Here is a 72,089-nt window from a genome sequence, read left to right on the forward strand (position 1 = left end):
GGAACTGTATCCTTGAAACCTGTGTAATCTCATTTACCAATCTAAACCCAATAAATTCAATTAAACAGTGGTAAAGGACCTGTACACTGAAAACTACAAGACACTGTTGCCCTGGTTGGGTAGTACAGTTGGCTGAAGCATCAACTGGTATACAAAAAAAAGTTGGTATTCCCGATCAGGGCACATGCCTAGGTTGCAGGTTGGATACCTAGCCAGGGCACATACAGAAAGCAACCAACTGATGTTTCCTCTCTCTCCCCTTTCCTCTCTAAAATTGGAAAAACATATCCTTGGGCGAGGATGTTAAAAAACATTGTTGAAAGAAGTTGAAGACACAAAGACACGGGAAGATATTGTGTTCATGAATTGGAAACATTAGTATTGTTAATAAGGACATATATCTACAGAAGGGGTGTCAAACTCATTTTCAGCGTGGGCCACATCAGCCTCACAATTGCTTTCAAAGGGCCAAAAGTAATTTCAGCTCTTTAACAGTTAAGGAGTAGTTACATTTATACAGTCCTAAAATTATTTTGGCCCTTTGAAGGCAACCATGAAGGTGATGTGGGGCCCCCCCCATGAAAATGAGTTTGACACCCCTGATCTACAGCAATCTTCAGATTCAATACAATCAACACCCCAGTGGTGCTTTTCACAGAAATAGAACAAAAAATCTTGGAATTTGTATGGAATCACAAAATTCCCTGAATAATCAATATAATCCTAAGAAAAAAGAAAAAGCTGAGGAAACACATTCCCCAACTTCAAACTAAAACTATATGACAAAACTACAGCAATCAAAATGATACAGTATTGGAGCCCTGGCTGGTGTAGCTCAGTGGATTGAGCGCAGACTGTGAACCAAAGTGTCGCAGGTTCGATTCCCAGTCAGGGTACATGCCTGGGTTGCAGGCCATGACCCCCAGCAACTGCACATTGATGTTTCTGTCTCTCTCCCTTCCTTCTCTAAAAATAAATAAACAAACAAAAAAGAAAGCCCATTTCTTTAAAAAAAAATGATATGGTATTGGAAGAAAAACTGGCACACAGATCAATGGAAGAGAATTGAGAGTCCAGAAATCAACCTACATATATGGACAACTAATTTTTGATTAAGAAACCAAGCCTATAGCATGGAGAAAAGAAAGTCTCTTTAATAATTAGTATTGGGAACCTAGAGAGTCACATGCAAAACAACAAAAATAGACTATAACCTTACATATACACAAAAACTAACTCAAAGTAGAACAACTTGAATGTAAGACCTGAAACAATAAAATAAATGCAAGAAAATGTAGGCACTGAGCTTGTGGGTATTGGTTTAGGTGTTTTTGTGAACTTAAATCCAAAGGCAAGGAAAACAAAAAATAAATTAACAACATAAAAGCTTTTGCACAGTAAGAGAAACCATCAACGACTAAGGCAACCTCTTATATAAATGGGAGAAGATATCTGCAAAGGTTATTTCCAAAACATATAAAATGCATCCAAAATATATAAAGAACTCAACAATCAGAGAACTCACACAACTCAACAATCAAAAAATAACAATCCAACTTTAAAAATGGGCAGAGTACCTGAATATGTTTTTCAAAGGCAGGCATTCAGGTGGCCAACACATGAAAACTGATGTCAAACACCACCACTCATTAGGGAAGTCAAAACTACAATTAGATATCACTTCACACCTGTTAAGACTGGTTATAAGAAATAGCAAGTGTTAGAGAAAATGTAAAAAGTGAACCCTCCTACACTTGTTGATGGAATTATAAATATACAAACAGTAAAGGTTCCTCTAGGATCTAAAAATAGAACTACCATGTGATGCAGCAATTGTTCCTCTGGGTATTTTACCTGAAAAATAAGAAAACACTCATTTGTAAACATTTATGTACTCCTATGTTCACTGTAGCTTTATTTATAATACCCAAGACATGGAAACCACCTGTGTCCATGGATGGGTGATTGGGAAAAGATGTGAGACACATACCCACATATATATGTAATGGGATACTTCTTAGCCATAGTAAAGATTAAATACTGCCATTTGTTACAACACAGATGGATCTGGAGTATTATGTTAAGTGAAATAAAATAGAAAAAAAGGACATAGGCCTTCAATCAATGTGGAATATAAAAACAAAAAGGCAAATGAACAAAAGAAACAAAACCAAATTCATTGATATGGACAACAGAATAGTGTTCACCTGAGGGGAAGGGAAAGTGGGTAAAAAGGTCAAATACATGGTGACGGAAACTACGCTTTGGGACGTGAGCATGCAATACAGATTGAATTATGATGTTGTACATCTGAAATTTATGTTATTTATTGTTAATCAATGTTACTTCAATAAATTTAATTTAAAAAATAAAAAACACCTTTCTAAAATGTGTCCTGTCCTGAGAGCAGGAAATCAAACACAGACCAATCCATTTTGATTTCAAATATATATTTTTTAAAAATAAACATTTATTTCAAGTATGAAAAGTAATGTTTCAGTATTATCCAAAATTCTGTTCAGTTTAACAAGTATAAAACAAGGCTTTTGACAAAGTTTACAATTAGGTATTAAAATACTTGGGAATATACTTTGACATTCACAGTGATAACTTCTTAAAACTAAGTTTTGAAATAAAAATATAATTGCAATCACAGCTAAAATAAACAAGTCCTTAACTGAAGACTAGTTCTCCCTCAAAATATAGTTAGCAGTTCAAAATCAGATTTGTATAAGAATCTTTTAAAATAATGGTAAACTTGGCTCAATAATTTTGAAATACATTATGGTTTCCTGACAAATATCACCTACTTCTTTTGTCTGCTACCCACAAATAAGATTCTCAAGCAATTTTAAGTAATTTCAATGATATACATAACCTAAATGGTCACCAAACTCTGACCAAGAAATTTTATTTTAGCAATTCTGTATACTTCCAGCAAAATATTCTGAACAGAAAATGACAAAAATTTTCTCATGGCATTTACAGAACCATCAGAAGAATTAAAGTCTCAAAATTACTTTAAAGGACTGCTACCAAGGCTTCTGCTCCTCTTCTCCAGGTACATCTTTTTGTAAGTTTGAAACATTGCTTTTGAATCCTTTACTTGGCTTTGTAGTGTCTCAAATCCATCTGCACTTAAGGTTCTCTTGGCGTTTCTTGAATTACCCAAATCATTATCATCTAAGGAAACAGAAATGTCATTTATTTACTTTATTATTCTTTTCATGTTTGTGACCATTATAGTTTATCAAAATAATTTAAAAAAAAACATTCCTGGGAATAAAAAATTATGACAAGAAGTTAGAAAGTTTGACAAACTATGGCTTTTTTCAATCAAACGATGAATTACACATGGTACATTTTGCCTGTCCTTCGGGGCTGTTTTCTACTCTCGTTTCTGTCTTTACTGCCAACAGCTGTTCTGTTCTAATTTTTTCCTTGCTCAATAAAAATTTCATTTATCATTTGAACACTACTATGTGGCCTTCTAAACAGCAATCTGAACTACAATATAAAGAGCATAAACACCAGCCAGTTCCAAATAGTCAATGAATCACTTTAAAATTATGACCTTGTTATATATTCCATGACATGCCTATACTTCTGTTTCATTAGACTTTTTTGGTGCTGCATTAGCTTCATTAATCCTTTTTCTGATGGGCCCAGCTTTTCATACTTTTGTGCATTTCTAGATATGCCTCTTTATTTCACTGACTCCCCAATTCAGAATTTCCACACCTTTCATTCCTGCTCTAGCCATCACTTTCTGGATGATAGTTTTGTTTTACTTCTTTCTGCCTGGGTGAGTGAAGTATCCTATCCTGTCCTCTTTGTATCTGTTTCAAATTCTACACCCTTGTGTTGGCTGGTGTGGCTCAGTGGATTGAGCGCTAGCCTGCAAACTAAAGGGACACTGGTTTGGTTACCAGTCAGGGCACAAGCCTGGGTTGTGGGCCAGGTCCCCAGTGCGGGGCACCCACACACTTGAGGTTTCTCTCCCTCTCTTTCCCTCAGTTCTATAAGTTGCTTCATCCATACTCCAAACTTTGCTACCAAATGGAGATGTATACTGATTTAAAGTGTTTCTTTGTATTACTGTAATAGCTATTGTGGAGTCTTGAGGTTTGTCTCACTTTTGATTCACATTCTCTTCATCTTGATATTTCATCTTCCACTCTTTTCCCAGAGTCTCTTCAGACTTTGACAGAGCTCTAGAAGTTGTATGACTGAGCCTCCCCTCACCTAACTCATTGTGATGAGATTGTTAAAAGGAAATAGATTACTGCTTCCCTCTCCATAGCATGACAGAAAAATGGGGAAGAACCTGTCTTGAATTGCAGATCTCATTGCGCTGTTCCTTGGTTTGTGCTTTTCCCCCCTATGATTCTCCTATTGATGTCTCACCTTCACTATTGGCTTCTTATCACATTGCATACTGCACAGAAATCTCTAAGACATACGCCAGGGACCGCATGTTTTTGGGCAAGCTGCACGTTACTTAAATCATCGTAACTACAGATCATAATGCACTTTAGGTGGTGTTTTTCAATAATTATAACATTTTTATTTACAAAAACAATTGAACAACTAACTAATTAAACAAAGTTCCTAGTACTTTTTTAACGTATGGTACTGCGTAAATGTTCCTCTATGAAGAGGGACCAAACAAAATTTATGTATCTAGATTCGCTCCTATTTCCATGGGTGGCACAAACTCTGCAGGCTCTTGTAGGAAATTTTTTCTTTCCACTCACTCGAATACACATAGGTTCATGCTGCTTCATATCACCTGACAACCTTTTGGGTGGATCTTTACAAGGTGCTCTCCTTGCACCCCCAGGGGAAGGGCTGGACAGATTGTCTCTAGTTCCAGAGAGCCCTCATTATTGTCATCCGTTATCCAGTCTCTGACCACTGATAGCAGAAACTGTTCTTCATCTCTTCTTGGCCCTTGTTGATAGTTTCTATTTCCTTTTTCATGTTGATAGCATTTGCAGTGAGCTCACTGAACTTCCTGGCAATCATTGCTTTGAACTCAGCATCTGATAGTTGAGTTGCCTCTATTTCATTTAGCATTCTTTCTGAGGCTTCCTCCTTTCCTTTCATTTGGGAATTGTTTCTTTGTCTTCCCATTGTTTGTGAGACTCTTCTGATAGCAGAAACTGTTTATACTTCATTTTTGCTTGTGGATTGAGGCGTGCGAAACACGAGAACTCGTGAGCGGTCCTTAACAAGATGGCGTGCAAAACACGAGAAAACTCGTGAGCAGTACGCAATGTGTTATCCTGTTACTGACTGTTCTTATGCCTGTCGTTTACCCCATGCTTATCTCTGAATCTCTTTGGTCAACCTCTATAAGCATCCTTCTGAGCATTTTCACATGCAGGTCTAAGTATGCCACAAGTATGTCTTTGGGGTAACATTTATGTCTCTCCTGTTTTTATGGACCTTTCTTGCTTCCATCTGCATGTCCATTTCCATCTCTTGTTTTTAATTTCCTGCCGGTGTCCTGGACTTTGGACTATAGATATTTTTTGGATCTATTTCTTGTTCCCAGAGCCCTGGTTCTAAGAAATTATGTAATAACAATGGGTATAGGGGCTTTTGTAGGGAGTACTCCTAGGAGTTTCTTCCATTCCTATTCTTGGAACTCCCTAACCCACTTAGGAGGATACTCTGGTGGGGGGTCACTTTCCAATGAGCTGTCATTTTCTTGCTTGCTTCTGAAGAACTGTACTTTTTCTGTGGAATTGCCATCTGTCCTGGTCCCATGACAAATCATAGACCTCAAGCATAGGAGGTAATACAATGATTAAGTAGAGGAATGCCTGGTGCTTTCCCCCGCTTTGTCTACTGTGCAGATGCATGGCTCCCTCTGTGACTGTGTCAGACAGCAGGGCTGGGCTGGCTCCTGGCAATTTCCTGTGTTCCAACTTTAGAAATTTTTGTTTTTACTCTCAGATCTAATTTTTCTGGTTGTTTTCCTGTTTGACTAAGAGTGCATTTCTCCTCCTTTGATTCAACTTCAGTTTTTTCCTACATGCATCTTCAATCTTTCATGATTTACTTCTGCATGTATTTGTGCTTTCAGCTGTCTTCTCAATTTGCTTTTTTTTTTTAAATGTGCTTCTCCTGGCTATTCATGGTCAATTGTTTTTCTCCACTTTCAAATGACTTCCAACTCTTATCTTGATATATTCAACTAACCAAAACTAAGATAAAAACTCCCAATCCCTAGCTTCTAATTCTCAATGCAAAACACTAAATAAACTCTATTCATTCCACTAACTAAATTGAAAAGATCTGGTTTTTACGGTTGGCCCTCAGCCCAAATCCCTCTCCAAAAAAAAAACCCATTTACTGGAAGTATCAGTATCTCACTAAAATAACTGAATTCCACACTTAATTCAAGAGAGGGAACCCAGTTCAAGCCCCTGACATTCAGTATCTAAGCCATAACTTCAAATGATGTAACCTGGCATTGATAAAATAGGAATGAACCTGCCTACTTGACTTAGAAAATTAAAACAACTACCAGATTAACTACCTTGCAAGTCACTAATCTCAACAGCTGGCAAACAGAGTATGTATGGCCTGCAAACTAAAACCAGTCTCTAGTCAGTTTTGGAAAATCAAATTTAATTGCATTATAGCCCATTCTCATTCATTATTCTATGACCACTTTCTCACTACAATGTGAGAATGAAGTTATTTAGGAGAGAGACCTTATAATCTGTGAAAACTATTATCTACTATGTAGTCCTACACCGGAAAAGCACGCCTCCCCTCATCTAACTAATTGTGACATTTATTTTCTTATTAAAAGGCAATAGATCACTGCTTCCCTCCCCACAGCACAACGAAGAAAATAGGAGAATGTCTTTCTGCCTTCAAACACTGATTCTTTTTTCTTTCTTTTTCTTTTTGCAGGATAGAGTTTACTCAAGGTCCAGTGCAGAATGGCAAAACTCACTTCTACAACATGAACAGAAAGCCTGTGGAGAAGGCAAAGTTGTTATAAAATCACTTTAATTCACTTCTCCACATATTATAAGCCATCAGGTGGGCAGTGCACTGTGTCATACTCGTAACAATACTAAGCCTGTAATTGCTTTAGACAATACTACACCATTACAGGCTTAGTATTGTTATGAGTTATCAAAATTGATATCTGTGTCACTAAAAAAAAACTGTGTGTGGTACCCCTTATATTTTACAACAGATATAAAAAAAAAAAACTATAAATATTGAGCCCTTGCTGGTGTGGCCCAGTGGATTGAGCACCAGCCTGTAAACCAAAAGGTTGCTGGCTTGATGTCCAGGGTACACGCTTGAATTGCAGGCCAGGTCCCTGGTTGGGAGCATATGAGAGGTAGCCAACTGATGTTTCTCACCCTCTCTTTCACCCACCATTTCCCTAACCAGACTTGGAAGCTCAGGGGTCCAGGCCCTAATGAGAGGTGTCAGGTCTGCCAATACAAGGTCTATGCACAGAGAAGCTCAAAGGACCCGTAAGTTTAGGACTGCATAAAGTTAAGTAGACACTTAAGGCTTGAGGGTTATTATTCCACCTTAATAGATCTTAGCTTTAGAGGCAGAACAAAAAAAAGAGAAAAACTTTGGTTCAAAATTTGTAGAAAAAAATAATTCCTGAAAGTGTAAGAGCACTTGTCTTCTCACACAGAGGACAGGTTAGAAATAAAAAGTACAGTATACAAGGTCATATATGGAGGAAATTTCAATTACACTCATGCCACTTTTACTTATCTTGCTATATAAAAAGTTAAAATTTTCTTTTGCGCATAAATGAAGACTAGAATATTTGGTTAGGTGGAAATATTGTTAGGCTCAGATGTCTGTAACTCCATCAAAGTATAATGCAGAGATTTATGATAAAACAAAAGCTCTAAGCTGAAGAAATACCAGGTACACACCCTTGGGGGCCTGGGCCAAGGAGGGGCACCTCAAGGCAGGGGTGCAGACGGTAACACACTTGATTAAATGGAGGACTGGGATGGCAGCATAACCTGCAGCTGGCAGCCTCCTGACATGACAGACACATGATCCCTGAGAGAGGCTGTCTGCCTAGTCCTCAAATCCCTATACATTTGTTACCACAGAAGGCCCTGCCAGAGCAGTCAGCTTTAAGGCACAAGAAAGTCAAGTGGAGGTTTTGGGAACACCCATCTGACAGGATGCAGAAGGCACAGGCAAGGGGCCAAGGAAGAGCAAGGTGAATTAGATTTAATTTTTTTTAAAAACAGTTAAACTGATTTATGTTTTAAAAATAAAATCTATGGTCTTTTAAAGTTATTTCAGCTGCTTTTAAAGTGGCTATTTTCTGAAGTAATGGAAGTTATCACTGGGACTGTCCATCACGCTGGTTGGTGGTGGAGCCTAGATGGTGGACTTGGAGAAGGACACCCACAGCTGGTGGTTCTTGCTCAGGTTGTGGGCGTGCAGGAAGATTAGCGGCTGGATGGCCTCCTCCACTGAACCCATCTGGATCAGCGACATCTTGCAGTCCTTCTTTAGGAACTTGAATCCTTTGGCAATTTTAGCATTGCTGGATAAGAGGATCTTGAAATTGTCCTTGGATAGAGAACAGAATGTTGGAGAGGTTGAGGGCAGGAATATGTTCTAGAAGTTATTGGAGACTGGCTTCTTGAAGCGGTACAGGGGTGAGCTCCCATAGTCCTTGATGAGGACCTGGTACTCCTGGCCCTCACAGGGCAGCTGCATGTTCTGGAGCTTGGACAGTATGATGTGCACCAGCTTCCCATGCAGTTTCTGCCTGTCGAGGTGGCTCATGGCTAGCTTGGCCTTGCTCTCATCTGCCATCTGTGCCAGGGAGTTCTTATTACTGAAGAAAATCTTCACCCACTGCACATTGATCACCATACATGCTGAAATGAATTAAGAGGCTTTGGGCTATGGCTTTTTCAGGGTTGAGGTTGCGACCAACAGGACAAAATTTCCAGCTCCTGCCAGGCCTAGAAAGGTGATCCAGCCTGCTGTTGCTGCTATAGGTGCCAATGCCCGCTCCCACTCCACTGACTGGGTATGATGACCATAGGGGCCAGGGAGCTTTGCACTTTGGGAACAGAGGCCTATACCTTGAGGAATGGCAAAGGTGGGATGGATACCAGCTTCTACATACAGAAGATCAGACATTATACCAAGTACACCAATGGGCATGGTCATGGAATAGTCTAATGAGGGATGGCTGGAAGGCAGGTCAGGAGGAGTGGAGTCTTAGTGTCTTGTCATTGTATTTGACGCAAAGTTTGGTGAGCTTGGAAAAGTGGGATGCAGAGTATACAAACGTAGATGTTCTGCCCATCCAGCACAGCTTGGCCTGCTCAGCGCTCACAGTTTTTGGCATACTGCAGCAATGCCTGGTACTGATTGTTCTTGGCAAAAAGTGAGGGTTTTCAGAACTGTGCCATACTTGGAAAAGATTTGGTAAAGCATGTCCAGGTTGACGGAGTAGAAGAGGTTCTCTAGGATGATCCTGATCACTGGGCTCTGGCCAGCCATTGCCATTCCAACATCCACAGGAGCAGCCGAGGTAGCCAGCCAAAAGTTCCCCAAATCAACAGAGTTTGAGGCCTACACAGCACCTGCACCTGTGCCTGGTAGGATGAGTTGTCCATCTTGAGTTGGTGGTTGGAGAACTTGATGTAGATGGATGGGCTGGTAAAAAAGCATGGGCATCACTGAAGTGTAGTAGTACATCATGGTATTGGCTGCCTCCTTTGTGTTCATCTCAATGAAGGCCTGATCTCTCCCTTTCGGCACCAGGGGGTTGGTGACCTTCCCAAAGGACAGTGCAAGGGAAATTACCTCACCCTCAGTGACATCACTCGGAAGCTTCTAGATATGGATCACTCTGGAGGGCATGCCTACACTTCTGATGTCTCCTTTGAACTTCTTGCTGTCATTTCCATTTGCTGAGGAGGCTGAGTTGGATCTGTTAGTAACATAGCCAGAGAAAGGCTTGCTGGATACCAACTTTGTACCAACTACAGTGTCTGTGTGTACAGTGTCTATCACACACAAAAGGGATGGAGTGAAGGTGTTCAACTTCACAATAGTTTCATAAATATAATCTAGCTTATAAACAGATTAACAGAGAAGTAAAGATAAAAATAAAATTGATGATGATTTTACCTATTTCTTGGTTGGCTTTTGGAATCCTTTTCTCCTCAGGTGCACCTTTTATCCAGTCTTCTTTTGTGCTTTTTATGCCTGTAACTATTTAAATATTCATTTTCAGATCTTAGATATTGCTGTTCACCACTTTTAGTACAACTCAGGAAAATCAGGTAGCCTTAAAATAGATTTTAGAAGATATTAACATATTCACATAACATTAAAAGGGCTCAGAAAAATGTTTTCTCCTGTTTGAAATGCCTGTATCTCACATTTGAAAAATGAGTTGCTTTAAAAATTCACCTTCATTATGTAATTATTTTTCTCCCACATAGGCTGAACACCAACACATTTCAAGGTATTTAAAGGCACATGACAGAAAATGTTGTTCACACTGCCCCAATGCACTTCCCGTGTTCCCATTACACCAATGCCTCAAATTCTAAGGACCTAGTTAAAAGCAGCAAGTGAATAATCACATATCCCTTCACCTTCCAGGAAAATATACTTTATTTACACTGTAATTTTATGCACCCTAAGAAATACTGTCTAAAAAGCACAAGAAAAAAACCCCAACAGATTTTCATTCAAATCCTTTAGCTTTTCCATCTGGGTCTCTGAGCACAATGTTTATATGTAATATCCACAACCCCTAAATGTTTCCTTATTACTACAAATAACTAGTCAACTATTTTCTCCTTTCTCCTATACTAACGTTAAGAATTCTATAACGAGCTAACCAAGAGTCATGTCTGCCACTCTGGCTTTGGTGACTTAACACTGGACAATACAGTTTCCATGGTCCTGGCCTTTCATGTGCAGACTGGAGATTACCACTTTAACTTTAGGGTTAACAGTCAACAACTTCTTCAAAGATGATAAAAGGCTGAAAACTTATACATAGTATAAAAAGATCACTAATAATCATTACATATCTGAAATTCACAGGCCTATGAAACTGTAACTCCAAAGGGGAATCAACAAAAGGCTCTTAAATAACATATATTTCTAACATAATGCAATGTTTTTCCACAATATAGGATTCTTGGTACAAAAGGAAATCTTCGTATTTGGCAGGCCTTACAATTTTATATGCCTCATCATTCACAAAAATTTTGTACAATTTACGATAAGGGGAAGATAAACTCAAAACAATGCTTACCCTGAACTGTTGATTCACTGAGAACAAATAGCAAAAATGTATTCACTCTTTCCTAACTACCCAGAATGCATTAGAGGTGCTAACCTAGTGCTTTACAATTTTATAGACACCATCAAAGAAAAAAAAAAAATCATACCAGACCTTGCATGGAGGCTTGCTCCTTCCTAGGACAAGGCTCCAGATCCTTCTGTTCTTCAGTGGAAGTTGTACTCTTATTAATCAGCCCATCTGGACATAATTTAAACTCCAGCAAGCTTTGTTTTTCAGTGGTATCTTTCTTAGGTAAAGGGCTCCTAGGTTTATTTTCCAGTCTCTTCTCTTTATCTTTATTCAACTTCTTGGGTAAACTATCTAATTTTGTGAGACAAATGCTCTCGCGTTCAGTGCATTTAAATGCAACTCTGTTCAGATATTGTTTCCTTTGCTCCTTTGCTTGAGCTGACATCTGGCTGAGTTCAACTCCATTATTAACATTGTTTGAATTTGTGTCTAATTTGGTTTTATCAATCCGTATTTTATCAAGTTGCTTTCCAACAACTGTTTCTTTAACATTCTCCAAAAGGTTTGTTTTAGACCCCTCAGGATGGTGGGTTTTGATGCTTTTGTCATGGCTTGTAAAAATATTTGATTCTTTAGAGGCCTGTACACTGCTACTGTGTCTTTCATTTGATTTCCCACAACTTCCGACTTGCATAGAAACTTTACTGGCCCTCATGTATTGAGAATCACATGGTATATTTTTCCCACAGGTTTTCTTTGATGTTTTCATACCCATTGTTTCCTTATGCTTCTGCCTTTGGAAACACTCCTGTGATAAAATTCTATTACTTTTAGATGAACTATACTTATAGCCTGAGGACTTAACATTTAATATTATCTTTTCTTTGACTCTTTCATCTCGGTTTGACAGAAAATTACTTATTTTAAATATACAACCTCCATTTTTATTCTGTTCTTGTTTATTATACTTCATCCTTTTAATATCTGAATCCAGAATGCTCCCTTCACCTAACTTCCTTTTTGCTGAAACTTTGAGTTCAGAGTCACTTGCTTTCAATTTTCTCTTTTCTGGGAATATTGGCCATACCAGAGAACCATTCTTCTTATGCACATCTTTTTTATTTGTTGAGAAACCCATCTTTGCTTTTAGTGGATATGAGTTTTGTGCTGTGAGCTTCCTCTGCAAACTCTCTTGAGAAAATTTTACTTTATTACTAGAGTGAAAAGTTACCTCATGAAATTTCAGGTTTTTTTTCCTTTTGTGACATTGCAAGGAATCCAGTTTTTTACCACTTTTACAGAAAGGTTCACTGGGTAATTCTTGTTGTGTCCTTAGTGAGCTGTTTTTTGTTTTGAAGGTCTCTTTTATATTACTGCCTTGTTCTATTTCAGGAAACTGGTTTTTCCCATCTGGAAAAGTTGGAGGAATACTTGGAGGACTTTTAAATTCTATAGGAACATCTCTATCAGAAGTAAGTTCTTTTTGCTTACAACTGTTGGTCACCAAAGAACACTGATCTTTCCCTTCTTCCACCTTTGGAGTTGAGTTCTTGATGGAATTACACTGGCACTGGGGTACTCCTTCATATTCCATAGCGAGCCACCCCAATGCGCAACAACGGACATCATCTTTCTCTGAATCCATTACAGAATTACAACTTTCTCCACCTGTAGGTACTTGTGCAGAACACTGGCTGCCTTCTTTTGTGACCAGATCTTCTTTTTGAGATTCTGTCAATGTGTCTCCCTCATAGGGTTGATCATGCGGTTCAGGAAATAATTCTTTCATTTGCTCTGAGTTTAATATTGTAATTTTAATTTGGTCTGCTGAGTCTTTGGAGTCACAGCTGGCTTTATCACAAGACTGATCTTTTGAGATTTGGTCTGTTATCTGTTGTGCCACATGACCTTCACTTGTAATTACTGCTTCAATTCCATAGGGAAACTCTTTCAGAAGTTCTGATAGCTGATCATATGGATATAACGTGGATGTCTTATCATTGAGAACCTCATTTCCTGCAAGACCCTGAGCAGTATAATTACAGGACACAACGATTTCCTGAGTGTTACTCTCCTGCTGAATAGCAGCTGATGGACACATATCTATAGAGGCGGTTTCTTTTTTAGTGATATGCTCCAAATCGAATTCCTCTGTTTCACTATTTGTTTCAACATTCTTCAAAAGGGATGATTCTGGAGGCTGCAGTGACTCTGACTGATCAAGTATTTTATTTGAAACATCCATGCACTGTACAAAATTATCTTTTTGAAAATGGAAGTCCTTTTCAGTGATGTTTTCTAATGGTTCTTTTTGTTGTATTCTACTGATCACTTGGAGATTGAACAGAGAAGATTTCTGTGGCTCATCCTTTTTCACTGGTGAGTTGAATATCTTTGCTATTTGGGAATTATAAGATGTATCGCCTTCAACAAGAGAACATATATTGTCAATCTGTAATAAATCATTACTCACAACATCACTGTTCCTTGATTTAGACAAGGCTTGCAGATCACTCACAGGATAGTGAGTATCTGGTTCTGATATGATATGTTTTCCTTGACTGATATTAGGTGTACCTTCTGAATTACCATCAACTGACTTACTTTGCTTTTCCTTCTGAATTAGTGGACAGTTTTTAGTGTTTGTTGATGTACCTGCAACCGGTTCATTAACTTTCAAAGTAGACGTAACTCTTGTATTTTCTGCCAATTGATTCTGTAAGCTACAAACACTGCCTTCTTTAATAACTGGGTACACTGTTTCAGATAAAACTTCAGAGGTTATTCCTTTGACAGGCAATGTTTTGACATCTGAAAGAATTAAAGGAGACACTACAGCAATCTGAAGTTCTGTTCCCTTTGTAATAGTTGCGCCTGAAGACTCATAATTCTGTACTACCATTGGCAGAGCTGTTACTTGTGAGCAGTTTACTATCTTATTCTGAGAATTTCCCACAACTGAAAATGGATTCTTATCAGAGATTTCTACAGGCTTTGAATTTCCAACTGGTGTTCTGCTTGTTGCTGACTCATGACCTTGTTTATTTTCTGTAGGTTCTAAAGGTTGCTTTTTCCACAGAGAAAGACAGGTTGCTAGCAATTCCATAGAACAGTCACTTTTCGAAGGTATTCCATTTGTTGAGGATTTATGCTCAAAGCAAAAAGAACTGTCTGAAATCTTGGCATTTACATTGCAAGTACTTGGAGCTTCCACGGTTTTCAAGTTCAGGTGGTTACCAGTGATTTGGGTATTGGAATTCATTTCAAAACCGTATGGTTTTGAATCCTGAATAGTTTCACAACCATCTTTTAATAACTTTTTCTCAATTTTATCCTCATGTGCAAGCAGATTGAGAAGTAGCCTATTTTTATTGAGATATTTTGAAGCATATTCCTCAAAGGTCATAGACTGAGGAACAGAAGTTGTTTCAGAATTTGTTTGTACATTTTCTTCAACATTGACTAAATTTCCTGATGAAAACTGGGTATTACTTAATGTCTCAACAGTTGATGTCTTTAAAGAAGTCGTAACTTTCAAATCATGTAACTGGTCTGGCACCTTTTCTGAACTCACAGAATTCATTAAAATGGAATTGACCTGGTTAAAATTTCTGCAATTGGTGTCCAAGGTACTGCATGTTCTATTTGTTTCTTTTGCAGTTTCCGCTATTGTTGGTTGTTTATCCTCTGCAGTCGTTGGAGTGAATCGAGTTACCTGTTGTCCAGACTGGATTTTAGCAGTTTGTTTCACAGAAAGTTCAGAATTTTGAGCTGATTCACTACAAGAGTTATTAGTTGCTTTAATACAACCTGCTGCCATCAAAACATTTTTATCAATTTTAACTTTCCTTGCCAGTTCAGAAAATTTCTTTTTCATTTCTACTAATGTTTTAATATCCCTCACTAACCTTTCTTTTGTGGCACTTGTGTCCAGTACTTGATTTGAAGTTAGATTGCAAGAATCTACTCTTTCTCCTTGATTATTTTGAGCAAGCATCTGAACGCCATCCACAGAAAATCTAATGGGGTCATTAAAAGACTGATTGATATTAGTATTTACTTTCAAGTTACAGAAATTTCCTATCATGCTGACATTTTCATTGATGTTTTGCTGTTGAAAGCCTCTGCAAAAGGCTTTCCTTATTTCAGGTAAGTGTGCTTCTTGACTCTGAGGAACATCTATAGAAGAGTGTTTAATAACATGCTGAGTATTTTGCAAAGGCTGAGTTGTATATCTATAGTCATAAGGAGGAGGAGGAGGTCTTTTGTCAATCTGAGTAACTGCATATTGATAGGACTGTACAGTTGCAGGCTGCTTTGAGTATAAATTCAGTGCAGAATTTGGAGGAAGACTATTCTTTATTTGTAATGATGCAGATGGCACAGGATTTTGTTTCTGAAGAGTAGGGTTTTGCAAAAAGCTTCGTGATGGATAACTGTATTGCCTTGGAAGTGGTCTGTAATCTGGATAAGGTAGTCCACTGGCTGTATACTGTTGTGCCCAGTTACCCTGTCGCTCTGATAAAGATGAGTTAAGTCTCTGGTTTCCTTGATAAGTTACAGGAACTCTTACAGAATTAGAAGGGATCATCTGTACTTGCATAGAATAGGTATCTGATGTTACAAATTGATTCTGTAGTGCATTTACATTTGGTATATTGGTTCTAAACCTAGTTTGTTGTGACACAGTTGCTCCTGTATGAGGAAACATAGAATTCCTCATTGGTGAGTCCATCCATGTATTTTGTGCAACTCCTGAAGACATTTGCAAACTATGATTTAGTTGTGTAGGTCCTTTCACATTTGCATATGTTATTCTTTCTACTGAACTCTGTGATGCCACAATTGTCCCACTATGCATATTGGATACTGAGATTTGTTGAGGAGTTTTATAATTTCTGATGTTGTACAGTGGCTGTGAAACTGGGTTTGAATTACTAAGAAACATGCATGCTGGTTGGTTATTTCCAGGAGAGTTTAAAGAAACTTGAGATGATGTGTTCATTAAAGTCGTCTCTAAAAAAGATGACTGGTTTTTAGGATACAACGGTGGTACCGTGACACTCTCTGGTTTTGCATTCCAATTCATTGTTGATTTGACGTAGTGGAAGTGTATTAAAAGTCAGGTTTTTTTGAATGAGAGGATATCTGTAGGAAATAAAGACCTTTTATTATAAATCAGTTTTGCCTGGACAGAATTTCTTAAAAAATTAGTTTACCTTAACACCAATGTTGACTGTATCTATCATAATTCCTAACATCTCAGACTAGGCAAATCCTCATCTTTAATTTGGGAAAGTGGAATAGTAAAGGAGGATACAACAATGCATAAGGCAAATATCAATGCTATTTCTAGGATGTTTAACAGGAATTCCTTCTATACAATACAGTTAGATTTTCTTGGTTATGCTTAAATGATTAATTTCTGCATTTATTGTAAGTAGCTCTTTATTCTAAGTAACCCATGTTCACTATTAAAAAGATTTAAAATACCACCATCTATCTCTTGTGTCCATATTCCCTAAGGGTATGTCAACTATTGACATCTTCTTTCCCAAAATTTATATACATAAAAAACACTAATAGGTAAATAAAACATCATCTGTTAAACAAATGTAATCCAACCAAATACACTGACTACACTTTGCCTGATTTTCATCACTATACCTACGATATCTCATCATTTCACTACACATATATCTACCTCACTGACTGCAAAACATTCTACTTCATGGGTATATCACCATTTAAGTAGTCAGATATTGATCAAATACAGGCATACCTGGTACATTTATTATGCTTTGCTTTAGTGCTTTCCAAATTGAAGGCAAGAGACTCCACCAGCAAAAAAAAAGATTGTAACTCTCCTCACTGATTTAATAACATACTCACTTTATTATAGTGGTCTAGAACTGAACCCACAGTATCTCTAAGGTATGCCTGTATTTGTTTTTCTTAGTTTTTGTACTTATAAACTATCACATCAAGCATTCTTGTATTTATGCTTTTATATTTCTGCTAAATGTTTTGGAATTTCTTGGAACTAAAATCAATGTGTCAAGGAGCACTGAAGTTATTTCTATAAACACTAAAAGAAGTGCTTTACAAAAAGGTTGAAATAAGTTACACTCTCACCAAGTATAACAACTGTCAAATCCATAACCACAGTAAACCATATGGGAAACACATGTTAAAAGAACATTAAACAAACCTGAGTTAGGCCCTGGCATGTAGCTTAGTAGGGCGGGGTATCGTCCACATATGTCAAGATGAGGGTTTGGTCCCAGGTTAGGGCACATATAAGAATCAATCACTGAATGCATGGATAGGTGGAACAAAAAAATCAGTATTTTCTCTCTCCTTCAAATTAATAAAAAAGCCCTGGCCACGTGGCTCAGTTGGTTGGAACATTGTTCCATACACCAAAAGGTCATGGGTTTGATTCCCAGTAGGGGGCGGGGGCGTACAGGAGGCAAATGATCAATGTCTCTGTCTCTACCTCCACCCTCTCAAATCAATAATAAAAACATATCCTCAGTTGAGAATTAAACATATTAATAGTACATAAAGAACTTCAGAATATGCGTATTTTCCAAATGCACATGAATTTTTACCAATACTGACCATATGGCTGGGCCAGAAGCAAATATCAAATTTCAAAGGGTTAAAATTATTCAAATTAATTCAGAGAAATTAATCTAGAAATTACAGGAAAATGGTAACTAGAAAATTGCGAAATAATTGAGAAATAAGGAATGTGCATTCTACTTGAGTGCAGAGATCTCTGGTGTCTCTTCCTCTACTCAAAACATCACCATTCCTATTGTATTAAGGACCCGCAATCCCTATGTTCACATATGACCTGAAGACAATTTATAGGATTAAAGACATTGAAAAAACAAATAAACTGGGAAATAATCTCCACATCACAAGAAGTGAGAATTTTAGGTAAACCATATTAATAAAATACACTGAAATAAAATAATGACAAAAACATAGAGATTCAATAAGCCAAGTTGATTCTTTAAAAAAAGAAAAATCATTAAGCCTCTGCTCTGACAACACAGTATTAAGAACGGAGGCTGGCACTAGGTGCTATAGATGCTAAAATGATAAGTATTTAAGTAATTTTCTCCAATACATTTAAACTTTAGGTGGAAAAAACCAAGAACAAATTCTAAAAAGATAAAAAATAAAACTTAGGTGGAAATTCCTTGATAAACACATCTAACCGGGGCTGACATAATACTTATCTCTTCAAAGAAATTCAGCCCTGGCTGATACGGCTCAGTGACTTGAGCAGGTTCAATTCCCAGTCAAGGCACACGAGAGAGGCAACCACACATTGATGTTTTCTCTCCCTCTCTCTCCCTCTCTCTCCCCTCCCTCCCCCTCTCTAAAAATAAATAAAATCTTTAAAACAAACAAACAAACAAAAAAACAAAATAAAGAAATGCAGTATCTTTTCACAAAAAAAAATGCCAGGCCCATATGGCTTCAATACAAAAATAATCTAACCTCTTTTAAAAGCAAAAGAGGAGATAATTCACAGCTCATTTACTGAGTCTATAAAGAAGCTGAAAAGGAGGAAAATGAAAAAGCCAATCTCTAACAGTGAAATAGATGAAAAAATCCTGAATAAAATGTTAGCAATCCAAAATGGGGGGAATATGAAAGGAGAGATAACATCATGATGAAATTACGCTTGTTTTAGGAATATAAGGCTTGCTATTTGAAAGTTAACCAAATTACATTACAATAACTTTTTCAAAATCATGATTTTTTCACAAGATGGAAGAAATTTTGATAAAATTCAATACCCATTCATTAAAACAATTGTACCAAACCAAAAACAAAAAAAATTTTCCATTATGATAAATGGTAGCTTCCAAATTTTAGATGCCAATAACACAAAGATGCTACTATCCCATCATTGTACCAGACAGCCAAGAAAGGAAGAGTTAAGCAGGAAAACATAAAGCTGACTACTCAAAGAAGTAATGCACAAAATCCAATTCTTTAGACCTTTGAGACCATCAATTCTCAACCTTTTCATCTCGTGGCACACATAAACTACTAACATTCTGTAGCACACCAAAACCATTTCTTGATGATCTAACAAATAGGTATGATTTTGATTCATTCACACAGTACAACTATTGTCTTGACTGTCATCACTTTTTTATTTGACTATCTAAGGGAAAAGAGGTCAGTGCCCCTGACTAAATACATAATCAGGTATTGCATGTTTTAAAAATTCTTGTGACACACCAGTGTGCCTATTGTGGCATACCAGTTGAAATCACTGTTTTAGACTGTCAAGTTGTTAACTTATTAAAATCCCTGAAAACAAAATCAATATACAAAAAGTTACCAGCAGTTTTTAGGAAAAATACCATTTTTATCATAAAACAAATGCTTATAAAATATAAATGTTTAAGACCTCTGATTAGAATTAACAAAGACTTAAGTGTCAAGATATGACATTTAAATATCTGAAGACAAGTAAGAATACCAATTATCTTAAAATTTATCTATAGATTCAATGCAATCCAAGTAAAAATCTCAAGAGATTTATTTTGGCAGAAATTTATAAGCTGATTCTGAAATGTACATGGACATGCAAAACAGACAAGAATAACGACGACCAACTTTTCATATATATATACATGTGAATCAGGACAAAGCTGGGTGGCCCAATGAGTTGTAGTTTATTCACTAACTGAAGAAAAACAAGAATGAAGGCATCCACTTTTTAAAATTAAAAACAGATCCCAATGAGAAAAATGTATGAACTCCTTACATGCCTTCTCTTAGGAAAGCTCCTTAACAAGATAACTGATTGACCAGGTAGAAGTAAGTATAACTCAAAATAAAAAGCAGCACTTAAAGAGTTATTGATGCCTAATAAATTCCTCCATATGTGAACTTTGGGGTGGGAATCTGTTATAAACTGAACTGAGTCCCCCCCAAATTCATGATTGAAGCCCTGACCCCAACTGTGACTGCATTTGGAGATAGGTTCTTTAGCATGATAATTAAGGTTAAATGAGATTGTAAGAGTGAGTCTCTAATTCAACAGGACTGGGATCCTTACAAGAGAAACACCAGGTGTATGGACACAAGGAAAGATGATAGGAGGCCACACAGAGAAGGTGGCTATCTGCAAGCCAAGGAGAGGCCTCAGAATAAACCAAACGCCTGATCTTAACTTTAAAACTCTAGAACTGCTAGGTATAAATGTGTTGTTTAAGCCACCCAGACTATGGATTAGTCTGAGGGCAGCCCTAATAGACAAATACAGAGCATATGGGTAAAAAGAGAAATGAACCTTATGAGTAATTTGCGTTTTCCACATTCCTTCTCTTTTGTGGACAGAGAAGACACTGAAGCCTGGAAAAGCACCCCTGAACAATCTAAATTAGAGGGAGGCAGTTAAGTTTTCTGACATTTTTTCTGATTGAAGAGTTTCTACTTTTGGATGTAATATATTTTAGAGCTTTTGTGATTAATGGCAATTACCAGAGACAGATTTCCAGTCTATTATTTTAATTCCTTTTGGAAAAATAAACTATTTTGCCCCAAATTTCCACCTTGCCTACCCCCTCATCACTGCTCACCTGTGACAACAGTGACACTCACCTGACAAACTCCCAGCTGTGGCTGAACTTATGAAATCTCCTCTGCACAGGAGAAGCTTTCTGCTTCAAGTTTTCTGGAGAAAAAAAAAAAAATCATTTAAGCCAACAGGCGGATCCCCCACCACCAAAACTATAAAACACATATCCTTGCAATCTGCATTACCTTCCTCCTATCAAACCTTTACATTTAAAGTCCTATTTCCCTTTCCTTTATTCTCAGTATAAACCGATCTCTGTTAAGTCACTCAGACATGTGGGCGTGCACATATACACACAGACTCTAGCGTTTCCAGTATTCAAAAAACCCAACAAATAACCTCACTGGGCCCCACATCCCTCAATTCTCCAACCCGCACCAGTGAGTCTTTAAGCATGGTTAAAATCCACAAATATAATAAATCAGATATTAAATGCTTAACACAGGTAGAAATAAAAATAACTTGAAGTAATTTGCATTTCCATAAAATAATGAAAAAATCACTGAAGAAATTAAAATGCTAACCAAATTAGAAAATATTCACTTCAGCTTTGGCCAGTGTGGCTCAATTAGCTGCAGCAGCATCCTGTGGACCGAAAGGTATTGAGTACGATTCCTGGCCAGGGTACCTGTCTAGGTTGTGAGTTCACTCTCCAACCACGGGCACATGTGAACAGCAACCAACTGATGCTTCTGTCTCACATCGCTGGTTCTCTCCGTTTCTTCCCCCACCTTCCCCTTTCTAGAAATCAATAAATAAGCACGTCCTTGGGTGAGGATTAAAAAAAAATTCACTTAATGCAAAAGAAAACAGCCCTGACTGGTGTGGTTCAATGGGTTGAGTGTTATTCTACAAAAGTCACCACATGATTCCAGGTCAAATCACATGCCTGGATTGTGGGCCAGCCCCCACCTCCTGCCTCTGTTCGGGGTATGCAAAAGGCAGCCTGCCGATGTTTCTATCGCCCTCTTTCTCCCTCCCTTCCCCTCTTTCTAAAAATGAATATATAGAAATCTTCTTTTAAAATGCAAAAGAAAACAGTAAGGAAGGGGACTTCCAGTCAAGATATCAGCACAAGTAAATGTAGTGCTCACCTCCTCCTACAACCACATCTAAATTACAGAAAAACTATCATTCAGAACAGGTTGAAATACAACTGAACAAAGTCCTACAACTAGGGAATTAAAGACGAAGCCACATCAAGACTGACAGGAGCAGAGGCATGCAAAAGGGCTGGTCACATACTCATGTGTGGCAAATAAAAATTGGGAGGGATATCTCAGCTATGCAAATCCCCACTTCGGGAACGAGGGTCCCAGCCCTACACCAGGCCTCCCAGCCTAGGATTCAAGTGCCAAAAAGGGAAGTTTTTGTAGCTTCTGGCTGTAAAAGCCAGCTGAGATTGAGGCTGATGGAAAGATAGGATTCTGGAATTCCAGGCAGTTCATCTACAAAGACCCATGTATGGATTTACTCAACATCACTCCCTCTGAGCTCCGGCAGAGACAGCAACTGAAAATGCACCAGAGACATACAGGGAGGAACTGAAATGTCTGGCATCAGGGTAAGAGCTGGGGGCCAGCTTTCTCCCAGACAAAAGTGCTGACAGAGGCCATTGTTCCTTTTCTGAGCCCTACCCGCACAGAGTCAGCAGCACCATATCTGAGTCTCCATCAACCTGGCTCACACTGCATGTCCAGCACTGGTGATTCCCTGAGGCCCCACTCCACCCAGGTTGTTTCCAGCTGCTTTTCCAGAGGAAGGGCCTGTCTTGGCTCACACTTCAGACTCTCCTAAAATCTCAAACAAAGAAGCATCCGGCCTCAGAGTACCCATACTTCTCCCTAAGTGGCCCCAGGCATGGCACCAGCAGCAGCTGGCCTTAGTTCACAGTGTGGCCTCTTCTGGGCACCACCAAGCCCAGCACCAGTAGCAGCCATCTCAGATTGCTTTGTAGGTCATGCCAGGGGGCCAGAGAAGAACACAGGCAGCGGTGACTGACCTTGGCCTGTACCTCCTGGGAGATCCCTGAGCCAGCACACCTAGTGGCCAGCTTCAACCACATCCAAGTACCACCACCAAACCACCTCCACGAGCAACACATTCAACTGATAAACTCAACAGCATCAGAGCCTCGATAACGTAAGTCCTGCACTGTGGGGTGGACCCCTGCACAGTGGTTAGTAAATGAAGCCAGTTCTTGCAGCTGATCAGCTGGGAGTAAATTCATCACTCTCACCAATACGCCAACAGCAGTCAAGGCTCAACTACAACAGGAGAGTGTACACAGCCCACATGGTGGCCACATCTTGAATACCTTGCTTGGGTAATAGGGGAGGCTGTGCCACTGGACCCTACAGAACACTGCTACATAAGATCTCTCTACCAAGCATAGGAGATACAGCAGCTATACCTAATATATAGAAAATTCTGAGAGAAGGCTGGCAAAATGAGGAGATAAAGAAGCATATCCCAAATGAAAGGACAAAACTCCAGAAAAAGAACTACACAGAATGGACTAAGCAACCTACCAGAGTTCAAAACACTGGTTATAAAAAAAAAAAAAAAAAAAATCCAGTCAGAAACAAAGGATATACTAATTGAAATAAAGAACAATTTATAGGGAATCAACAGTAGAGTGGGTAAAGCTGAGAATCAAATCAGGAGTTTAGAAAGTAAGAAAGCAATAAAACAACCAATCAGAACAGCAAGAAGAAAAAAATGATGGCAGCAGCATGAGGAGCCTCCGGGACAACTTCAAGCATACTGATATTTGCATCATGGGAGTGGAACCAGGAGGAGGAGAGAGAAGAAACTGAAAACCTATTTGAAAAAATAATCACAGGGTGGGCTGGGATGGGGATAAAAGGCAGAAAACTGTACTTGAACAACAAATAATTAAATTAAATTAAATTAAAAAATAAAATAAATAAAATAAAATAGCAGAAAACTTCCCCCACTTGGTGAAAGAGATAGTCATACAAGTTCAGGAAGCAGAGTCCCCAACAAGATGAACACAAAGAGGCCCAAACCAAGACACATCATAATTAAAATGCCAAAAGTGTCTGACTGGTGTGGCTCAGGTGTCTGGGCATCATCCTACAATTGAAAGGTCGCCAGTTCGATTCCCAGTCGGGGCACATGCCTGGGCTATGGGCCAGGACCCCAGTTGGGTGTGTGCAAGAGGCAACTGATCAATGTTTCTCTTGCACCTTGATGTTTTTCTCCCTCTCTTTCTCCCTCCCTTCCCGTATCTCTGAAAATGAATAAAATCTTATTTTAAAAAATGATAAGGTTAAATACAAAGAGAGAATCTTAAAAGCAGTAAGAGCAAACAGTTACCTGCAAGAGATCTCCCATAAGATTGTTAGCTGATTTCTCAACAGAAATCTAGCAGGCCAGAAGGGACTGGCAAGAATTATTCAATGATGAAACACAAAAACCTACAACCAAGATTACTATACCCAACAAAACAATCACTTAGAATCGAAGGACAAATAAAAGAGTTTCCCACACAAGAAAAAGCTGAAGGACCTCATCATTACCACCAAACCAGTACCATGTGAAATGTTAAAGGGTCTGCTTTAATAAGAAGGGAAAAAAAGATTAAAAATATAAAAAATAAGGCCTTGGCTGGATAGTTCAGTTTGTTAGAGCATCATCTCAATATGCCAAGGTTGCAAGTTTGATCCCTGGTCAGAGCACATACAAAAAGCAACCAATGAATGTATAAATAAGTGGAACAACAAATTAATGTTTCTCTCTCTCTCAAATCAATAAAACAATTTTTAAATATGTACAATAAAATGGCTATAAATACATATCAACAATTAAATCTAAAAAACATAATAAACGAACAAATAGAACATCAACAGCTCTAGTGTTCATGACAGTTGCCAGATGGGAATAGAGCTGGGGGTATGGGTGAAAAAGATGAAGGGATTAAGAAGTACAAATTGGTTGTTACAAAACAGTCATGGGTATGTCATATACAGCATATAGAGAATATAGTCAATAATATTCTAATGCCTATGTATAGTGTCAGATGGGTGTAAGATTTATCAGGATAATCACTTAGTGCCTGTGTTATCTGTGCATAATGTGCTCCCATGTATAATGCACACCCATGGTTTGGTGGGTATTATACATGGGCTTATACCCACATTATATAATTGTTATACCTGTGTATAACGCACAGCCTTATCTTTCCCTCAAAGATTTGGGCAAAAAATAATGCATACTATACACAGCAAAATATAGTAAGTCATATAATGTCTAGTCACTGGGGTGTACACCTTAAACTAATAATGTCAACTGTAATTTAAAAGATTTTTCAAAAATAAAAGTATCAGTCACCATGCCAAAGCAGATCAACAAAAGGTTTTTTTTTCTCCCTTATATCTGAATTACAACAGGCATTACAATTAGCATCTGTTGATAAAATGAGAAGTACCTCATGAGTTTTTGGGGGAGGCGGGGTGGGGGGTGACCCAGTAAGGAAGGAACAAATACGTAAGAAACACAAAACAAAAAGTACTAATAGCAGACATAAATCCAAATATGTAATTTACAACATTAAATGTGAATGGGTTAAACAACCCAAAAGATAGTGAATGTCACACTAGATTTTAAAAAGCTAACTATATGCTCTTTCTAGTAGACACAATTTTTTTTAAAGATTTTATGTATTTACTTTGGGAGAGAGGGGAAGAAGGTAAGCAGAGAGGGAGAGAAATATTGATGTGCAAGAGAAACATTGATGGGTTGCCTCTTGCATGCCCTCAACTGGGGACCTGGCCCACAACCCAGGCATGTGCCCTGACTGGGAATCAAACCAGTGACCTTTTGGTTTGCAGGCTGATACCCAATCCACTGAGCCACACTAAGCAGGGCTTCAGTAGACACACTTTAGATCTAAAGATACAAACAGACTGAAAATAAAATAAGAGAAAAGGATATGCAAACTTCAGCCACAAGAAAGGTAGATAACAATATTAATTATCAGATAAAATAGAAAATTTAAAAATGTTAACAGAAATAAAGAGGGACATTTTATAACCATACAGGGGTCAAGCCACCAAGAAAATGTTAACAATTATAAACATACGCATCTAACATAGTATTGAAATACAAGAAGTAAAAATATAAACAAAGGAGAAATCAGCAATTCATAAAGAGTCCAAAACTTCAATTCCCCACTTTTAACAAATTGGCAGGAAAAAAAAAAAATCAGTAACAATATGGATGTTTCAAACACATTATACACTGCCACATTCGTTTCCAGTGGGGGTTAAAAAAACAAAAAACCTGAGCACTTTAAGTTGCAGGTCATGAATAATTGCCCACTGGTTTGCCTTTAGGTTTAAGGCTCTATCCTCTGGCCTGGATCCAACAGTCCAAGTATGCTTGTAAAGTAGTGAAGAAGTCCACAAGCAGTCTGGTAATGGCAGCAGGCGCCATCAAACCATCAAAGCATTAGCTTCTTATATTCCATTGTGGGAAATTCTCCCAGGAATATCTTTGCTATGACTAGCTACATGTAAATTAGTCAAACCTAAATGATGCACAAAGCTTGTGGTTCTTCTAACCACCCCCTCACCAATCTGGCTGTAAGTTTTACAGCTCACTGAATATGCTGATGCTAATAAGATGTGGTGGCCCTCAGTGGGAGGCAAGCATCTACAGTTGACACTGATAAAGTGCTATGCCCCAAACTGGAAATTCAGAGGCATACTACACATACTACTAATTCTAAGAGAGAATCCATGGTGCTTTTCTGTGTGTCCTCATTAAAAGTCTTTGAATTTTTAAGTTAAAAAATCTTGCATCTTGGAAATACAAAGTCTGTCTCTAGCTAGGCCTGACAGTTTCTGGATTTATATCTTTCTGGATTTATATCTTTCTGGATTTTAATTGTATTTTAATTGTATATTATTACTCTTGGTTACTTCCTGTGAGAAAACTAGAAATAAAGCAAGTCACTAAAAAGCCAAAGTATAAGAAGTTGTGAACAGCAAGTTGTGGCCTGCAGAATTCAAATTAATTTGTGAAGCACAGGGGGAAAAGGAAGTGAATAGCTGCTATAAATGGAGACTAAATCTACTATAAATCTAACAATGTATGTAGAGTTCCACATAAAAATTTCATAAAGACTTTGCTAAGGTTAAGATTTGTGAAGTATTCTTTCCATTTAAAAATATTTTATATCCATGCAAAGCAATGCACTTTAATTGAAAAATTGTCAATCCAGCAGCTTCATTTATTTCTAAGTCAGCCTTATTAAAAAATTACAGAACAAAACATAATATAAATTCATACCTTTGAGGAATTATAACAATATTTACCTTGCCAGGTAGCTCAGTTGGTTACAGTTGTCCCAATGTGCGTAAGGTTGAAGGTTCAATCCCCAATTAGGGCACGTATAAGAATCAACCAATGAATGTATAAATAAGTAGAACAAATCAATGTTTCTCTCTCTCTTAAAACAAAACAACAACAAAAAAAACTTCATTAATATCTATCTTAAGCATACATGTACAAATACATATACCCATGAACAGAACTTGATAAAAATGGACCTATTTTATAAATATACATATATTTGGTCACGGTAGGTCTATAATAGTTAAGATAAAATATTAAGAAACAGAACATGAAAGGACAAACTGTGCCACATCAAGAATTGTTTTATATACAAGTGGAACCATTACTTCATCCAATAAACTAGAATATTATCAGAGTGAAAGCGCTATGAATTGCCTAGATGATAAGCATTAAAAAAAAATAAAGAAAAAACAGTCTCAGGGGAACACAAAACAAAGATGTGTATCTAGACAGTATCCCACAGTCTTTGATAAATGTCTGTTGAGTGAATAAACATTATCTGTACTTGTTGAACACCAAATTAAAGAGAAGTCCTTATTTAAACTTATAGATGGGAAAAATGTCCTTCCTCTCTCTTCTCCACATCTATGCCAACCATGATTTCATTTGTATTTCAACACTTCCAAAACATGGGCTTCTTAAAAAATGTAAACATATATAGATACATATACATTTACTGTGTATGCATCTATGTGTGTGTATACTCATGTATGTGAACATATATATAAATATAAATATCTTGATAACTGGCGGGGGGGGGGGGGACCCAACTATGTTCTGGGCACTTTTCATTGAAACTTTCCATTACAGCTTTATAAGTTGCACATCTAATGTGTTCCAGAAGCCAAAGTATACTTAGAGAGTACCTACTGATGCAATTAATTGAAAGCCAGCATTTTTCATTAAATAAACAAATAATTTGCAGCCAAAAAAAGCTATAGATACTTCTATAATTAAAAAAAAAAAAAACAACCCACAAACACTAACACTCCAGTGTAAAAGCCATTTTTCAGGAATTCCAAAAGTATTACGATTTATTGAAACTATTCTAGCTCTGGCTTTTGTGTCCTCAGTCATAGAAGAAATTAAATTATCAATCCTTGTAATAGGCCTTGAACAGTAGATTATTCTAAGTCTTACATTGCTTATAATACATTACTTATTAATAACTATAAATAATAGCTAACATTTGAGAATTTACTATTTGTTAAGAACTACACTGAATGGTCTAAATACATTATCACATTTAACTGTCACAATATGAATGAAGTTAAGCAGTCTTCTCTAAGCAACAGCACCACAGCTAGAAGGGCTAGAAGTCCTATTACAGCTGTCAAGTTGGTTCTCCATACTGCCACACAGATAAAAAGGAGACAAGATGACATGGTTCACATACAACTTATTAAAACAGCAAAACCAGCATCACTGTGCCCAGTCCAGGCAGTCTTACTGAAGAAGATAAGAACACAGGTTATGGAAGAGCCATTTGATAGCTGTACCCCAAAGTGGAAGGGAGGTGGTAGGGAGGCACAAGAGAAACAACCTTGTGGCCATATCTCACAAGGCTGCATATCAATGTTTGTTCTGGGAGGACTTGCAGGGTGTCCTGCAAGGTGTGGGTCAGACTGAGATTAAATGTGCAGCCTATGAGAAGAAAAGGTCATTTGACACCATGGTGAAGCTGTTCACCTACAGATCTACTCTCTAATCTCTCAGGGGAGTGGGACACACTACTCTACTTTTCCTGACTGATTAATCCAGGTACTGCATGAGGTATTGGCAATCACATATATCCCATCATGCCTGGCCAGAAGGAAGTTCAGAGCAACTATCAGTCTGGCTAAAAAGTTTACACTACAGGTAAGGCTTGAACAACACAACACAGGGGTCTGGGGAACCAACTCCTCCTCCCCACCCACCACTGTTGAAAATCCAAGTATAACTTTTGACTTTCTCAAAACTTAACTTCCAATAGTCTGCTGCTGACTGAAAGCCTTACTAATAACAGAAACAACTAATACACTTTATATTTTGTTGGATACCCTGTACCCTTACAAAGTTATAGTACTGTATGTATATATTTATTGAAGAATTAATCCATATATAAGTGGATCTGAACAGTTCAAACCCGTGTTGTTCAAGGGTCAATTGTAGTTTGTTGTGTGTCCAGAGTAGAGGTCAGAGACAAATTTCAGACTACCTTTTCTAGTTGTTATTCCTTAAAATGAAAATCAAAGATAACAGCACACATGAATAATAAGTCAGTTAACCCACCATGAAATTCTGCCTAACAACTCATTTCAGAGCCCTCTGAAGGTATCCACCCCAAGAAAACATGATCCATTTGAGGGTTGGGGATCTCAAATATCTGAAACTCTTTGACAACTGCCTCAATTATACAATTAGTGTTTAGTAGGAAACTATAGACTATATAAGGTGTAGTATACTGTTGGGGTACGAACTGCATTAGGAGTGTAAGTATCACTTATTAATATAGGAGTCAGCCAATTTTGCATCTCAGAGGTAGAAAAATTCCTTCAGTAAAACTGATCAGTCCCATATAACACAGGCTGAAATGGCCCTGAAGGAAAATCTGATATAACTGTTATTCCTTGTTAGTTACCCCTGTCATTAAAGACCACATTCCAGTGCTTACTCTGGTTGTCTTAGGTTCTGTTGAGAGGGTTGTAGAGCCTCAATACAGACATTTTGTTGCAACAGGTTAATATCCAGACTTTATAAAACTGGAGGATGAAATTAAGGATGCAAAAGGACCCCAAGTACCAGAAGAGACCTATAGGAGAGAATTTACTTCTTGTCAGCAGGATCAGGTAAGGGATGACAGACCCAGCAATCAGTTAAATTCAGAGCCATAATTATAGCCTAGGAAATACAAGTGTTCTGCTTTTCCTTAATCAGGAACCCACAGGAAAGCATGACTAATAGGATGAGGTATTCAGGCCTTTACCCAAGGACACAACTCCCAAGGACATCCACTGCTGAAAGTTCCTTAGATTAAGATCTTCCATTGGCTAGCAGTATGCTAAGGATGGTGGCAAAACCAGGGGTAAATTAGAATGGTTTCTGCTCCCACCACTTGATCACCTGCCTCCCCACCCCTCCTCCATTGTCTTCTTTCCCCAACAAATACAGGAGATACGCAAATTTTGCTGGGTAAGAAAAAATGGCAATCACTCAATTGTGAAACTGATTGATCCCATGCTCCAAGCCACCCAATCCACAACACACTTTGTCCAAAGGCATGGTCATGTGGAAGGAAAATGTAAAAACCAACAGAAATTGTGGCAGTAAATCCTTAGGGCTGTAATGAAGCAGTCACCTACCAGAGAAGAATTTCTATCACCCAATAAACACCTTTCACCTACTTCAACTAAAACTACATGTAGCAAAAAGCAGAGAGGAGAGAACCCAACTATTTTTCTGTTAAGCCAGACATTAAAGAGATTTGTAAAAATACAAAAAAATGCTCTTTTTACTCTTGTTTTTGGAAAATATTTATATTAATATGTAGGATTTATGGTACTTTTAAATAACAATTTTTAACCATTTCTCAGTTTTACTTTGTAATGTAGAAAATGTTAGTGTAACCTACATAAACAAATGTTCTTTGGAGTCCTGGAGAGTTTTTAATGTATATGAATTCTTCTTGAGACCATGTGTCCCTGTTTTCTGCAGCTGCAGAAAAAGCATGCCCATGCAATTCTCATAGAAAGAAGCTAGAAGTATACATCTGACCTCTATGGAATTCGCCCAAGCGTATTTTTTACCCATTGGTCCTATATTATATCCTTTGCTGTCAGAAAGTTTCACCAAGAGAATACAACAATAGAGAAAAGGCTCAAAATCCCAAGTTGGGTCTCTGAAAAGATCAAAGAAATTGATAAACCTGTAGCTAGACTGACCAAGAAAAAAGACACTCAAATTACTGAAATCAGCAATAAAATAGGGACATTACTACCAACCTTACATTTTAAAAATACTATGAATAACTATATGCTAATATGTTGAATAATTTTGATGAGAAGGACAAACCCCCTGTGATATAACTTGTGTTAAAAAATACATACAGCAGGTCCTCAACACTGTTTCATTCTAACACTGATAAGATGCCTTAGAAAACTTAACTCTTGTTTTTATCAATTAATCTATGCTAAAATTGGTTTTATCATAGTCATTTCAGTTAAAGTCTCAGAACCTATCAATATTCAGTTTAGGTTTAGCCTGGATTTACCATATTTGGTCTTCATCCCCATTTCTGGCACAGAGCTCCTAAAACTAATAAAGGTGTCTTTTCATTTAATCAATCATGACTATGTTTTTTAAAAACCTCCATAAAAACCCAAAAGGACAGGGTTCTGAGAGCTTCAGGGTTGGTGAACACGTGGAAATCTGGGGAGAGTAGCATGCTAGCAGAGGTCATGAAAGCCCCTTTCCACATACCTCACCTTATCATCTTTGTCTTCTGGCTGTTGATTCATATCCTTTGCCATAAACCAGTAATCAAGTCAAGTAAGATGTTTTTGAGTTCTGTGAGCTGCCCTAGCAAATTAAATGAACCTGAGGAAGGGGGTCCTTAAAACCTCTAGAAATCTATAGCCAGTCAGTCCATCAGAAGTACAAGTAGCAACCTGGACTTGCAACTAGCATCTGAAGCCCAAGCAGGGGTTCCTGGGAACCTGCAATCTGTATCCAATGGGTCAGAAGCACCAGTAAGAACAAGTAACTGGCATCTGAAGGGTAGGTATTTGATCTTGTGGGACTCAGCCTTCAATCTGTTGGCACAGAATTGCTTGTGTTGGTGTGAGGATAATTCCCCTCTGAACACACAATGGAATTGTGTGCAGAACCCCCAAAGGACTTCCAAAAGACATATTGACCAAAACTGACTCAAGAAGATACAGGAAATCTAAGCAGAACTAGATAGAGAGATTGTGTTAGTAACAAAAGCTACCCAGGAAGAAATAAATGGTTAGGCGCATTCTGGTGAATCATACCAAAAAGTTTTTAACTTAAAACCAATTCCACAAACATTGCTAAAACATAAAATAGGAGGGAATACTTCCCAACTCAATTCTCTGAGGCCAATATTACCATAATACCAAAACCAGAAATCACAATAAAACCACAGACCAATCTGTTATGAATATTCACAAAAATCCTCAACAAAATACTAAAACCAAATACAGCAGCAAATAAAAATAATTACATGCCATGACCAAATGGCACTTATCTCAGAAATATAAGATTGGTTCCACATTAAGGATAAAAACTGAATGTTATGCAACATATCAATAGAATAAAGGACAAATCACATGATCACAGCAGATGAAGTCAACATGTAATGTGATTTAAATTAAATGCACCTTAAAACCCAACACCCTTTTCATGATAAAATACTGAAACTAGAAACAAGAAAATTTCCTCAATTTTATTGATAAGAGGCATCTACAAAAAACACAGCTTACATACTTAGTGGTGGAAGACTGAATGCTTTCCCTGAAAGACAGGAACAAGCAATGTCTTTTCTTGCCAGCTCTATTCATACTGCATTATGGGTTCTAACCAGAGTAGTTAGGTGAAAAGAATAAGTAAAAGACATGCAGACTGATAATAAAGAAGTAAAACTATCTCTACTTGCAGAAGACATCATCTTGTATATAAGGAAATTGTTAAAGAATCCACTTAAAAACTCACGGAACTAATAAATTAGTTTGGCTAGGTTGTCTAATACAAGCTCAATACATAAAAACCAAGTGCATTTCTATAAAACATTTAATCTAGAAAAACCCATTTACAGTAATATCAAAGATAAAAAACTTTCATATAAACAACAAAAGATTTACACTCTGAATACAATAAAACATTGCTAAAAGGAAATTAAAGACATAAAAAACTGGGGGAAAGTAAACCCCCATTCCTAGATTGGAGGACTTAATACTGGTAAGGGCGGCAATACTCTGATTTGACCTACAGATTCAGTGCAAAATAACAAAATCCCAGGTCTCTACAAAAATGGAGAACCTGACCCTAAAATTCAATTTGAAAGAGTCAAGTTGGAGGACTCATACTTCCCAATTTCAAAATTAACTACTGTAGTACTGTCAAAGAAAAACAATCAACAAGCTAAATGTGGGTCACTTGCTCCCCAGAACCACAGTACCCCCTCCCCCAACAAACCAAGAATTGCCGTTTCAGCCCCTCCCAGGATTAGAATTTCCTGATGTAATTACAATTAGTGAGGTAATCTGCTGGAAAAGATCTCTGCTGTCCTCCCCTCCCCCCAAGTCAGCTGATTTTGCCTAAATTGATCCTTCCATTGGTTGTTACTAACTTTCTTGCCTCAACCAGTTTCCTATAAAATCCTTCATTTTCCACTTATTTAATTTTTCTATTATATTGCTGTGAAATATTATTACGTTAATTTCCCACAACTTCCTGGAGCACTTTTCTATTAGATGGGATCATGCCTGAATCATGAAATCTTTCAATAAAGCCAATTAGATCTTCGAATTTATTCCGTTTAATTTTAACACTATAAAACTAACAGTAAACAAGACCATCTGGTATCGACATAGGATAGACATTGATTAAACAAATGTCTATTAGCTTATGAAAGGATAAAAACAAAATGTGGCATACCTACACAATGTATTATTTGGCAATAAAAAGGAATGATGTACATATATAAGTCAACATGGATGAACCTTAAAACATTGTGCTTGGGGAGCAAAGAGTAACAAAAGACCACGTGATTTCATGTACATGAAATGTTCAGAAATCTAAAGACAAATTACATTAACAGTTGCCTAGGAATTAGTGGGTTGGGGAAGATAAGGAGTGTCCGCATACTGAATATGGAGATTCTTTTTAAGGTAGATAAAATGCACTAAAATTGATTGTGGTGATGAAATGAGCTAACTGAATTACATCTCTAATTGAGTTTTTTTAAAAACCAACCAAAACCAAAATCCAAACAGCATTTTCCTATTAGCACAGACATGGGACACATGACCAAATGAGAGCCAATGAAATTTAAATTTTCGGTAGAACAAGCAGACAAAAAGGCATGGTCTTGGCAAGTTGAAGCTGATTAGATACCTGAACAAAAGGCCACGTAAAAAGTCTGACAAGCTTGGTGACCAAAGTAACCTCACGTGATGATGGATCATAAATTCCTAACTGGGTAAGTCATGGTAGGAAGTCACACCATAGGCCAATGCCTTCTTTAGTAAAAGGTTTATCTTTGCCTTAAGCAAGCTCTGCCCTACCCATTGTTTGGGCATTTTTGAAATTCCTGAGTTATCTTTTCCAGACCCTGGGAGGCATAACCACCCTCAAGGGAGCACAAGGATCATGTTACCTGTGTGCAATCCCTATTTATGGTACATGGTAACTTCCGGTACCCACCAATGTATGTACCCCTCCATTTTACTTTTTTTTTTAACTATCATTCCATTTTACTTTTTATCCAATGTTAGTGACTTTCCCCCTTGCTTTCTCCAGCCTCCATTATCTACCACCAATGTAATCCGTTTCCTTCTATTCCAAATGCACGAAAAGAGCAAAACTGCTATTCTCCAGAGCATTTTCTCAGTCCTTTGAATCCTGCTTCCATTCATGTCTTCAAGCTCAAATAAACTCTTATAAATTTTCTTGTATAGGTTTGAACATTCTTTTATCAATAGATACATAGATATTCTAGGGTCACCCAATGAAGGGAGGTGTGCCTGAGAATAAAGTCAAAGCTGAAGACAGCAGAGCTCAAAGACAGTGTCTCACATCTTAAAAACTTTATTTCAGATTCAGATGCTGGATCAAGCCAAACCTGAAGGTTGAGCTACATGATATATAAATTATGTGATGCAATAAATTTTCTTCTGGAGCTTAAAAACAGTACTCTGCTTATGATTTCTATTTTTTTTTTAATTTTTAAAAAATGCTTCTTGATTTTAGAGAGGAAGGGAAAGAGAGAGAACCATCGATGTGAGAGAAACATTGATTGTATCTAACTCCTGCTGCAGTCCCCAACCTTTCGGGCAACAGAGATCAGGTTCTTGGAAGACAATTTTGACAATTTTCCCATGGGGGTGGGGTGGGGACACAGGACACAGAGCTCAGGTGGCTATGTGAGCACTCCCTCCTGCTGTGCTGCCCCTCCTACAGGGTGGCCCTTTTCCTAACAGTCCTGGCGGTTGGGGACCCCTGGTCTCCTGTAAGCGCCCCAAATGGCAATCAACCAGCAACCTAGATATATGCCCTGACCAGGAGTCGAACTTATAACCTTTTGGTGTACAGGGCAACGCTCCAACTACCTATGCCACACTGGCCAGGGCACAATTGCTATTTCTTAAAATGTAAGTATAGATTCTAACCACAAGTAAAATTTTATTTACAAATATAGTCTTGTAATTTAATGCATCTTAAGAGAATCTAAGCAATTGTCATTAAATCTCTGCAATCGTAACTATGAGGCAAGATCTCACTTTGAGGCACTTACTTCAACAGGCCAACATTGCTTGTCAATTTAGGGTACTAAGAATAGACACACTACATAGCTGCCTTCCAACAAAGCATTTAGAATTCTTCAAGGTCCACATGACTAATTTCTTCTTTATAAGGCTTATTATGAAGTTGATTTTGACCTGCATTTCTATAAACAGGGTTGGTGAATTGTTGTCTCTTTATCTCATGTGGAAAACTTTCTATTTCACACAGTATGCCTCCAGTGAGGGGAAGGGGGGCGGGTGAAGGCCTGGCCAGACAAAAGACTCATGAAATTCACCTTGAAAAATGCCTTTTTAAACATTAAGTTAGAAAAATTCTCTAAACATTTATGTTCCCATTGTGTCCAAGACCATAATACAAATAGGAAGGGAAGAGAGCTTCCAGAGCATCACATAAGTAGTATGGAATAGCAAAGCCTTGGGGCAATTTGCTCTGGGTGGATAACTTAATAGAGGCATTTATGATTTCAAATAAGCCTGCAGGAAAACTAGAGTTGTGTCTGATACTTCCTTAATAAAACAAAACTCATAACAACAGATCTATAGTTAAAAACTTAACACAAAGTCAATAATGCAGTAAACTGAATTCTGTATAATGCAGTGTCTTAGGCCATAAAATATATTTCCTCTAACATGACAACAGATAAAATTTATTGAACACTTACCACGTGCCAGGAACTGTTCCAAGTGTGCTGTTATGACAACAATCCTATGAGGTAGGTACCATATCCCCATTTCACAGATCAGATATCTGAGACAGAGAAGTTAAACATTTTCTCAAGGTTGTACAGAGAGTAAGTGGGATAGCCAAGATCTGAAGCTCAGTAGTCCAATTGCAAGCACCATGGTCTTACTCATCACACTAGGTTTCCTAACACTCGGTTTTTTTACAAGACGGAAGAAGCTCTGGAGATGATTATTTTGGCTTTGCAAGTTGCTATCTATGTCACGGACTGGGTCTCCCAGAGTTGTACTCTGTGCTCTTTCCCCAACATCATGTACCAGAAAAAAATAAATAAAAACTACCAAAAAGAAACAAAGCATATATAGAATAATTTTAAGTAGACTTCTGCCTTACTATCTTGGACCAGTCACCTCAGCATAAAAAAATATCTTCCCTATCTTGCAAAGATGAACTGATTACTCCATACTACTAAGTCAACCATATTTTTTCAAAGTTTTGTCATCAAACCCATTGTGTCCTAGAATTTAGTTTTTAGCCAATGCTGATTCATTTCATTAGTAATTTTGTTCCATAACAGATATATTAAAGTAGGCTACTTAAAGGTGGCATATTTACCTTTAAATTAGGTGTTACTCCTTCATCACTGTATATTTTGCAATTTCACCCCAAGCATGTCAGTGTCCTTCACAATGTTTACTTCTTTGACCCTGGAAGAGCAGTTATATAATAATCACTCATATAAAATTTATCACCTTTATATCAAATTTATAATAGAAGTATATGTTAATCTGTTCACTTGATATGACATTGCTGTGCAAAGGTGTTACTTGAAGTTGCACAAAAACTGTTACTAGGTTTTCTGAATTCTGAAGTATGCAAAGAAACTAAACAGAAACTAGGTCTGGCCTAAAATGCCATTCACTTTTCAAGTTAGAATTCCAATTCATGTGCCCTTCTCCAGGTCCACTACTGCCCTTGCATTCCCAAACAGAAGAACTTGGCCTTAGCAATTTTCTTTAACAGCTCAGCAAAAGAGAATCCAACTGTACAAGAAAAAATATATAAATAACTAAAATCTTAACATCTGTGCATGTTAATACTGAATAACACTTCAATGATTTACATACTGAGTTCTGTGACCCAACACATTAAAATGTACCCTAGGCTCATACATCACCTGCCGTTCTCCTTACCTGAGAGACAGACATTGAATTACACATAAATTGTTTTCACTGAAACTATACCCCCGAAAGTTTGCTGAACTCAGGACCCTACGGTGCTGAGATGCTGAGGAAATCCAAGCCCCTCAAGAAAACCTAAAACCAGGATGCATTTTGTGCATTTCAAAATGCCTCTAGAAGAGAGCTATTGCTGAGGAACCAAAATGTTGGGGACCACTTTGTGTGGTATCAAGAGACTATAGCCCCGCACAAGCAAGGGAAATCAGGCCTAAAAAATGCACTGTACCCCTTGCAGCTTGCTTTGCTTTGTGTAGCCCTCTTGGTATAAACCAGATGTTTTAAATTCAAAGCATAAGGGAGCGAACTCCAAGTCACAGGAACCAGGCCTCAATGACCCTCTGGCGTCAGCATGTCTAACAGACCCTGACCTGAGTCAGATCTCTATGTTCCTTCAAATGTTATCTATAGATAATATCTGTTTTCTATAACTACCGCCTTTGCACATTGATTGATGAGCTATGCATGCACGCTGTATACTCCCTGCACACACCGCGTTCTGGAGAAGAACGCTGGGGCGTTCTCCACTAGAGGGAATCACCAGCCCCTTTCCCCCCAACTCTGTGAAGGCACACTCATTTCACCCGCCTCAGGGAGGACTCCGCGCGACGACCGGGTCCCCCTCAGATTCACACACTGCGTTCTGCGACCGCCCCGTTAAAATGCGCCCCGGGCTCACACATCACCTGCCGTTCTCCTTACCTGAGAGACGGGCACTGAAAGTGTTACAAATAAATTGTTTTCACCGAAACGATTCCCAGAAAGCTTGCTGCTGAACTCAGGACCCGAAGGACATGTGCTGAGGGAATCCAAGCCCCTCAAGGATACCTAAAACCAGGATGCATTTAAAAATGCCTCTAGGAACGAGCTAGCGCGGAGGAGCGAAAACGTCTCCCGCACAGAAGCGTCCGCGGGCCACTTGGAGATGCAGGCGGAGCGTTTGTTTCGGGAGGAGCATAGAATAATGGGAGTGGGGAGGAAGGGAACGCTCGCTCCACAGTAAGTGCAAAACAAAGATTTTTCTTCTCACGCCAGCGACAGGAAATAATTAAGAACAGAAGACATCACCCCACCTAACCAAACGCCCTGTAGTTGCACAAAATGGGTACTGGCAGACGCCACCCGCGACCTCCACCGTGAGGAGTGAGGCAATTGAAGGAGAACAGTCGGCGAGGTGGCGCCCTCGGGCTCGGGCTGAGGCTCGGGTCGTCGGCTGCCCAGAGCCGTTCTTGCACCGCGAGCGAGGCGGCGGGTGGGACCCGCCGGCCGCGCTCGGGGCGGCGGGCGCGGGGAGCGCGAGCCCGCGGGACTCTCGAGGCCGGGAACCGCCCGGGCGCCCGCAGCGCCGCGCGACTCCGTCACCGCCTCAGAACAAAAGCGCTCGGCGGGCGGGCGCGCGCGCGCCCTGCCCCTTCTCGGGGCTGGAAGGGCTCTCCGTGTCCGCAGCCGGCTGGACCCGACAACGCGAGCGAGGGGCAGCCAAGCACTAAGTCCCACACTTACCGACGAGCGCGGAGTCCTTCAGACGTAACAGAGGAGGACGAGCTGGCCTCCCGGGTCCCAGAGTTTAAGTCAACTCTGGTCCGCCTTCAGGGGCGGGTCCAGCGGCCCGACCCGGGCTGCGGGATCAGCTGGGCCCCGCCCCACGGGCGCGGGCGGCGCCACCGCGGTCCTAGTGAAACCCGGATAAGCAGCCGCGGCGGCCAGGCCCGCCCTCCAGTGGAGGGAGCGGATGTTTGCAAAGCTAATTCGCGCATCCGATGGAGAAAAACTTCAGCAGTTACCTTCTTTTAATTTGCATCAGAATCGCTGGTACTGGACTGTTAGAAAGGGATTGCCTGAAGCGACCCATCTGCAAAATCACCAATTCTGTAGGCCTAAAGTGGGGTTGGAAATGTTGGTTTCTTAAAAAATTCTCTGGCTATTGCTGTTCGTCTCATAACCAGTGAATCAATTTTTATAAGGTCTGCAAACTCTCCATAAAACCTGTGAAAGCAAGTGCAGCAAGTAAAGCATAAGGGGAAAATCTTTATTTCGCTCTCTCTCTCTCTCTCTCTCTGTCTTTCTTTTCTTTCCTCCTCCCTTTCCCTCTCCCTTCCTTCCTTCCTTCCTTCCTTCCCTCCCTCCCTCCCTCCCTCCCTCCTTCCTTCCTTCCTTCCTTCCTTCCTTCCTTCCTTCCTTCCTTCCTTTCCTGTTGCAGTAGGGAGAACGTCCATTAATGCAGAGGAAACTTCTAAAAAAAATAGACCTCTTTCTTTTCTTTTCTTTCCTTTTTGTAAGAATTTTTTTTAAAGATTAATGCAATTTTATTTTTTAAGATTTTATTTATTTTATTTTTTTAGAGAGGGAAGGGAGGGAGAAAGAGAGAGAGAGAGAGAAACATCAATGTGCTGTTTCTGGGGGCCCGTGTGTGGCCTGCAACCCAGGCATGTGTCCTTACTAGGAATTGAACCTGTGACACTTTGGTTCACAGCCCGCGCTCAATCCACTGAGCCACACCAGCCAGGGCTGAAATTTTTAATAGAGGGGTTACGGAAGGAAGTAAATAAGGGAATCCTGTATGCGAACGGGCAAAAGTGTTTGGTTCTTGAATAAAGAACAGGGTATTTCTTTGCCCTTGAGGTTCAAATCTTGGCTCTTCCACTTACTAGACATACTGATGGGGGAACTTAAGAGTTAAAAGTTTTAGCTTTAGTTATAGTTAATAGGTTTAGTGATTAAAGCATGTAGAAAGCTATAGTTCCAGTAACTGGAATACATGACTGCCCCCACCAGTCTGATTCCAGGAGGCTTGCAAGCAATTCAACCTTTGTACCCCAGGAGGGCTGTAAGCAATCAGGATGGTATCTGAGACATTGTGCTCCAGGGAGAGAATGTTCTCTGACCAGGACTCAGATAAAGAATGGCCAGTCAACAGATGAAAGGATGCTAGAAAAATCACTGGACTTCAGCTCTTATCTGATTCATGTTTTTCCTTGAATTCCAAACCCCTTACCTACTTTTTCCTGAATTCCAAACCCCTTACCTACCCTTTTCTTCTCCTTATTAAAAAGGTCAGCTTGAGATGAGATGTTAAGACAGTTTATATATACATAACCCTCCATTTTCTCAGATCTTGAGCATTGAAAAAAGCCCATCAAGATTCAATCCTTGTCTCTATTTATTGGGTCTGATAGTGACAGGCAGCATGAATACCACTTTTTCCAGTTTCTGTACAACCCTGAGAAAATCAACTTGTCTCTGCCCAGTTTTCCCATCTGTAAAACAAACATAACACTAATACTTACCTAACAGGATTGTTGAAATAGTTACATAAATTAATATACAACCTAGAGCAGATCCTGGAACCTGGGCTGACACATTTGGCTCAGTTATGAGGTTTTCCAGAACCTAAGCCACACAGGACAGCAAGCAGAAATGAACTAAAGGGAGAGGGACTCTTGTTGCCAGAAAGTCTGATAGAAACCCCACTGCTTCACATCTTCAGGAAGGCTTAATGCCCAGGAAATTTCAAGTCTATTTGGGATAAAGTTGCTAATCTCTCTGCCGTGTGTCCTTATCTGTATTTGCACTGATACTTTCCTGTCTTCTTTAGATGAGTAAAGTTTGTCTGATTTTCTAAAAGTGTTTCGTTTTTTCACCAATCCTAACATACAGCTGTCATTGTGAATGGAAAGGGGGCTATGTAATAAATGTGACAAACTCTGTGACTTAAAGGAACCCCGAAGGGTGATCTGATCATACATTCCTAACTGGGTAGGTCATGGTGGATAGTCACTCCCCAGGTCTATAAAAAGGTTTATCTTTGCCTTAAGCAAGCCCCAACTATTGTTCTTGTGCATTGAGGTTACACACCTTTGAAATTCCAGACCTAATAGTAACCATTCTCAAGGGAGCACTTGATCTCAAAAACTATCATAATACAGCACAGAGATTTCCCACCTTGCTTTCTCCCACCTTTATGTAACCTTACTTACATTCCCTCCTTAATTCCAAACATAAAAAGAACGGCAAAACTCATTCTCTGGAGCATTTGAGAACTTGCTTTCAGACTTGTCATTAGTTTGGCTCAAATAAGCTCTTATAAAAGTTCTCTCCAGCTTCGGGCATTCCTGCATGAACACATTAATCAATATAGCAGCCCTGAGGAGTAACCAGGAAGCAGACTTGCAAAGAATCCAGGACCTGAAAGTGAGCTTAATCAAGTTTTGGGCTTTACATTGCCTTCTCTTTCTTATATTTACAACTCAGCATGCCAAGCAAAGATTCTTTTTATCCATCTGATCAGGCTGGGGAAAGATTCCCCTAAAAGATTAGATTGCTCTTTGCTATGTCCCCTGTAAAAAATTATAGATCCTCTCCTTGTGCTTCCCAACATGCAAAAGGAAAGGCTCTCTTAGGTCAGATTACTTTGACTATCGGTCCTATCTCAATTTTTCAAGAGCATAATACTTAGCTCAAAAGTTTGTTAACTCTGAAACTTATAAAACAGGTTTAGAAAAATGCATTACATTATTAACTTATCTATAGTAAGAAATTGTGAAAAAATAATATAAATGGAGACCCTGCAAAATTCAGTTAGAGCTGCCATCCCAGAGGAACTGCCTTGCCTATCTTACTCCATTTGGAATGTAAAGATAGGACAAAATAGCCTTTGGATTGGGCCTTAAAGCAGCATTGTATTCTACACAAGTGTTTGCAAAGATAACAGGAAAGTGGAAGTGACTACCAGGAAAGTAGTCACTTTCCTGATAACAGGAAAGTGTCAAAATTAAAGACATTCTTTAGAATTAGCATCACTATGTTAGCTTACCTGTACCTATAGAAATTTCTTCTCTTCATGTAATTGTTCCCCTTCCTTTCTCATAAATACCCCTTGCCTTTACCTCCTAGTCAATGCTTTCCAAATAGCTACACTTGAAATCAAATAAATGCTTTGTTGCCTCCCACTTTGGCCTTCTATTTTTAGGCTAACATAACTATGTTGGTTTAGGAAAGGTACCTATTATTCACTTAAGTTGTAAATCAGGTAATTGGTTTTCTTTTTCTTTTCTTGGTCATCCCCTGTATTCTGTTTCCCCTTCTTGTTAGTAATATGTAGCTAGATATTAGGTTTTTACCCGGAGAATACATTCCCCCAGCCTCCCTTGCAGCTAAGAGCTGCCATGTTTCAGTTCTTAAAATGACATATGAGCAGAAATATTGTATGCAAGTTCTACCTGAAGGAACGTCTTACTCCAAAATTCCTTTATCTCTCTCCATTTGCTTGGATTGGAATGTAGAAATGGTAGTAACCTAATTTGAACCATACAAAGGAATATAATTCCTAAGATAATTCTTTTTTTTTTTTTTATGTCGCAGATCTCTTTGGCAGTTTGGTGGAGCCAATAGATCCCTTCTTAGAATAAAATATGTAAGATTACGAAGAAAGTTTATTCAATGTGAAAGTTATCAAAAAAATTTTAAATAAATCTATCTCTTAATTAAAACAATAAATTAGATCTAGTAGCAGATCTAACAGGTCTGATTTTGAAACTGATGGACATAAATGATATTTCAAGTTTATCTACATTAACTGTAATACTATAAGAATACCTGTGATTATTATGGTGAAAGATTTACTGTTAATACTGCAATATTACTGTGCCTTTGTTGCCAACACTCATAATTGAAGGAAATAGTACAATACTTGTCAGTGAAATGTTAGTGAAAATAGAGTTAATTGTTTTGCCCCCTAAATTCATGATATTCTTGAATTCTGTCCATGGATATGGTAAGCAGAATTTTGGCTCCTGTGACCTTCGCCTGCTAGTGTTACTGCATGGTTACATTTCTTACATATAAAAGAGACTTTGCAGATATAACTAAAATCACTAATTAGCTGACCTTAAAATAGGCAAGATTAGCCTGGATTATCTAGCAGGTCCCAAACTCGTGCAATCATACGAGCCCTAAAAGCATAAAAAGAAGGTAGAAAAGGAGACCAGAGAGATGTGATAGGGAGGCAAGTCTGAGAAGGGAAGCATGACAAGGACTCAACTCAGTGGCGCTGGCCTGAATGTGGAGGGGGCTACATGGAAAGCATGAGAAGGAAATTCTGAATTCTGCCAACAGCCTGAATGAGCCGCTTAGAAGTGAACTCTTCCAAGATAAGAAGTGTATGTTGATTAAGCAGCTCAGTTCATGGTAATTTATTATGTCATAATAATACTTTCCCTCCCACATTCTAAGTGCTTCTAGCACTTAGAGACAGATTAACAAGAGAAAAATTGTAATACATGTGAATGAGGAATTAACATAAGCATGAAAATTCCAAAGACACTAAGGCAACATTGGATATATATGATATTTTAGACAAAGGAGAAAAGGAGAAGAAGAGGTTTTAGATTTCAGAAGTGAAAATAAGGGCAATTTACATGTAGAGAAAGAACAGAACCTCATTGCAGGCAAATTCTTGGTAGACAACTCAGAAACAATGGGATACAGTAGGTATCTAGATAATAGGCTCCTTCCTAAGACCTTCCTCCTATTAACCGTACTTAATACAAGTTAGGCTAAGGTAAGCATCCTAAGATTTCCTTTCTAAAACAGGTTTTTCTATCTGAATCTCTTGGGCAGGAAAGGGAAGAGAGGGTTAAAGGTCCTTTCCAAGTCTTTTGTGTCTTAATAACCATCTTAAAATGAATATCCCAAAACGCAACTTCAGGGTTCCTTTCGTTAGCAATAGAAGAGTAATATAATGGACTCCAGGTTGTAACACCTGTCCAAGGGAATGTTCAAGGCACAAAATGGAAGGAAACTAGATACTGAAAGATCTGTAAAGAAGAGCTGTCCTCCAGCCTGGCCCAGCTAGACTATGACTGAGAGGGAAGTACACTTCCATCTTTTAAAAGTTGATCAAAGCTCTGAATATGAAAGTATCAGTTGATGTAAAGTTCAGGAGAAAAGAGACACAGGACCAAGTCTTGAAAAACTCCAATCTTTAATGGCCAGGGAGAAAGAAAGATAAGACACAAAGAGCCAAGGAAATAACCAGGAATACAGAAGAAAAAGTAGACTGGTAGCACAGAAGGCAAGGAAAGAGAACAATTCACATGCATAAAAAAATGTTCAGTTCTGTTGTTACCGTATGTTAAATGCCAGGTTCTTGAATCTCAATTTCATAGAAATGAGCACTGACTCAGGACAAGATCAAGCAGATACAATTTTTTTGGAAAGAACTTGTGTACAAGAGAATCAAGCAGAAAAGAGAGGTCAAAGTCCTGGAAGGGTTCTTGTGGCTTATATGGAGGCCTTGGAGTGACTGGTTATAGGGCTTGGGAATGAGGATGAGATCAGTTGTCACATAATTGTCATTTGGCAGCAGTTGATCCCGGGGTAGTCACAAGATGTTTTCCAGTGGACCACCCAAAGGGCTTATAAAATAATGCTTGTGAAAACATTCTGGTTACCTTTTAATTGAACAAACAACTATTTTGCAGAACATGATGTTAAGAAAGATATTATCGTCATACATTCTTTCCTTTTAGGATGCGGTTAGGTTAATTTTAACTATGGAATTTCACTGCAAACAAGGCCTCTAAGATAGAGTTCTTTTGGTCAAGATGGAGTCCAGATGGTACCCCTCCAGGGGCGTCTAAACTTTTGGCATCTCTAGGCCACACTGGAAGAAGAAATGTCTTGGGCCACGCATTAAATACACAAATACTAATGAAAATTTTTTTAAATCTCCATGTTTTAAGTAAATTTAAGATTTTGTGTTAAGCCTCATTCATAGACATCCTGGGCCTCATGTGGCCCACAGGCTGAGGGTTGGACATACCTGCATACTATCTCACTGTTAAAGATGAAGTAAGAGTAAACTAGAAAGCACCCTTTGGATTTCACAAGAAGGGGATTAATTGGACGACTGAGCCTGGAAATACAAAGGACCAAAGTAACTGCAGAACTAGCTAAAATAGTCCTATCCTATTTAACAAGATACTGAGTTGCTTTTCAGAGACAACAGCCCAAAACTACATGCAGAGGAGAGAACACTGACCTCTAGCTATACCCAGAAACAAAGTCTTGCCCTCCCTCTTCACCCCACCATAGAACCAAAGGAATGGAACATAACCAGAACTTGAACACTGGAACCCATTCAAGAGTGAAGGGGGGCCCTGGCTGGTGTGGCTCAGTGGACTGAGTGCCTGCCTGAGAACCAAAGGGTCATCAGTTCAATTCCTAGTCAGGGTACATGCCTGGATTGCAGGCTGGGTCCCTAGTAGGGCATGCATGAGAGGCAATCACACACTGATGTTTCTTTACCTCTCCCTCTCCCTTCTCCTCTCTAAAAATAAATAAATAAAATCTTTTTTTAAAAAAGAAGGGTTCATTGTCCAGGAAGATCCAGTGCTGATACCTTTTATCATATATGGTCAAGTTCCAAGTTCCTCCAATTAAAATTTGCCCCACCAGAGTTCTGGCCAAAATGGAGATTACATAGAAACCCTTTGTTTCCTCGCACAACCAAAAGGAAAATAACAACCAATCTAAAATCAATAAACAACCAGAAGTGCCAGAAAATCAAACTGCGTGTAACTCTAACAACCAAGGAATTAAACAGTCAAACAAAACAACCAGACCAGTGAGCCAAGACAAAGAAATATGGCCCAAATGAAAGAACAGAGCAAAACATCAGAAAGATAGCTAAGTGATGAGGAGATAGCCAATCTATGTGATTTTAAAGCTCTGGCAATCAAAATGCTCACAGAACTGATTGAGCTTGGTCAAAAAATGAAAAAACAACTGAAAGATACCCAAAATTAAATAAAGCAAAATATTCAGGGAACCAACAGTGACAGGAAGGAAACCAGGCCTCAGATCAACAATCTGGAACAAAAGGAAGAAATAAACATCCAACCAAAACAGAATGAAGAAACAAGAATTCAAAAAAATGAAGAGAAGCTGAAGAACCTCTGGGATAACTTTAAATGTTCCAATATCTGAATTATAAGGGTGCCAGAAGGAGAAGAACAAGAGCAAGAAATTGAAAACTTACTTCAACAAATAATGAAGGAAAACTTCCCCAATCTGGCAAAGGATATAGACTTCCAGGAAGTACAGGAAGCCCAGAGAGTCTGAAAGAAGTTGGACCCCAACAGGAACATACCAAGGCACATCATCATTAAGTTACCCAAGATTAAGGATAAAAAGAGAATTTTTTTTTTAATTTTTGGAATCTGTTCTTTTCTTTTTTAACTAGAAATGGCAGTCTTTGTTTTTTCAAGATTTATTTATTTATTTTTAGAGAGGGAAGGGAGGGGGAGAGAGAGAGAGATAGAGAGAGAGAGAGAAACATCAATATGCGGTTGCTGAGGGTTATGGCCTGCAACCCAGGCATGTACCCTGGCTGGGAATCGAACCTGGGACACTTTGGTTCCCAGCCCATGCTCAATCCACTGAGGTACACCAGCCAGGGCTTTAAAAAGAGAATCTTAAAGCAGCAAGAGGAAAGGAGACAGTTACTGACAAAGGAGTTCCCATAAGGCTATCAGCTGATTTCTCAAAAGAAAACTTACAGGCAAGACGAGGCTGGAAAGAAGTACTTAAAGTCATGAAAGGCAAGGACCTACATCTGAGATTACTCTATCCAGCAAAGCTTTCCTTTAGAATGGAAGGGCAGACAAAGTGCTTCCCAGGTAAGGTCAAGTTAAGGGAGTTCATCATCACCAAGCCCTTATTTTATGAAATGTTAAAGGGACTTATCTAAGAAAAAGAAGATCAAAACTATGAACGGTAAAATGACAACAAACTCACAACTTTCAACAAATGAACCTAAAAGAAAAACAATGAAAACAAAAACTAAGCAAGCAACTAGAACAGGAACAGAATCAGAGAAATGGATATCACATATAGGGATTTCAGTGGGGAGAGGGAAAGAAGGAAGAGGGGGTGAAAGGTACAGGGAAGAAGCATAATTGGTAGGCATAAAATAGATGAGGAGAGATAAAAATGGTATAAAAAACAGAGAACTCAAAGGACTTATATGTACAACCCATGGACATGAACTAAGAGTAGGGAATGCTGGGAGGGTTGAAGGGTGCAGGGCAGAGGGGAGATTGAGGGGGGGAAATTGGGAAAACTAATAGTATAATCAATAAAATACACTTTAAAAAAAGAGAAAAAAACTTGCCCCACAAGCACTTTTCTTTAAATTGGTTTACTTTATATTTTGAGAGAAAGAGAACCACTGTTTTTCATTAGGGATAGAACATGCAACTATGACATATCAGTCAATGTTCTAAGCAACTGAGCTACTTGGCCAGGGTAAACTTGCCCCACCAGCCCTTTGCATACATATTAAACTCTTAAATAACATAGTCTAGTGAGCAAGATGAATTTGAAGCACAATTAGGTCTCCCATCTTTTCAGTTGGCACCTTCTTACTCAGTATACCTTTCCTTACTCCAAACTCTGACATTTGGAGTTTCAGCCTTTTGAAGCATCAGGCACAAGAAACTGCGTTTGGTCACACCAAGAACAGCGAAAACAATCCTGAAGAACAGTTGAAGGACTTTTCACAAGCTGATTTCAAGACTTACCATATAACAAATAAGAAATCTGGAATTGGTGTAAGGATAAATCAGCAGTTCCCCCTAATCCACTTGTACTTCAGTACTTTCCTCCGTGCTCATTTAACTACATATTAATAAATGTAGCCCTGGCTGGTGTGGCTCAGTGGATTGAGTGCTGGCCTTCAAACTGAAGGGTCACTGGTTCAATTCCCAGTCATAGCATGTGTCTGGATTTCGGGCCAGGTCCTCAGTGGGGAACACTTGAGAGGCAACCACGCATTGATGTTTCTCTTCCTATCTTTTTCCCTCCTTTCCTCTCTCTAAAAATAAATAAATAAAATCTTTAAAAAATAGATATAGCAGTATTTGAGTCACCATTTCATTAAAGAACATATGGTACATACTCCTTCAATTCTTGCTTTATTCAACAGGCCATAGCAATCTCTCCAGGTTGAAGTAACAGCTCTAAGTCATTTTTAATAATTACTTAAAATTCATCCTTATCCTATTGAAATTCACTTTGTTCCCAATGTTGGACACTTAGGAGCAATCAATAAGTATTGGAAGGATTCCCAGGAGGTAGATTTCAGGGTTGAACTGTAACTTCAACATAACAAATATGTTGCCAGGTTATTTCCTGTCATTAATACCCAGAAAGTTCATCTTTCCCCATTATGACAATGGTTATCAACTTCTCAATCTGTGTCATGTCATTGTTGTGTTTATTGAACAGAAAAAAAGACCTGGTCAAATGAATTACCAACTGGAAAACAGAATTCAAGGCCAATTTGGAAAATAAAGCACAGGAAGCTTAGACATTGGCCACAGCGTTCAGCCATCAAAAAGGAAAATAGCCTAGGAATTCAGGTGCTTAGACCTTTGAGTTTTAGAGAAGGAGTGTAAAAGTAAAAAGCTACTAAGTAATCAATTCATTCTCTGTTGAATCTGCTCTTCTGTTCAGATTTATGCTCAAGGAGGGATAAATGCTACCATTACAGGGAACTGGTTTTTAATACTATACCTTGGCCCAGTTGTAGTAGGTCTATTCATTCACTGGTGATTCCCCAGGTGACAGAGAATGTTGTGAGAGACACTGAAAGACAGAGAATTTTCCACAGTGCCCCTCTCAGGACAGTGGCCCTGTCCCCACAGGTGTTCCTCCTTACCCTTTCTAGGGCATGAACAATGGCCCTCCCTCTCAGCTCCCTATTCTTCCTGATTTAACCATGACTAATCCACAAGAATTCTCTCTTTCCCAAGAATGCATCTTTGACCAATTGTTCTGCATCTCAACCAAACTTCAACTGACTCCTCTGCTAAGATATCATCCTTTCATAAATGAGACTGCTCTTTAGAAGACTTCTCATACCCAGCATTCTTGAATAAAGGTTTACCCTAACCACCGGTCTGTTTTCTAAAATTGTGGTGCCTCATTTTGAATCAGAACTGGACCTCTGCTGCTCAGCTCCCAGCCACATCAAGCACAGAACATTCCCAGGACCCTTTGATGTATCCCCTCAAGTTGCAGGGACAAGCTGGCTCAATAAGCCCTGTCCCTGATCTGCTCTTCCTGTTAAAACACCACCTAAACCTTTATCCTTTTTTATTGTCCATAGTATAAGCCTCTTGATTTGATTTGTTTTCACTACATAAGTTTCTCACTGAGGAGCTGGGCTTATAGTTCCAAGATACTTTCTTGGCCTACTTATTTCTTGTTTGTTCTTGTCATTTGAATACAGGCTCAACATTGCGGGCATAAATAGCACTAAACATTGGGAGCTCTGGCAAGATCTTACCAATGACACTTTAAAACTTCTGTGGCTATTCTGGGGAATTTGGAATATGAATAAGATAATGAATTTGCTTGGCACCTTAAGCTTAAATGCTTGAAAGTTTCCAAATATGTAATGATCAGTATTTTTAAGTGGGCATGAAGAGCCCTCTAAAAGGAAAATTCTAAAATTGCTGTCTTAGGGAAGGCTAATAAAAATGTGGAGGATTTAAAAATCCAACCTTACAATTTCTTCTCCCTCTCCTGATCCAACCCTTGGATTGACTTCACTCTTGGGCCCCTGTACCCGACTTCTTCTTCCCCCTTGTTCTGCTCATCCTCTTCCTCCTGTACCTTCCCTAGGTCCTCTTCCCTTTTCTCTGTTAGGTAGAAGTTAAAAAGGTAGAAAGAGGAGGGATAGAAGGAGGTTCACAGTGCTTAAAGAGAGAGCCCATAAATAACTTTGGTTCACTGCCTGCCTCTGGTCACTATCTGCTTTATGAGTACTTACAGAAAAAGTTAACTGCCCTAACTTTAATTAACTGCCTCTGGTCACGTATCTGTTTTACAATGGATGTCAAGAGGTGGTCTGGAGCAAGATAAGGATCTGGGTTAACAGACCTCCACACATACCTACATTTAGGTGGTCACATCTTCCTGTGGGAAAGCATGCACTACCATTGCCCACCAATCAATGTAACTCCCTCACCCCACCCTGCAAACCATAAAAATCCTCAGGATGAAGGGACCAGGGGTCTATGCTTTTCCCACCCACCTTAGTGAGGCCTGTTCTGTTCCCTGAGAACTACTACTAATAAACTCTGCTTGCCTACAAACCAACTTGCTGATTTTAATTCTTTACTGAATCAGCAAGAAGAACCAAGTTTCCTATAACATCTCCACTGTTCCTTCCTAAACACACCCCTCTAATTGGACAATATCCCTTTATAATGTCTTATAATATAGGTGAAGATGATAACCAAATTTGCTGGCCTTATGGCTTTACACTTTGGTCAATATCAAGTTTGTATTATCTAGTTAGGAACTTTCTAAATACTCTTAAGGAAAGAGGAAAATTCACTGAGGAATTTATAATCTTAGAAATTTATAGTTTGGACTCTCTAATCTCTGTCAATTAATTCGTCTCTTTAGGGGGCCCAGATGGGGAAACTCTTATATAATGTCTTAAAGAATTGATTCCTTTTACTTGATGATAACATTATCAAATTAGAGACATAACTTCTCAAAGGATAAACTCCACTTTTGTCAGAACAAAGTGTAGTTTGTTGGGCATGACATCGTTATACAAAATAGAAGGTCTCACCTGGGCTAGTGTGGTTCAGTGGATTGAGCATTGCCTGAGCACCGAGAGGTAGGGGAGCTAGGTCAGAATTGCTCAAGAAACCAGATGGATGCAGTGAGCCAAGGAGCAGGATTTATTAGCTGGGAATAAGAGGGAAAGTGGAGCCAACCTAGGGAGGTTGGGGAGCCAACCAAGGGAAGTTAAGACTTGCTCTGTTGTTCTTAGGGCAGGGTTTTTAAGCACAAAAACCCGTGAAGAGTAACTGGTTGGAGTGTCAGAGTCTGACTGGCTAGAGCTGGTTGCTGGGTGCCATTGCTGATGACCATTTTTCTTGATACATTTTGTCAGGCTCAAGTTAAAGCTGCATCCTGTTATGCCAGATAGGCTGACCCCAAACCCCAATCTTAGCCAGGTATCTGTTCGTCCAGGGTAGGGTCAGCAGGCAGTTTCCCAGGCAGGTGTTTTCCCAAGCTACAGTTTCCCACAGTACAGTTTTCTTGCTTGGTGATTTTCCATTCATCCTGGGCCTACCTAGGGCTGTCAAGGGGCACATGCCTGGGTTGTGGGCCAGGTCCCCAGTCCTGGGCATGCGAGAGGCAACTGAATCTCTCACACATTGATGTTTCTCTCCCTATCTTTCTCCCTCCCTTCTCCCTCTCTAAAAGTAAATAAATAAAAATAAAAAACTCTCTAAAAAAAATGGAAAGTCTCCCTTCAGGGACTAGAAGCTCTTGATGCCTTTTCCTGGCTAATTGCCAAAACATAATTTAGAAGAGTTTTTGAACTCATTTGACTTTATAGGTATAGGATTCACTGTTTTCTATACTTTCCTTCATTGACTGCCCTTTAAATAATCTTAATTAGTTCACATACCTGAGTCCTTGCCCTGAATAGACTCACTACCCTTCAACTTCCTAACTTCCATAAACTTTTCTGTTGGGAGCCGACCAACAGCTGACCCTTGACACAGTCGGGATGGATGAGACACATCTGCACAGCAGAAGTGGCTGTGGCCGGGTCTCCCTCCTGTCTATCTCTTCTTGTATGCCTGTCCCTGCTAGCAATAGGTGGTGGGATTTTTGGGCTTTATTACAAAAAATGTGCACGATGCCTCTGATTCTGCGTGAAATGACTTATTGACCACAGACCAGAAGTCCCTAACAACCCTACTGCCGCCTATTTCCTCCACCTGGTTAAATATTATGATCTAAGCCAGTGGGAGCAATACAGAGAATGATTCCTCCAAGATGTATAAGAAAGAGGTCTAGACAGAATAAGTGGTTAATCTAGGCAATCTAACTTCAAAAAATTTTTAAATAACTCTTACAACATTTGCGTGGCTCATGCACCCTTTTTGACATAGGCTAATTCTTAGAATCCCTATGAACACCCAGAGATTAATAGGCACTTGAAAGTCTGTACATGTAGCTAATTCTAACTAACTGATTAATAACCCTCTTGGTCAAAGTAACCTTTGTTCAACATGATTGATCTATAAAACCTCCTGTACTTTTCGAAGTTGTTTCTATGTTAACCTTTTCCGCTCTAAAAATCACGCAGTGCACCTGCTCCACTGAGTATTGTATAACCTCCCCTATAAAAATAAAGATTGATTCTTCTCGGAGAGTCAGTCAGACCCAAAAGGCTTGGCTGTCCTCTGGCACCCCACCTGGTGTCTCGCTCCATTTTCTTCGCCGAGCCATCTCTCCTTCAGGGGCCCTGAGACCCACCAAGGCTGGACCCCAGCACTTTTCTTTGTATATAGAAAATCAGGACAAACTCTAAGGGTCTTAACAGCAAACGGACATTAGAGACCCATTGATTATATCCCTTCATTTGACCCCATAGCTAAAGCCTACCCGCCTTGTTGTGGTGCAGTGGCAGCAGCTGCCAGTCTGGTGACTTAGCTTTAGTGTGTGCACTTAACCTCATCGTCCCTGATGCTGTTTAGACCTTATTCTTAAATGGAAACACCTACCTAGCATTTCTGTGCCTCTAGACTGATGTCCTAAAAAATCATCTCCTTTCCCCCTACACATTCTTTATCCAATGCAGGAACACTCTGGACCCCCTTGACCTCGTAACTGTCATGGGCTTATGTGGCAATTTTACCTGCCTCCCTCTGACTCCTTTGAAACTCCTTTAGATGATCCATATTTAAAGCTGCCTGTGGTTGTGTGGTAATTCAGGAAAAACAAGGAGGCTGTCAAGCTGGACATGCTGTCATAACCCACTCAGATTTGCTTGGCTCCCGCACTCTCCCAGAGGCCAAATCTGCACAAGAGTTTGATCGTCCTTTGCCAAACAAATTTCTGTATGAGGTGATACATAATTCATTCAGAATAACATGTTGTGATGTAAATATTTGTTTTATGAACTATAAATTCATCAAATAGAACAGAGGAGGTAATTGTTTTTGCTATTAGAAGTCTCCAAATTTCAAAATACAAGTGGCAGGCTTTAAAAATTTGACTGCTCTGGTGTGTTTTTTCCTTCAAGTTTTCAGTTTCAGACTATAAAGCAGGCAGGATCATAAGCAATATAAAGAGTATAATGGCTTTTGCCCTGGCTGGTGTGGTTCAGTGGATTGAGCACAGGCTTGTGAACCAAAGGGTTGCCAGTTCAATTCCCAGTGAAGTCACATGCCTCTATTGCGGCCAAGTCCTCAGTAAGCGGCACATGAGAGGTAACCATACATTGATGTTTCTCTCCCTCTCTTTCTTCCTCCTTTCCCCTCTCTATAAATAAAATCTTTTAAAAAAAAAGTGTAACGGCTTTGTATTATGTCAACTTAGCTAAGTTCAAACTAACTCTCCCAGAGTTTCTTTCCCTGCATGATTCTGAGTTACAGTGGGCCACAGGAAAAATGTGAACATGTTCTGAAAGGCCTAAGTGAAGCAGCTGTCATTTTGTTTACACTGAAAATCAGTATAGGGTGCCAGGCATTGTTGTAATGAGCACACAAGGTCACTGATCTGCTAGCTCATCTTGTGGGGGTACAGTGGTATCCAGTTTATAGTTCTCCAGCACACAATAGCTCCTTCCTCAACTTTTCTAGTTCTAGTCCAGGCGCTTGGGTAGTTAGTTCCATGGCGAAGGGTACCAGCTTCTCTTGCAAGTCAGCCAACATCATGGTTTATCCTTGTGGTTTCAAGTTTATCCTTATGGATTCCAGTTCTTGCTCTTCTGTGTTTCACATCCAGCTTCCCTGAAGCCAGACTGAATGATTTCAAGCCCTACCCCAAGACAGAGGCAATGCCCTCACATAGACTCCTCAACCAGCTACCATTATTGTCTAAGGACTCCTGCCTATAATAAGCTCCTTATTCTATTATTCATACATTTCTGCCTCTCTAATCAAACTCTGCCTGATACAAGGAGGCAGTGCACTTATGAAATAAGCATCTTCTAATGAGGAACATAAAATTACATTTGTAGCATTTATTGTTTGCTACATACCAGCTATTTTGCTGTTTCTTATCTCTTCTCATCTTTACCACAAAACTATTTTACAGGTGAAGAGCTCAAAGAGATTAATAAATTTGTCCAAGGCCACACTGCTAGAATATGAAAAGCTTGTCAATTGAGAGTTTCTTCTCATAACCATTGTCATCCTGCCTCCCCACAAAGCATAAATTCTGCACAGCAATGAACTCCTTGACAGAATGATGATGATTATGATTACATATCTGTTACCTATAGGTGTTTTTGACTCAAACATTCTTTTGAAAAGGATCAGAATATACCACCCCAAAATATCACACTTTGATATAAGGATTATTTTAAGTTTAAGGCATTATGAATCACAATACCACCCTCACCTACCCCAAACCACCTGGAAGGAAGTGACCCTTATTATTCAAAGACAGGGAGCCAACACCGAGAGGGGACTGCATAAACAGAACCTTGCTAAAATAGCCCTTACAATCCATTAGTTTCACTTCTCCACAATTTATTGTCCCTTGAAGTCCAAACTCCCTTTCTTTCGGCTATATACACCCTGCTTTTTAAAAGTTTCATTTTTTCCTGTGACCTCCTGTACCCATTAAAAAATTAAGTGCCTTTTCTCCCATTCATATGTCTTTTGTTAGTTTATTTCACACACCCCAGACAATAAACCTGAGAGGTTAGTTTTTTTTCTCCCTATGTGTCTAAAGTAAAAAGTAATATTTTCCAAACAGATAAATCACCTGAAGAAGTTCCTTTGATGAACAATGCAGTGCAGAAATGTTAATTAAGTCTTCTTAGTCAAAACTTGCAAGAAACCAACTCTGTCAAATTCAATTATAGTTTAAAGTGTTAACTTGCCTCCTGTTAAAAAGCCAACTACCAAATATTCATTATGTGGAGGAAAATTCTTAGGTGTGGGAGGGAATACAAACTACAAACTTTTGTAAAAGCCACAAGAGGCCAACCTATTACATCATATATCCTCAAAGAGTCAGGGCATGCTGAAACATGCTGTGTTTTGTTTGTACCAACATTTTCCTCATTGTAAAAATAATATATGCTCATTAGGCAATGAGAAAAATACTGAAAAATAAAATATTACTAATAGCCTATTACCAAAAGATGACTATCAATATATTGCTGTTTTCAAAAAATAAAAAATGTTTATATGTGTATACATATGCATATATATATATATATATATATATATATATACACACACACACACGTGGTTTTCCTTTCATGATTCCTTTTCTGTTATTTTTAACAAAATAGTTTTACATGTTATAATTTTTGCAAACATAATTTTAATGATTGAATTTTTTTTCTGAGCAAGAGGTACCTTTGAGGAAAGAGGAAATTTGATATTTTGCTAAATCACTTCTCTAGTGGGGAACACAGGCCTCATGGAATTGTTTTCTTTAGTTTTATTGAGACTCTGTTAACCTAAAAATAAAAACATCATGGTGAGAGGCAACACATATTTGAGAGCCAAGAACTGAGATTCTGGGATGCACTAATTTGGTAGAAACCCAAACACTGTTCTCATTAGGAGGAGAAGGTAGGGAGTATTTATGAGACAAGAAAGGTGAATAATTACAGGAACAGAAGGAAGGAATTTCTATGGGGGCAGATAAGCCAGGGAAGGAGTTTCTATAGATGCAGATAAGCTAACATAGTGATGCTAATTCTAAAGATTGTCTTTCATTTCAGTTTCCGAGTTATTAAAGTCTGCTTTTCTGCAAACTTTGCAAACAGTAGTTTGGAATACAATGTTGCTGCAGGCCTAGTCCAAAGGTTATTTTGCCTAGTTTTAACATTCCAAAGGTTTTTGTGGACTAAGACTTACAAGGCAGTTACTCTGGGATGGCAGCTCTAACTCCATTTTGAAGCTACTCCGTTTCTATTATTTTTTATAACACAATAACATTGTTAAAATCAGCACTTTTTTTTACAATGTGGAAGTAATGTAGAAATGTTGTCAAAATTTAATTTCCAACTTCCAATCCCAGAAATAACCACTGTCTAATTTAATAACCACTACCCTATCTTTCCAGAACCTTGTTTGTGAATATACAATTATATTGAAAGGCAAAATTCTTAGATACATTTGTTGGTACATGTAAAAGCTTTATTTAATAATGAAGGAACCAGAATGTAAGAAAAGAGTCGATAGAGAAGCGTTTGAAGAACAGTTTTACTTATAAGGTCAGAGGGCAAAAAATGTCAAATAAGTTTGCTAAATTAGTCAAGTAGTTAACTTCTTCAGATCAATAAAGGCCTATCACATCTGGGGTTACACATCTCTACCTAGATTGTGGTAACCACCCTGTCAACTTGTCAGGTTTACAAGTAAATTTCTAATCTTATGAGCAGTTGTCTTTTTTTCAATATACTTTTTAAAAATTGTATTGTTTTTTAGAGAGAAGACGGAAGAGGAAAGGAGAGAGAGATCAATTTTTGTTGTTCCACTTAAATTTATGCATTCATTGGTTGCTTCTTGTATGTGCCCTGACTAGGGATCAAACTCGCAACCTGGGTGTATCAGGTCAATGCTGCAACTAACTAAGCTACCTGGCCAGAGATGAGCAATTGTCTTTCTGCACCTTTATCAAATGTTGATTGTTGTCAAATACATATGCTATCATTTCCCAAGAGTGGCACGTTAAAACAAGCAGACAGTAAATATTCTGGCATGTATAAAAACGTCAAGCAATTATCAGTTAGTCTCTTTCCAAGTTTGGGATAAAATTAAAAAATATAGGATGTATATTTAAGGTATGTATTTATACACACACACCTTGTCACTTCAAAATTATAAAGGTATTTTCCTAAACATTTTTTTTCTGGCAACATTATATCTTTGTTTATCTTGGATTTTTAAATCTCCCTCCTCCAAAAATATGTAGTATTTTTTTCATCAAAACAGACAAAACACCACTTATTAATTAATTCATCTTTTCCTGATTTGAAATGAAACTTAGTCTATCATATAATACATATAGATGTCATTGATTCTATTCCTGAACTTCTTTCTCTTTCAGTGGCCAAGTTGTCTAAAACTGCTTTGATATGACAATGTTTTAGTTTTTATTTAATTTATTTATTTTTATTTTGAGAGTACCTTTATTAAAGCTGGGGACAGTGAAACAAGGAAGGGCCTAGCATAGAAGATGCAACAGAAGGGAGCCTAGCTGGGGCTGCTTTGTCTCTCTAGAAATGTCATAGGAAAAAAATAAGCCTAGGCGTGGAGCTGCTTGGTGCACTAGAAAGTCAGATAAAAGGGGCCTTGCAGATCGGTTCAGAGAGTTAGCCTCATAGTAAGATAGGATAGTGAGAAGCTATGAAAATTCCTTGGCAAGTGAAATAGGAAAACTGAGACAGCTGAACACAGTGGCCAAGCAATTTACAGCCAAGTGCAGATCGTCACCAGGGCCAGAAGGTCCTGAGTGCCTGGCAGGGGGCAAAACAGGAAACAGGACCTCACCCCCCACGGTAACCTTTCCTCCTTGGAGATAACATCTAGGCCTCAGTTGTATTTCCGCTCCATAGCCAGGTAAGCAAAACCAGGTGGGCAATGCCAAGACCCACTGCAATGACTGAAGACCCCCTGCCTTGTCATTGACCAATCGGCAGAGACCACGACCCTAAAAGAGCACACCTGGAAAATGGATGAATATTCTGCTGAAACCCTCCGGAGACCTCCGCTAAGTTTCCTGCCTGCAAGAGAGAGTGAAAAGCCTCAAGACAAAGGACTCAGCGGGACTTCTCCTTCTGGGGAACAGCTGGCCACATTCCCTTTCCTTTCTTCTGCTTCCTGCTTTTTTCTCCACAGGCACGCATCTCCATGGGCACCTGGCAGCTTGTGCCAGGCTAATCCCCTAAACCTGTCCTCAGGGTCCCCTCTTCTCTAAATTTCCAGTGAACTAAGGAGCCCTGATGCTTCTTCTTTGCTAAGCCCTTCCTTGTCTTACCATCCCGTTTTTTTTTTTAACTGAAGATTTTACTTATTTATTTTTAGAGAGAAGGAAAAAGAGGGGGAAAGAGAGGAAGAGAAACATCAGTGTGTGGTTGCCTCTTACGCACCCCTTACTGGGGACCTGGCCTGCAACCCAGGCATGTGCCCTGACTGGGATCGAACCAGCAACTCTTTGGTTTGCAGGCTGGCACTCAGTCCACTGAGCCACACCAGCCAGGGCCCCAACTCTAATAAATGTATCCTCATAGTCACTTGTACTCACGTTGTGAAATCTTTCCTACACAAAGTCAAGAACCCACACCCTGCAGCTGGTCCTAGGCAGACCCACTCAGGGCCTGGCCCCTGTCTGGTGACAATTGCAAGACAGAGCTGCCCATTGCAAGTATCCTGGGGACCCGTAGAGTTTAAGAGATGCTGGCCTGAAAGGGAAAACAGGTGTAGGCATGCTCCTGAGAGGGAGAGTGCCAATGTGACAATGTTCTAACAGTTTACACTCTGATATCTGGGAGAAATTGTACCCTATGTTTATTCTTCTATTTAATATGTGTTATTTATGTGAATCTACTCTTCCAAATGCTCTTTTTTTGTTAATAATTTATACTCTTTTGAATTGATAGAAGTAGAACTTTGGAATCTTTGGGTAAGTTCAATGTCAAACTGTTTCTCAAAGAAGTTATACCACCTTACACTCCCAAGAGCAGGTCATGAAGCTTCCCATTGCTCATTTCTCATCAAATGTAGTTTTATCCACCTTTTAAATCACAATCATTCTGGTGGATACTAAGAAATAACTTATTGTGGCTGTGCTGATGATTACAGGGCTTAGTGCCTTTATTGCCTATTTGCTGTTTGGAATTTCTGTCTGATACAATGCCTGTTTAAGACTTTAGTACATTTGAGGAGGAGATGTTTATTTTCTCCTTGTTTTTATTCTGATTTTAACTTGACACTTTTGATCCATCTGGAATTCATTTTGGTATAAGGTAAACTGTAGCAGTTCAACTATCATTTTCCAGCTAGCCAGTCACTCCTGACAATACCATTGTCACAATATAGTACTGAACAATCCATTCCAGGTTATTGGTAATTATAGAAGCAATTTTTATGCACACATATGTCTATGTATCTACCTGTAGTATGTGTGTCTATAAATTCTATCAAGGCTTCCTTTGTATCACATAGAAAGCATAGATAAATTAGAGAACTTTTTTGTGTGTTGTTTTTCTTTCTTTCTTTCTTTTTTACATTGAGTTCTTCAATCCAGGAGCATGGTATGTTTCTCCATTTATTCTGGATCCCTATTCTGCCTTTTTATGTAGTTTTATCAATTTTCTTCCCAAATAATCTAGTTTCTCTTACTGTTATATTTTTCCATTATGTTTTCTGATTTCTTTTTTCTATTGATTTTTTAAAATTATAGTAACATGTATAAAATGACATGTAACATTTTGAATTTGAGTATGCAATTCAGTGGCATTAAGTACATTCATGATGTTGTACAACCATCACTACTATCCTCAGATTTATTCCTATATTTATCTTATTCCTGGCTACATTGCTGAAGTAGCTCTTAGTAGACAACCTCAAATGCAAAAACATTAGTAACTAAAAGTAGGAAAGCATTTACAACTGTTATATATTCCATAAATTAATTTTGTGACTGAGAGCTTTCCATTTAGCCTAGGGCAAGGCAGTAATTGATTTGATTACTTGGTAGATTTAGATGAATTGAGAAATAATGAGTGAGCCCTGGCTGGTGTAGTTCAGTGGACTGAGCACCAGCCTGTGAATCAAAATGTCCCTGGTTCAATTCTTGGTCAGGGCACATGCCTGGGTTATGGGCCAAGTTTCCAGTTGGGGGTGTGCAAGAGGTAACCAATCAACATTTCTCTCACACATCTATGTTTCTTTCCCTCTCTTTCTCCCTCTCTTCCTCCCTCTCTAACAATAAATAAAATCTTTTTTAAAAAAAGAATGAGTGATTCAAAAATTGTTGATTGGAAAAAATCCAACCACCCACCTCACTTTCTCCCACCTTCATTTATTCTTCCTTACATTTCCTTCTTGACTCCAAATACATAAAAGAAATGGCAAACTGTCATTCTGAGAGGCATTTTTCTCAATCTGTTGAGATCTTGCTTCCAGATATTCCTCTTTTTGGCTCAGATAAACCCTAATAAAGTCTTTAATTTTTTTTTCTACAGGTTTAGACATTCTTATGTCAACAAGAACAAGTTGCCACATTTGAGCTGATGACAATCAAAACCCAACAGACTCAGTACCAATTTTTACCTCCCCCTTAACTGCCTGGAAGAATTAGATGGAGGGCCTGGTCCAGGGAGAGAAATGTCACTAGGGATAACAGCAGAGTATGGACTTAGGTGTGCTGGGCAGGGGAGAGTTGGGCAGGGCCTGTTGGTTCAAAGTCCTCTCTCCGTTCCACTGTTTTCTCTGCACATCATGGCAAACATTTGTTTACCAAACATTTGCTCTTCCCATCTTCCTATGAATTGTCTTTCTGCCCTTTGAACCCCCAGGCCCCTATGTCTTCTCCTTAGCTTAGGATGGCATATAAGCCTTCATTGCCTATCTGAGAGACTCTTTTGTCTTTATGGGGCTCCCATACAAACAAATTCAAATTTGTTTTTTTCCCTGTTAGTCTGTCTTATGTCAGTTTAATTGTTACATCAACCAAAAGAACCTAGAAGAATAGAAGAAAATTTTCCTCTCCTACAATCACTGTGAGGAAATTGATGATCTCACATAAGAAGTCCAGATACAAGGCTATTCTGTCTTTTAACTTTATATGAAATGCACAAAACTCTTTTGAGAATCTTTTGGGTAAAGGAATATGCCTTATGATTTTGATTACCCTTAGGATGTCCTAGATAAGGCTTGGGGATTTATGTATCTAGGGACCACCCTAGAGTAAGCACACTAATTGTGGTTACTTTTGTCCGCTAAGTTCAGAAGTAGCCATTTAAATAAAGCTGCCACCTGAGTCCTCAGTCTTCTAGTCCTCCCTGGTGATTTGTTAAGTTCAGTTGGGGCTTGTTTTATAAGACCAGCCTTTATGCTTAAACATCTCATATTACTAAGATTGCACAAGAAGACTCTACTATTTTTAATCCACTGAATTAATGCCAAATACATGGCAGAACATTTGGAAAAAAATGATAGGAATTTGTGTTGCCCCCCCAAATTAGTCTTGTCAACAAATTCTATCAAGTTTGGATCCTCATTTAGCCTCTTTTTGAAACTTTTCCCACATTCAACTTGTCCTTGGCTTATATCAACTTTTATCCCACTAGATAGCCTATTATCTGTCAGTCTTAATTATTCCTATTCCAATCCAAGGCTTCACATTGGCACTTCCAATACCTCACATCCATGATAATATATGCTGTGGGAGGAAAATAATGATATAAACCTTGACCTCACGGAGCTTGGAATTTTAAAGGAAGCAAGATATGTAGACATTGTACAACATAGTATAAATGGAGTCACTTCAAAATGGAGTTGGACAATAAATATTGAAGGACTACATGAATGGATAAAGCAGAGACTTACATGTTATAAATTCCTAGAGGACAGATTCTCTCTATTCAATATAAGCCTAAAATAAAGTTTGATGTATATAGTATGTCCTCAATAAATATTTGTTGAATCAAAAAAAAAAAAAAAAGGCCCTGGCTGGTTGGTGTGGCTCAGTAGATTGAGCACTGGTCTGCAAACCAAAGGGTTGCTAGTTTGATCCCCAGTCAGGGCACATGCCTGGGTTGTGGGTCAGGTCCCCAGTGGAAGGGCACACAAGAGGCAACCACACATCGATGTTTCTTTCCCTCTCTTTCTCCTTCCCTTTCCCTCCCTCTAAAAAATAAAATAAAATAAAATGTTTTTAAAAAATGCAGTTGGAGCTGCCATCCCAGAGGGACTGCCTTGAGTGTCTTACTCCTCAAACTTTGGAACTGTTAAAACTGGGCAAAATAACATTGGGATGGGGATACAGCAGTACTGTATTCCAAACTACCATTTGTAAAGATAGAAAAGCAGACATTATGACTACTAGACTTAAAATTAAAAACATTCTTTAGAATTAGCATCATTATGTTATTGTATTTGTACCTATGGAAACTTCTCCCTTAGTTTATTAACACCCATAGAAATTCTTTCCTTCTATTTTTTTAAAGATTTTATTTATTCATTTTTAGACAGAGGGAAAGAGAAGGAGAAAGCAAGGGAGAGAAATATCATTGTGTGGTTGCCTCTTGAGTGCCCCGTGCTGGGTGAGGACCTGGCCCACAACACAGGCATGTGGCCTGACTGGGAATTGAACTGGGACCCTTTAGTTCACAGCCTGAGCTCAGTTCCCTGAGCTACACCAGTCAGGGCTCCTCCTATTTACGTAATTACCCCCCTTCCTTTTCTCAGGAATACCTCTTGCCTTCACCTCCTAATTGGAAGACTATTTGGGTTTCTGCCTGAATTAATGCTTCCCAAATATCTATTTTTTTAATCTCAAATACTTGTTGCCTTTCACTTTTTCTCTTCTCTTTGGCCTTTTATATTTAGGTTAACAACATTAAGCTATTGTAATCAGGCAGAAACCTTATTTTCTTCTGTCTGATCTTTTTTTTTTTTTTTTTGGCTCAAATGGTGCTTAACTGCACCTTGATTCCCCCACCTCCCTCTTCTTTGCATGTCCACTCTCTTGCTTAATAATTAAGCCCTCAGGACAATGAGATTCTGTTCAGCATCCAATAGTCTTAAAAAAAAAAAAGGTACCAGGTCTGTTGACTACAGAGACAGAGTTTTCTTTCTTTGTTTTATTTTTTCTTGATGTTAAAAAGTATTTATTTAATCTGATTACTATGGATAGAGTTTAAGTATGAATGCATTTACAGGCTTAAATGTATGGCATTTCCAGAGGGATATCTGGGATCCTCAGAATATTATAAGTTATTATGGAAAGTTTAAAAAAGAAAACAATCCTTTCATGTAGGTAGCCAGAATTTTTAAGGCTAGATTGACAATACTCTTACTTTCCCTATCTCTTTCCATCTCCACTTATCCCTCAAAGACTTTTCTAATATCCAAAGGAAGTCATTTAGACTCAGAGACAGAGTTTTCAATCAAACTAAAGATAATGTCTTAGCCTCAGTTGTATATCAGCTCTGGACCCAGGAAAGTGGAATGATCCCAGTGAACACATCCATGTGAAATCAGACAGAAAGATCCCATGGCTAACATCAGGACCAGATGTAATAATCAATTACCCCCTGCCCTCACACCAAGTAATCAGTAGGGACCACAACCCTAACTCCTTTAGTCTCCATGATTAATGATGTCTTTCTCTATCTGACCTATTCCTTTGGAAGCCACCAGGGAAGCAGATCTTCAAGCATTAGCTCACCTGTGACTCTGGGCATGGTGCCACCATCTCCTAAATTAATAAACCCTTCTTGACTGGCTGCAGACTCCTGTTTTTGTCTTATTGGGCTTTGATGCATGCAGGCAAATGGATCCCTTCAGTCCAGTAACACTATTATGAATCAATGTAAAGTGTTGCTTTGAAAAGGATAGTTATTGATGAAAAGTGGAAAGTTTCTCATTATATTCCAAGAGTACTAAAAGGTTTTATTTTTTTTTAATTTGTTTATTTTTAGAGAGGGAAAAGGAGAGAGAAAGAGAGGAAGAGAAACATCAATGTGTGGTTGCCTCTTGTGTGCCCTCCCACTGGGGACTTGGCCCACAACCCAGCATGTGCCCTGACTGGGAATCAAACCAGTGACCCTTTGATTTGCAGGCTGGCACTCAATCCACTGAGCCACGCAGCTAGGGCAAGGTTTTAAAGTGAAAAAGTAGGAAGCACAAGGAAGACAAGCAAGTTTGACAAATTATAGATTTTTACATTTGAATAATCTCCAAATTACAATACAACCTGAAAAAACTTTTTTTAACATGACAGAAGTTTAATATCCTTAATGTAAAGATGAGTATTAAAAAGTCCTCATGCTCCTCAGAGAAAGATTGACAGTTCTATAGTCATGGTAATATTATGGGAGAAACTCCCAGAAACTTGGTTCTTCTCACCAATGCAGTATAGAATTAAATATCAATGAGTCTATTATAGGGGAAGCAGGGTTTATCGGTGATCTGCTCTCATGGAAGAGAACCAGCCTAGCTAAGTCGGGCTTGGGGGCTGAAACACAGAGGTTCAGGGTGAAGCAGGGTAAGGGCTGCCAAGCTAAGGGCAGCCAAAGGCCAAGGTGGCAAGTACAGGGGTGGTGAGGGCTGGGGTGGCAAGTGCTGGAGTAGCCAGAAGCCAGGTGGCTTGAGGCCAGGTGACCTGGCCAGGAGGCCAGAGACCAAGAATGCCAAGCCCTGAGTCCTTTGTTCTAAGGGCTTATATAGTTGGCAGGATGGAATGGTGGTAAAGAAGTTACATATTGATTGCCAGGTAAAGGTGGTGCCAGCTTTGGGAGGGTTGAATACCCAAAGGTGTTAATGGGCTTCTTCCTTTGGGCACTATCGGGTCTTTCCGGCCTTTCCGGCCTTAAGATGAAAGCACAGTTTCAAAGGCTTTCTCTCCCAGATAGTGGGGATGATACATAGAATTTCCAGGGCTGCCCTCCTCCCATGTCAGCACGGTGTCTCCTGTGCTGTTGGAACACCTGGCAATATTACCCGACAGGGTCAGGACTGCTGAGCCAGTGGGCAGAGACGTGTTTCCCTCCTCCTCCCTGCCTTTATTTCCCCTCTGGCTGCTCATTCTACTGTAACAGTAACAAGTAACCCTCTTAAATCAATTTGCTTCTGTGAAAGTGCCTTTGAAAGCTAACTGTGTGGGTCCAGAGTAAGTCACCCCAAGATTTGCCTTTTTGGTATGCAGATTGATTTGAGCTCAAGGCAATTTTAGCCATAGACACAAGAGAAACTTCTCCCTTTAACTACCTACTGTAACTTGAATTAGAGGCCTTACCCATAAGAGCTTATCAGCAATAACATTTTTGATCTACCTATATGGCAGAAAAAATTTGTATTTACTAGACATCTGCTCTTATCCTCCTGCAATGACCCTTTGAAGCCCCCAAGGTACATTATCTCATTCTTAGCTCATATTACATTATATACCTCAGTCTCCCTTTCTAGCTGAACCTCTCCTATACGTGGGCTCTCTGACTCTCTCATGTCTGTGAGGACCCCATATATATGTATATATTGCATTTGGTTATTTTCTCTTGCTAATCTGTCTCATGTTTATTTGAGTATTAGACCACCTAGAATAACCTTGGGGATAGAGGAGACTTTGTTTCTTCCCCACACAACCAATCGGAAACAGCCCAATGTTTCTGAGAGTCAGCTAGTCAACAAGTCTTGTCAGAATTACCTCCTCTCATCTCTATAACTAGTAGAAGCCACATTTCTAAGGCTCATATAAACCCACTCTTGCCTCTGTGATCAGTATAACCACTGGATAAATGCTTCCCAAAGACCTCATAAGACCAGCCCTTTGTTTTCGTTAAGGGTACAGTACCTGATCAGTGTAGTCCTCCTTTACCTAAGTCATACATTCATTTTTTTAGTTACAGATATTTTTTTAATATATTTAATTGATTATGCTATTACAGTTGTCCCATTTCCGCCCTTCACTCCCCTCCATCCTGTACACCCTCTCCCACCCACTTCCCCTCACTTTATGTCCATGTGTCATACTTATGAGTTCTTTAGCTTCTACATATCCCATACTGTTCTTACCCTTCTCCCCTGTCTATTTTCAACCTACAATCTATGCTACTTATTCTCTGTACCTTTTCCCCCCTCTCCTCCTTCCCACTCCCCCCTGCTGCTAACCCTCCATGTGATCTCCATTTCTGTGGTTCTGTTCCTGTTCTAGTTGCTTTGCTTAGTTTCTTTTGGTTTTTGCTTTTAGGTGTGGTTGTTAATAATTGTGAGTTTGCTGTCCTTTTACTATACATGTTTTTTTTTAATCTTCTTTCCTTAGATAAGTCTCTTTAACATTTCATAAAATAAGGGCTTGGTGATGATGAACTCCTTTAACTTGACCTTATCTGAGAAGCACTTTATCTGCCCTTCCATTCTAAATGAAAGCTTTGCTGGATAGAGCAATCTTAAATGTAGGTCCTTGCCTTTCATGATTTGGAATACTTCTTTCCAGCCTCTTCTCTCCTGTAAGGTCTCTTTTGAAAAACCAGCTGACAGTCTGATGGGAACTCCTTTGTAGGTGACTGTCCCCTTATCTCTTGCTGCTTCTAGGATTCTCTCCTTCATTTTTACCTTGGCTAATGTAATGATGATGTGCCTTGGTGTGTTCCTTCTTGGGTCCAACTTCTTTGGGGCTCTCTCAGCTTCTTGGATTTCCTGGAAGTCTATTTCCTTTGCCAGAATGGGGAAGTTCTCCTTTATTATTTGTTCAGATATGTTTTCAATCTGTTGCTCTACCTCTTCCCCTTCTGGTACCCCTATAATTCGGATGTTGGAACATTTAAAGATGTCCTGGAGTTTCCTAAGCTTCTCCTCGTTTTTTTTTTAATTCTTATTTCTCCATTCTTTCCTGTTTGGTTGTTTTTTCTTCCTTCTGGTCCACTCTATTGTTTTGAGTCCCAGTTTCCTTCCCATCACTATTGGTTTCCTGTGCATTTTCCTTCATTTATTTTATGGTAACCTGCATTTGTTCATCTAATTTGCGACCAAAATTAACCAATTTTGTGAGCTTCCCGATCACCAGTGTTTTGAACTGTGCATCTGATAGGTTAGCTATCTCTTAGTCACTCAAAAGGACGAGTTCTGGGGCACTGATTTGTTCTTCTGTTTGAGATCTCTCTCTCTCTCTCTCTCTCTTTTTTTTTGTTTTGGTCTGGTTGCTCCTGTTACAGTGAGGGGCGGAGCCTTAGGTGTTCACCGGGGCTGGACACCCCAGTTGCTAGATTGTGACATTGTATGTGAGGGTGGGGTCGAGAGGGAACAATGGCGGTAGCTCCGTTCTCTGTGGGACTTCAGTCCCTTCCCTGGGATCCTAGGTTGCACGCTCTGCCCAGCTCCACAATCACTACCTCATTGGGTCTGTCAGCTGCCGCTTGTGTACTCAGGGTCCACCCGGTGGGATCTTGCACGCCCCAGATGCCTTACGCACTCCCGGTGGCCTTAGGAGCCCAACTCTCACTGTTTTTCACGCCGCAACCTGTGCTGCGACCTGCACTCAGCTGCTCACCTCCGTCCCTCCTACTGGTCTGGATGAACAGATCTATTTCAACTTCTTGGCTGTCTGACTTCCATTCAGATAAATTTTCTATCAGTTCTGGGTGTTATTCTGCCTTTAAATTGTTGTTGTTCCAACCTTGGTTGTACGTGGAGGTATGGTGCGTCCACCTATGCCTCCATCTTGGCCAGAAGTCCTAGTTACAGATATTGAGTGGCAGTCTCTTCTTTTGATCATGCCAGGTATAAATATGCAAAGATGCTATTAGATAAATTTGCAAAGAACATGGGACAATAATTTATACAGGAGAATATCTAAATGCAAAAGAAGGGAGGGGGGATGTTCAGCATTACAAGTAATTGTGGAAAATCAAATTAAAACATATAGGTACTTTCTTCCCCCCCAAAAGATTAATGCTGGTAAAGATTTACTGAAATAAGCAAACTTACAGCTTTGAAAAATCTTTATTTTACTGTATACTGGGAGTTTTATTTTTATCCCCCTCCCTACTCCTTACAGTAGAGAGAGAGGGAGGGAAGAAGAGGGGGAGAGAAAAGGGATGGGGGTGAAGGAGAGGGAAGGAAGGAGAAAAGGGAAGAGGTTGGGAAGGGGAAATAAGGAAGAAGAAGAAGGAAGAAATAAGGGAGAAGAAGAAATTTCAAGAAGACAGAAGAAGCAGTGAAAGATATAAGATACACCATCATTTTTTATTATTAAATTATAAAATGACAAGGATGAATGATCAAATAACAGTCTTATGTTCTCATCTTAGCACCAGTGGCCCTGTTTATTTCTAATGATACTTGTACTGAGCTATAGTGTTTTCTCATTTTAATATAGCTAGGCTGGCTTGATTTCTGCCTGGCATAACTGTTCCCTCTATTTACTTCATATTCTGTTCTTTTCTATTACTATTGTCATTGAAAGAATGTCCAACCTACAGAAAAGTTTTTTATTTTTTTGCCCTGGCCAAGTAGCTTAGTTGCCAAGGTTTCAAGTTTGATCTCTGTTCAGGGCCCATACAAGAAGCAACCAAGGAATGCATCAATAAGTGGAACAATAAAATCAATGTTTCTCTCTCTCTCTCTCTCTCTCTCTCAAATTAATACATTAAAAAAGAAAAGTTTTTTTTTAGGTTGAAAAGTCAATATAGAATATAAATTCATTCATTCATACATTCATTCATTCACTCATAGTATGATTCCATTTTCCACAAGAATCATGTGTTGGAAGACTTTTTAAATCTTGTAATTAAAAGAAAATTTGTGATGGATTTTTAAAAAAATTATATTTTATTGATTATGCTATTACAGTTGTCCCAAATTTTCCCCCTTTGTCCCCTTCCACCCAGCACCCCCCACTCCCTCAGGCAATCCCCACACCATTGTTCAGGTTCATGGGTTATGCATATAAGTTCTTTGGCTACTCCATTTTCTATACTGTACTGTACATCCCCACAGCTATTCTGTAACTACCTATTTGTACTTCTTAATCCCCTCACCTCTTCACCCATTCCCTCACATCCCATGGCAACCATCAAAACACTCTCCACATCCATGACTCTATCTCTGTTCTTCTTGTTTGCTTAGTTTGTTTTCTAGATTCAATTGTTGATAGATATGTATTTATTGCCATTTTATTGTTTATAATTTTGATCTTTTTCACTTCCTTAAATAAGCCCCTTTAACATTTCATATAATAAAAATGGTTTGGTGATGATAAACTCCTTTATTTTTTTTCTTGTCTGGGAAGCACTTTATCTGTCCTTAGATTCTAAATGATTTCGTTGCTGGGAAGAGCAATCTTGGCAGTAGGTCCCTGCTTTTCATGACTTTGAATATTTCTTGCCAATACCTTCTAGCCTGCCAAGTTTCTGTTGAGAAATCAGCTGATGGTCTTATGAGAGCTCCCTTGTAGATAACTAGCTGCTTTTGTCTTGATGCTTTTAAATTGTTCTGTCTTTAGCATTTTGCAATTTAATTATAATGTGTCTTGGTGTGGGCCTCTTTGTGTTCATCTTGCTTAGGACATTCTGTGCTTCCTGGACTTGTATATCAATTTCCTTCGCCAGGTTAGGGAAGTTTTCCATAATTTTTTCGAACAGATTTTTAGATAAGATTGAGCACATTCATGGTAGCATGGTCTAACACTCAAATAGATTTTAAATCCTTTCCCTCTTTCTTCTCTTTTTGGTATGCTTGAAGTTGTACCAGAGACTTCTTAAACTATCCTTATTTTTTTTCTGCGGTAATGGTGGAATTTTTTCCTTTTTGCTCTTCTGATTGGGTGTTTTCTCCTTCCTTATCTTCCAAATCACTGATTTGATCCTCTACTTCATCTGCTCACCTGTTGATTCCCTGTAATGAACTCCTTTTTTCTCTCCTTGTGTTCTTCATTTCTGGCTAGGTCTTTTCTATGTTTTCTATTTCTATTTTTATGTTTTTCTCTCTCTCTGTGGAAGTTCTCACTAAGTTCATCTACTCTTCCTCTAAGGTCATCAAGTATCCTCATTAAGAGTGTTTTTGAACTCTGCATCTATTAGATTGTCTCCATTTTGTTGGTTCTTTTTTCTGGAGATTTGTTCTGTTCTCTCATTTGGGACATGCTTATTTGTCTACTCATTTTGACTGCCTTTCTGCTCTTGTTTCTGTGTACTGGGTACAGCTGCTATGTCTCCCAGTCTTGGTACAGTGGTCATATAGTAGGTATCTTGCAGGGCCCAGTGGCACAGTCTTCCTGTTCACCTGAGCTGGGTGCTCCAGGTGCTCCCCCTGTGTGGGCTGTGTGCACCCTCCTATTGCAGTTGTGTCTTGATTGCTGTTCGCACACCAACCCCCATATTGGGGGGGGTGTTGATTTACCCCCCCAAGGAGAACTGGCTGTGAGCACAGAGGAGGAGCTGCTGTCCAGCTGGGGCATATGTCACAGAGAAGGACTTCCTTTATTGGAACTCTGGTTTCCTGGTTCTGGGGTCTCTAGGGAGTTGCAGGTGAAAGTCAACCATCACTTGTGTCCTACCCAGGGCCACCTGTAATAAGCTACACAGCGATCTGTAGATAACTACCACTCGTGCTGGGTTTGGAGGTGCCTGGGAGAGGCCAAGCTGGGAACCAAGGCCAGCTGCTGCAAATGCCAGCTTTGGGGCTACTTAGCAAGAAGTACAAGACATGCAGAGGCTAGATGCTGCTTCTCTCAGAGATTTTAGGAAAACATACAGTATGAGTCAAAGCGGGTCATTTGTGTAGAAATACCACTGGAAAGGGCTTGGGTGGGCCTGCCAGTTGGGCAGGGCAAGGTCTGTGGGAATCACCAAAGTGGGCAAAGAGTGAATAGCCAGGTTGATAGAGACTCAGGTATGGCACCCACCTGCCAAGTCTCCATGGGGAAAGATCAGTCAAGGAACAATGGACTCTGCCAGCACTTCCCTCTGGGAAAAAGCTGCCCCTCCAGTTGTTACCCTGCTGCCATACAATTTAATTCCTCCCCATATGTCCTTCTTACCTTTTGAGCTGCTGCCCCAGTGCTGGAGCACAGAACAATTGAGTCTAATTACATGTGGGGGCCCTTTAAGAGTAACATCTGGGACTCCAGAAGCCCTCCACTCACTCAGCCACAATCTCTGCTGGTTTTCAGAGCCAGAATTTACAGATATTTTTCTTCTTGGCACTGGAACTGTGGACTGGGAAGCTTGGTTTGGGTTATGACCCCTTGTTCTGCAGGGAGTACATCTTAAGCTGAGATATCCCTCCCTGTTTTTAACTGCCACCCATGGGTGTGGACAAGCCCCTTCTGTGTCTCTACCACTTCTACTCATTTCAATCAATGTGACTTCTTCTTTGTACCCTTAGTCATAGGACATCTGTTCAGCTAGATTCCAGGCAGTTCTGAATGATGGTTGTTCTTTGTAATTTTGATTTGGTTGTGGGAGAAAGTGAGCACTGCATTCATCTACACTGTCATCTTGACCTAAGCCTGGTATAGAGAAGTTTATTTAAAGTTTATCTGAGCCATAATTTTGAGGAGATGCTCAGAAGGAAAA

The 72,089-nt window shown here is 39.1% G+C and overlaps 1 protein-coding gene, 1 long non-coding RNA gene and 1 pseudogene across 6 annotated transcripts; all 3 read right to left on the reverse strand.

The window, feature by feature from the left end:
* Positions 1 to 989: 989 nt before the first annotated feature.
* RESF1 (retroelement silencing factor 1) lies at positions 990 to 27,343 on the reverse strand. Of its 5 annotated transcripts, XM_045829182.1 has the most exons (7): positions 27,284 to 27,340; positions 21,568 to 21,680; positions 20,963 to 21,035; positions 11,462 to 16,468; positions 10,177 to 10,260; positions 3,021 to 3,183; positions 990 to 1,854 (listed from the first exon to the last, which is right to left on the reverse strand). In XM_045829182.1, exons 4-7 carry the CDS (start codon positions 16,407 to 16,409, stop codon positions 1,851 to 1,853), a joined length of 5,199 nt encoding a protein of 1,732 aa, XP_045685138.1. In that variant the 5' UTR covers positions 16,410 to 16,468; positions 20,963 to 21,035; positions 21,568 to 21,680; positions 27,284 to 27,340; the 3' UTR covers positions 990 to 1,850. The 5 variants fall into 5 exon arrangements, with proteins under 5 accessions (XP_045685138.1, XP_045685136.1, XP_045685137.1 ...); XM_045829180.1 differs by lacking the exon at positions 990 to 1,854 and having other exon boundaries at positions 2,440 to 3,183; XM_045829184.1 differs by lacking the exon at positions 990 to 1,854 and having other exon boundaries at positions 3,048 to 3,183; positions 10,177 to 10,336.
* On the reverse strand, positions 8,401 to 10,106 carry LOC123812524 (annotated as a pseudogene).
* A 30-nt stretch (positions 27,344 to 27,373) lies between the features above and the next one.
* On the reverse strand, positions 27,374 to 39,359 carry LOC123813005. The gene is made up of 4 exons (XR_006784641.1): positions 39,275 to 39,359; positions 37,149 to 37,240; positions 36,514 to 36,599; positions 27,374 to 27,417 (listed from the first exon to the last, which is right to left on the reverse strand). It is a non-coding gene; the product is annotated as an uncharacterized LOC123813005 (long non-coding RNA).
* Between the last annotated feature and the right edge of the window lie 32,730 nt (positions 39,360 to 72,089).

This window comes from Phyllostomus hastatus, unplaced genomic scaffold (genome assembly GCF_019186645.2).
Source record: "Phyllostomus hastatus isolate PE091 unplaced genomic scaffold, TTU_PhHast_1.1 phas_scaffold_93, whole genome shotgun sequence".
NCBI classification, from domain to species: domain Eukaryota; kingdom Metazoa; phylum Chordata; class Mammalia; order Chiroptera; family Phyllostomidae; genus Phyllostomus; species Phyllostomus hastatus.

Bases quoted from the DNA above. Each gene is read 5' to 3' on its own strand.
- RESF1 (XM_045829182.1), bottom strand. From the start codon at position 16,409: ATGAATTGGAATGCAAAACCAGAGAGTGTCACGGTACCACCGTTGTAT. The intron at 10,261-11,461 runs GTCTGGTATGAT...ATATTTAAATAG, and splicing joins GGAGCAAGCCTCCATGCAAG to TTACAGGCATAAAAAGCACA. The intron at 3,184-10,176 runs GTAAAATCATCA...CTGTTTCCTTAG, and splicing joins AAAAGCCAACCAAGAAATAG to ATGATAATGATTTGGGTAAT.